Below are 67,211 nucleotides of genomic sequence, written 5' to 3'. Positions count from 1 at the left end.
GGTCCTGACAGAGAAATGGGGTCCTGGAAGAAAGGAAATGGGGTCCTGAGGGTGGAAATGGGGTCCTGAGGGGGAAATGGGGTCCTGGAAGAGAAGAAATGGGGTCCTGAGGGGGAAAATGGGATCCTGAGAGAGAAATGGGGTCCTGACAGAGAAATGGGGTCCTGGAAGAAAGGAAATGGGGTCCTGAGGGTGGAAATGGGGTCCTGAGGGGGGAAATGGGGTCCTGAGGGGGGAAATGGGAGCCTGAGGGGGGAAAATGGGAGCCTGAGAGAGAAATGCGGTCCTGAGGGGGAAATGGGGCCCTGAGGGAGAAATGGGGTCCTGAGGGGGGAAAATGGAGTCCTGAGGGGGGAAAATGGGATCCTGGAAGGGAAATGGGGTCCTGAGGGGGAAATGGGGTCCTGAGGGGGAAAAATGGGATCCTGGAAGGGAAATGGGGTCCTGAGGTAGAAATGGGGTCCTGGAAGAGAGGAAATGGAGTCCTGAGGGACAAATGTGTTCCTAGGGGGGAAATGGGGTCCTGAGGGGGGAAATGGGGCCCTGAGAAGGGAAATGGGGTCCTGAGGAGGGAAATGGGGTCCTGAGGGGAGAAATGCGGTCCTGAAGGAGAAATGGGGTCCTGGAAGAGAGGAAATGCAGTCCTGAGAGGGAAATGGCGTCATGAGGGGGAAATGGGGTCCTGAGGGGGGAAATGCGGTCCTGAGGGGAGAAATGGGGCCCTGAGAAGGGAAACGGGGTCCTGAGGGGAGAAATGGGGTCCTGAAGGAGAAATGGGGTCCTGGAAGAGAGGAAATGGGGTCCTGAAGGGGAAATGGCGTCCTGAGGGGAGAAATGGGGTCCTGAGGGGGGAAATGCGGTCCTGAGGGGGGAAATGGGGTCCTGAGGGGGGAAATGGGGCCCTGAGGGGGGAAATGGGGTCCTGAGGGGGGAAATGGGGCCCTGAGAAGGGAAATGGGGTCCTGAGGAGGGAAATGGGGTCCTGAGGGGAGAAATGCGGTCCTGAAGGAGAAATGGGGTCCTGGAAGAGAGGAAATGGGGTCCTGAAGGGGAAATGGGGTCCTGAGGGGGAAATGGGGTCCTGAGGGGAGAAATGAGGTCCTGAGGGGAGAAATGAGGTCCTAAGGGGAGAAATGGGGTCCTGAGGGGGAAATGGGGTCCTGAGAAGGGAAATGGGGCCCTGAGGAGGGAAATGGGGTCCTGAGGGGAGAAATGGGGTCCTAGAAGAGAGGAAATGGGGTCCTGAAGGGGAAATGGGGTCCTGAGGGGGAAATGGGGTCCTGAGAAGGGAAATGGGGTCCTGAGGGGGAAATGGAGTCCTGAGGGAGAAATGGGGTCCTGAGGGGGGAAATGCGGTCCTGAGGGGGGAAATGGGGTCCTGAGGAGGGAAATGGGGTCCTGAGGGGAGAAATGGGGTCCTGAAGGAGAAATGGGGTCCTGGAAGAGAGGAAATGGGGTCCTGAAGGGGAAATGGTGGCCTGAGGGGGAAATGGGGTCCTGAGGGGAGAAATGAGGTCCTGAGGGGAGAAATGAGGTCCTAAGGGGAGAAATGGGGTCCTGAGGGTGGAAATGCGGTCCTGAGGGGGGAAATGCGATCCTGAGGGGAGAAATGGGGCCCTGAGGAGGGAAATGGGGTCCTGAGGGGAGAAATGGGGTCCTGAGGAGGGAAATGGGGTCCTGAGGGGAGAAATGGGGTCCTGAAGGAGAAATGGGGTCCTGGAAGAGAGGAAATGGAGTCCTGAAGGGGAAATGGCGTCCTGAGGGGAGAAATGGGGTCCTGAGGGGGGAAATGCGGTCCTGAGGGGGGAAATGGGGCCCTGAGAAGGGAAATGGGGTCCTGAGGAGGGAAATGGGGTCCTGAGGGGAGAAATGCGGTCCTGAAGGAGAAATGGGGTCCTGGAAGAGAGGAAATGCGGTCCTGAGGGGGAAATGGCGTCATGAGGGGGAAATGGGGTCCTGAGGGGGGAAATGCGGTCCTGAGGGGAGAAATGGGGCCCTGAGAAGGGAAACGGGGTCCTGAGGAGGGAAATGGGGTCCTGAGGGGAGAAATGGGGTCCTGGAAGGGGGGAAATGGGGTCCTGGAAGGGAAATGGGGTTCTGAGGGGGAAATGGGGTCCTGGAAGGGGAAATGGGGACCTGAAAGTCGCGCTCCCAGTCCATTCCAGTACCTCCTAGTGACTCCCAGTCCCTCCCACACTAATGCCGTTTTCTTTTTTCCGTCCATTTTTTACCTTTTCTCGCTTTTCCCGCCTCAGGACCGGCCGCCCCTGTTACTGTGGCAACCACTGGGTTGCAACGCCGCTCCCGCCCTTTGACGGCACCATTGGCGAGCGCTGATTGGCTGAGAGCGGCAAAGGCGGGAAGAGAGACCGGAGGCGCTTTCACCCGTTGCCGTGGCGACCTGAGCCGCGCGTTGCCATGGTAGCGGAAGTCCCGCCTTCCATGCGCTGCTAATCACGAGAGCGCTGATTGGCTGAGGGCGGAAGGGGCGGGGCTAAAGCCAAAAGTCTCACTTTGGTGTCCCCAAATTCCCACGGGGGTCCCCCAAGTGTCCACAGTGTCCCAAATGTCCCCAGAAGGGTCCTTGGTGTCCTCAGGGGATTCCCCAGTGTCACCAAGGGGTCCCTGATTTCCCCAAATTCCCAAGGGGGGGTCCCCAAAGTGTCCCCAAAAGGGTCCCCAGTGTCCCCAAATCCCCCTGGGGGGTCCCAAAATGTCCCCAAGGGCGTCTCAGTGTCCCCAAATTCCCATGGAGGTTCCCAAGTGTCCGCAAAATGTCCCCAAGTTCCCCAGGGGGATCCCCAAATAAATGTCCCCAACCCCTCTCCCCGCCCAAATCCCGAATTTTTTTTGCACCCCAAATTCCAAAACCCCCAAATCCCCCCAAATTCCGGATTCTTTTTCACCCAAATCCCCCAGATTCCAAAAGCCCCAAATTCACTTTATTGAGGCTCCCCAAAACTGGGGGTGGGGGGGGGAGGAGAACCCCGACGTCGCTTTTGGGGGGGATTTGGGGGGTTTTGGGGTAAATTTGGCGTTTTTTGGGGTTTCCCTGAATTTGGTTTTTTTGGGGGGGGATTTTCGGGGGGTCCCCGGGGACTTCGAGTCCGGAAGGGCTCCTGAACCCCAAAATCGGGGTCGCGATCCTCGGAGTGACCCCGGGGTCGTTTTGGGGCTTTTCGGGGGGGATTTGGGGATTTCTGGGGTAAATTTGAGGTTTTTTGGGGTTTCCCTGAATTTGTGGTTTTTTGGGGGGGTCTCCGCCCGCTCCGGGTTCTGGGGGGGCTCGGGGGGGGGGTGGAGACCCCAGAAACGGGGCCGGGCTGGGGTTGGGTTTTTTGGGGGGGATTTGGGTTTTTTTGGGAAGAATTTTTGGATTTTTTGGAAGAATTTGGGGTTTTTGGGGCGGGATTTGGGGATTTTTGGGGGGTCCTGGAATGTGGTTTTTTTGGGGGGGGATTTTGGGGGGGTCTCCACCAGCTCCGGGTCCGGGGGGGTTCCTGGGGGGGATCCAGGGGGGGATATGGGAGACATCGGGAGACACAGGGCCACCTGTGCGGGGACAGGTGTGCAGTGACACCTGGGGACACCTGTACAGAGAGTGTTACACCTGTGATACACCTGTACAGAGAGCGTTACACCTGGGGGCACCTGTACAGAGAGCGGTACACCTGTGATACACCTGTACAGAGAGCGTTACACCTGGGACACCTGTACAGAGAGTGTTACACCTGTGACACCTGTACAGAGAGCGTTACACCTGTGATACACCTGTACAGAGAGCGGTACACCTGGGGACACCTGTACAGAGAGTGTTACACCTGGGACACCTGTACAGAGAGTGTTACACCTGTGATACACCTGTACAGAGAGTGTTACACCTGGGACACCTGTACAGAGAGTGTTACACCTGTGATACACCTGTACAGAGAGTGTTACACCTGTGATACACCTGTACAGAGAGCGGTACACCTGTGATACACCTGTACAGAGAGTGTTACACCTGTGATACACCTGTACAGAGAGCGGTACACCTGTGATACCTGTACAGAGAGTGTTACACCTGTGATACACCTGTACAGAGAGCGGTACACCTGGGACACCTGTACAGAGAGTGTTACACCTGTGATACACCTGTACAGAGAGCGTTACACCTGGGACACCTGTACAGAGAGTGTTACACCTGTGATACACCTGTACAGAGAGCGTTACACCTGGGGACACCTGTACAGAGAGCGTTACACCTGGGGATACCTGTACAGAGAGCGTTACACCTGTGATACACCTGTACAGAGAGGGTTACACCTGTGATACACCTGTACAGAGAGCGTTACACCTGGGACACCTGTACAGAGAGTGTTACACCTGTGATACACCTGTACAGAGAGCGGTACACCTGGGACACCTGTACAGAGAGTGTTACACCTGTGATACACCTGTACAGAGAGCGGTACACCTGTGATACCTGTACAGAGAGCGTTACACCTGGGGATACCTGTACAGAGAGTGTTACACCTGTGATACACCTGTACAGAGAGTGTTACAGCTGTGATACACCTGTACAGAGAGCGTTACACCTGTGATACACCTGTACAGAGAGCGGTACACCTGGGGGCACCTGTACAGAGAGCGGTACACCTGTGATACACCTGTACAGAGAGCGTTACACCTGGGACACCTGTACAGAGAGTGTTACACCTGTGACACCTGTACAGAGAGCGTTACACCTGTGATACACCTGTACAGAGAGTGTTACACCTGGGACACCTGTACAGAGAGTGTTACACCTGTGATACACCTGTACAGAGAGTGTTACACCTGGGGACACCTGTACAGAGAGTGTTACACCTGTGATACACCTGTACAGAGAGTGTTACACCTGTGATACACCTGTACAGAGAGTGTTACACCTGTGATACACCTGTACAGAGAGCGGTACACCTGTGATACACCTGTACAGAGAGTGTTACACCTGTGATACACCTGTACAGAGAGCGGTACACCTGTGATACCTGTACAGAGAGTGTTACACCTGTGATACACCTGTACAGAGAGCGGTACACCTGGGACACCTGTACAGAGAGTGTTACACCTGTGATACACCTGTACAGAGAGCGTTACACCTGGGACACCTGTACAGAGAGTGTTACACCTGTGATACACCTGTACAGAGAGCGTTACACCTGGGGACACCTGTACAGAGAGCGTTACACCTGGGGATACCTGTACAGAGAGCGTTACACCTGTGATACACCTGTACAGAGAGGGTTACACCTGTGATACACCTGTACAGAGAGCGTTACACCTGGGACACCTGTACAGAGAGTGTTACACCTGTGATACACCTGTACAGAGAGCGGTACACCTGGGACACCTGTACAGAGAGTGTTACACCTGTGATACACCTGTACAGAGAGCGGTACACCTGTGATACCTGTACAGAGAGCGTTACACCTGGGGATACCTGTACAGAGAGTGTTACACCTGTGATACACCTGTACAGAGAGTGTTACAGCTGTGATACACCTGTACAGAGAGCGGTACACCTGGGGGCACCTGTACAGAGAGTGTTACACTTGGGACACCTGTACAGAGAGTGTTACACCTGTGATACACCTGTACAGAGAGTGTTACACCTGTGATACACCTGTACAGAGAGCGTTACACCTGGGACACCTGTACGGTGAGTGTTACACCTGTGATACACCTGTACAGAGAGTGTTACACCTGTGATGCACCTGTACAGAGAGCGGTACACCTGGGACACCCGTACGGAGAGCGTTACATTTGTGATACACCTGTACAGAGAGTGTTACACCTGTGATACACCTGTACAGAGAGTGTTACACCTAGGACACCTGTACAGAGAGTGTTACACCTGTGATACACCTGTACAGAGAGCGTTACACCTGTGATACACCTGTACAGAGAGTGTTACACCTGTGATACACCTGTACAGAGAGCGTTACACCTGTGACACCTGTACAGAGAGCGTTACACCTGGGACACCTGTACAGAGAGTGTTACACCTGTGACACCTGTACAGAGGGTGTTACACCTGCCCGGGCTGCGAACGGCGCTTCACATGCAGGGACAGCTTCGTGCGGCACAGGGCCACCTGTGCGGGGACAGGTGTGCAGTGACACACCTGAGATACACCTGAGATACACCTGTACAGAGAATGTCACACCTGGAATGTCACACTTTGACAGGTGACGTCACACCTGGGCACAGGTGATGTAACACCTGGACATGTGATGTCTCTTCGAGGGCACGGAGCCACCTGTGCAGGGACTCCAGGTGGCGTCACAGGTGTGACATCATCACACCTGGGGAATTAATGATGTTACATTTGGGGTTGGTGACGTCACACCTCGGTGGGATTGGTGACGTCACACCTAGATCCCTCCACACACTGGGAACTGGGATGGACTGGGAATTGGGATGGAAGTGGGAAATGGGATGGATTGGCAACTGGGATGGACTGGGATAAACTGGGAATTGGGAATTGGGATGGACTGGGAGGGACTGTGAGCAGAGACTGAACTGGGAACTGGGATGGAACAGGGATGGACTGGGAACTGGGAATGACCTTGGAGCAGAAACTGAACTGGGAACTGGTATGAACTGGGAACTGGACTGGACTGGACTGGGATTTACTGGGAGCTGGTCTGCACCGGTGTCGCAGTGAGCACAGCCACAGCCAAATGTTCGGATTGGATTTTTATTGACTGGAAAAGGAAGGAGCAGGGAACTGGGATGGACTGGGAACAGGGAACTGGGAGGGACTGGGAATTCGGATGGACTGGGAATTGGGAACTGGGATGAACTGGGATGGTCTGGGAATTGGGAACTGGGAGGGACTGGGATGGGAACTGGGATGAACTGGGAACTGGGATGGACTGCAAATGGGGTGGACAGGGACCAGAGCCTGAACTGGGACCAGAGCCCTGAACTGGGATGAATCTCAAACCAACATTCCCAGCACAGCCACACCACTGGTGATTGTAATTAACATTATTAATTAGTTATTGGTGTTTGTAATTAACATGAATTAGTTCTTGGTGTTTGTAATGAACATTAATTATCGTTAATTACTGTCTGTAATTAACGAGTTAATTGCAGAGCTGTGCACAAACAAACACACCCAGCTTTGGCTGCTCCGGTCCGGGCGTCGCCTCGGCTTGTCCGGGCTTGTGGCCACCAAACCCAGTTCTGGGAACAGGGAGGGACTGGGAGGAATTGGGATGGGAGGGACTGGGGGGGACAGGGATTGGACTGGGATGGACAGGGATTGGACTGGGATAGACTGGGGGGGAACTGGGAGGGACTGGGATGAGATGGACTGGGATTGAACTGGGATTGGACTGGGATGGACTGGGAATGGGGCTCCTCAGGGGGATTTCCCTGTCCCCATAAATTCCCATCAGGATTTGGGGACAATTTTAATCCAAAATTTTACAAAATTTCCTGAATTTGTCTCAAACCCCGCGCGAGGGAGGGGACAAGTGACACCAGCGATGTCCCCTGGTGATATCACCGTCCCCAGTGACGTCACAGCGGTGACATCACTCTCCCCGCAGCAGGCTGGGGATGTCCTCCATGGCTTTTTGGCACCGCTGGGCCACCGCGTGGCCACCGGGGCCACCAGGGCCATTCGGGAGCAGCATGAGGATGTCCCCAAGCGTCCCCCGCAGGTGACGCGTGAACAGCCTGGCGCTGGCCTCCCGCAGCCGCTCGGCCTCGGCCAAGGCGGCCGCGGTGTCCCCGGCGCGGCGGCTCAGCCGCAGGTGCAGGGCGATGGCCTCGGCACACGCGACCACCAGGCCCTGCAGCGGCCCCAGCGCCGCCGCCGCCCGCTCGGCCCTCCTGGCGGCCGCCCTGGCCTTGCTTCTGGCCACCGTGGATTCCTCCACTCTCTTCAGAGCCCCCTTCAGCTCCTTGGTGGCCTCCTCCAGCCTGGTATTGTGCCTCTCCAGTACCGCCTTCTCCTCCTCCTTGTCCGTGACCACCGGCACCCTGCGGGCGGTGGCCACCAGCTCGCGCAGGCTGCTCGCCCACGCCCTCACGATGTCCCCCAGGTCTCCAGCCCGCCCGGAGCTGGTGGCCGCCGCCTCTCTCTCGCTGATGACCGCGGCCCCGCAGGCTTCACCCAGCCGGACGGCCTCGGTGGCCAGTTCTGTCCACCTGTCGGCCACCGCGGCCACCGAGCGGTGCCACTCGCCGGCCGCGCCGGCCACGTCAGCCCGGCTGGGGCCCGGGGTGGCCCCGAAGGCGGCCAGGGTGTCCCAGAGGTGGTCCCTGAAGGCGTCCAGGGCTTTGTGCAGGGACTCTGGGGACACGGCCAGCAGCACGTCCCCCTCCGGCCCGGCCACCGTGGCCACCAGCCGGCCCAGGGCGGCCACCACGGCCACCTGCGACTCCAGCAGGGCCCGGGACAGCTGGGGAGGGGACAGGGGAGGTGGCACTTGTGGCCTCTGTCCCCTCCCTGCACGGCTCTGCTGTCCCCTCTGTCCCCTGTGCCACCCCCCTGTCCCTTCTGCCGCCCTGTGCCACGTCCTTGTCCCCTGTGCCACCCCTCTACCACCCCCTCTGCCACCCTGTGCCACCCCCGTCCCCTCTGTCCCTTTGTCACCTCTCTGTCCTCTCTGCCACCCCGTGCCACCCCCCTGTCCCTTGTGCCGCCCCCTCTCCCCTCTGCTGCCCTGTGCCACACCCCTGTCCCCTCTGTCCCTTTGTCACTCCTGCTGTCACGTCTGCCACTCTTCTGTCACCTCTACTACCCCGTGCCACTCTCTGCCACCCCATTTGTCCCCTCTGTCCCTGCCTGTCCTCCTCTGTCCCCTCTGCCACACCCCCTCTGTTCCCTCTGCCACCCCTCTGTCCCCTGTCCCCCTCCTCTTGTCCCCTCTGTCACCTCCCCCGTTCCCGCCACGCTCTCTTGTCCCCTCTGCCATCTCTGGGTCCCCTCTGTCCTCCCCCCCCCCCGGTCCCCCTGTCCCCTCCCGCCCCCGCGCCGCCGCTGTCGCACCTCTCGCAGCTCCATGGCCATGGCGACACCTCGGGGACACTCTGGGGACACTCGAGGACACGCGATACTCCAGGGGGGGTGACACGCGGGACACTCGGGGGGGACACGCAGGAACGTGGCGGTGCCGGAAGGGGGCGGGGCCATGTGACGTCACCGTCCCGCTCCGCGGAGCCACCGCGGGGTCCCCGAATGTGCCCCCGATGTCCCCAACTGTCCCCCCGACGTCCCCTGAGTGTCCCCACATGGCCTCGATGTCCCTCCGATGTCCTGTTGGGGTCACATGGGGACACTGGGGGGGACACTGGGGTCCTGTTGGGGACACACTGGGGTCACTGGGGACACATTGGGATCCTGCTGGGGACATTTGGGGTCCTGTTGGGGACACACTGGAGTCACTGGGGACACATTGGTGTCTTGCTGGGGACATTTGGGGTCCTGTTGAGGACACACGGGTGTCAGGCGGGTGACACTTGGGGACACCGCGGTGACCCAAAGCGGGACACAGGGCACCTCGGGGTGGCCCCGCTGTCCCCAAGGCGAGGCCACGGCGGTGTCCCCAAGGTGGTGACAGCGCCACCCCCGTGTCCCCTCCCTGTGCCTGTCCCCGCCCCGCCAGCGCCACCTGCAGTGGGGACACTGGGGACACACTGGGGACATTGGGGTCCTGCTGGGGACATTGGAGACACACTGGGGTCCCACTGGGGACAAACTGGGATCATGTTGGGGACACTGGGGACATTGGGATCCTGTTGGGGACATTGGAGACACACTGGGGTCCCACTGGGGACAAACTGGGATCAAGTTGGGGACATTGGGGTCCTGTTGGGGACACACTGGGGTCACGTCACAGCGCCACCCCCGTGTCCCCTCCCTGTCCCTGTCCCTGTCCCCGCGCCCCCAGCGCCCCCAGCGCCCCCTCCAGCCGCCGCGCCAGCTCCTCGTGTCCCTCCTCCCGTGTCCCCAAGGCCACCACGATGTCGCCGAGCGCCCGCCGGGTCTCGCGGAATTCCTGTTGCCACGTCCCCCACGGCGTCACCGCCGTGTCGCGCCGGACGGCGGCCACCAGCGTCCCCAGGTGATGCGTCACCTCCTCCAGCCGCGCCAGGACAGCGGCGCTGGCCGCGCCGGTGGCCGCGGTGGCCCCGCTGCTGGCCCGGGCGGTGGCCGCGCGGCGCGCGCGCTGTCGCAGGCGCTGCGCCGTGGCGCGGTGCTCGCGCGCGGCGGCGCTCAGGTGTCGCCGCGATGTCGCCAGGGCCTGCAGGGCCACCCGGCAGGACACGGCCACCGCGGCCAGCGCCAGCAGCAGGTGACTGTCCTGCGACACGCCCAGCGCGGCGCGCGCCGCGTCCAGCGACACTGCGGGGACACGGGGACAGCCGGGGTGGCACCGGGGGCACGGGGACGGCGACAGCCCAGAGCTCCCAGTGCCGGCCCAGTGTCCCCAGTGCCAGCCCAGTGTCACCACCCCTCTGTCCCCATACCAATGTCACCAGCCCAGTGTCCCCAGTGCCAGCCCAGCGCCACCAGTCCCGTCCCAGTGCCACCAGCCCAGTACTCCCAGTTGTGTCCCAGTGCTCCCAGTCGCGTCCCAGTGTTCCCAGTGCTGTCCCAGTGCCACCAGTTCCCTCCCACTGCCACCACCCCAATGTCCCCACACCAATGTCACCATCTCAATGTCACCAAACCAGTTCCCCCCCAGTGCCACTGCCCCACTGTCCCCATATCTCTGTCACCACCCCAGTGTCCCCAGTTCAATCCCAGCACCACCAGCCCAGCTCCCCATGCCACCAACCCAGTGCCATCAGTTCTGTCCTCAGTGTCACCATCCCCGTGTCCCCCATCCTGTCCCAGTGTCACCAGTTCCCTCCCAGTGCCACCTCCCCATTCTCCCCGTGCCAATGTCACCATCTCAATGTCACAAAACCAGTTCCCTCCTAGTGCCACCGCCCCACTGTCCCCATACCAATGTCACCAGCCCAGTGTCACCAGTTCCCTCCCAGTGTCCCCAGTTCTGTCCCACTGTCACCGTCCCAGTGCCATCAGCACAGTGTCACCAATCCAGCTCCAGCCCAGTGTCCCCTATCCTGTCCCAATTCCATCCCAGTGCTCCCAGTTCCCTCCCAGTGTCCCCCATTCTGTCCCAGTGCCAACAACCCAGTGCTCCCAGTCCCATCCCAGTGCTCCCAGTGCCAGCCCAGTGTTCCCAGTTTCACCCCAGTGCCACTAGTTCCATCCCAGTGTCACCGCCTCATTCTCCCCATACCAATGTCACCATCCCAGTGTCACCAAACCAGTTCCCTCCCAGTGCTCCCAGTGCCAGCCCAGTGTTCCCATCCTGTCCCAGTGTCGCTGTCCAAGTGCTCCCAGTCCCATCCCAGTGCTCCCAGTGCCAGCCCAGTGTCCCAGTCTCAGGGTAGGGGAAGGTCTCTACTGGTCCATACTGGTTTATACTGGTCTGAACTGGTCCATACTGGTCTGTTCAGAGGGATGTCCCTGCTTGTCTGTCGATATTCATACTGGTCTATACTGGTCCAAACTAATCTATACTGGTCTATACTGGTCAGGGCAGGGGGAAGTCTCTACTGGTCTGTAGTGCTTCCCACTGGTCCACACTGCTCTGTACTGGTCTGTACTGGTTATACTGCTTTATACTGGTCTATACAGACCCATACCGGTTATACATTTATACTGGTCCACACTGGTTATACTGGTCTATACTGACCCATACTAGTGTATACTGGTTTATACTGGTTTTTACTCACATATGGCACCATCAACCCCAGTGCCAGCCTGTGCCCAGCCCAGAGCCCAGCTCACGCAAACTGGTGTGTGTTGGTTTATACTGGTCTATAGTGGTTTATACTGGTCTGTACTGGTCCATACCAGTCTATACTTGTCTGTACTGGCTTATACTGGTTATACTGCTTTATACTGGTCTATACAAACCCATACCTGTTATACATTTATACTGGTCTATACTGGTTTATACTGGTCTATATTGGTTTATACTGGTCCATACTGGTCTATACTGGTCGATACAGGTCTATACTTGTCTATACTGTTTTATACTGGTCCATACTGGTCTATACTGGTTTATACTGGTCTATACTGTTTTATACTGGTTATACTGGTCCATATTGGTTATACTGGTCCATTCTGGTCTATACTGGTCTACACTGGTCCATACTGGAGGATACTCACGCACAGCCTCGCACAGCACCATCAGCCCCACCGCCAGCCCGTGCCCGGCCCACAGCCACCTCTGGCCGCGCCGCGCCCGCTCCTCCTCCCGCTGCAGCACCGCCGCCGCCGCCTCGGCCACGGCCGCGACTGTCCGCAGCTCCTCGTCGTCCTCGTCCCCCAGCTCGCCCCGGGCCACCGCCGGCCCCAGCTCGGCTTTGCGGGCCGCCCGCAGCTCCTCCAGCGCCCCCCGGGCCCGGGCCAGCTCCTCCTCGGCCCGGGCCAGCGCGCTGGGGACGCTGCTCGGTGTCCCCAGGGCTTCGGCCAGGGCCCGCAGGGCCTCCAGGGCTCGGTGGCGAGCGGTGCTGGCGTGGGCCAGCTCGGGGCGAGCGGCAGGGGGGCGCGGCTGGGGCAGAGAATGGGGAGTTAGGGGGTGCTGAGGAAATATGGGGGGTCCCGGGTGGGGTTTGAGGGGGTCCCGGGTGAGGTTTGGGGGGTCCCGGGTGAGGTTTGAAGGGTCCCAGGTGAGGTTTGGGGGGTCCCGGGTGAGGTTCGGGGGGTCCCGGGTGGGTTTTGGGGGGTCTCAGATGGGGTTTGAGGGGTCCCAGGTGGGGTTTGAGGGGTCCCAGGTGGGGTTTGAGGGGTCCCGGGTGGGGTCTGGGGGGTTCTGAGATGATTTTTGGGGGATCCCAGGTGGGGTTTTGGGGTTCCTAAGGAGATTTTGGGGGTTCCCAGGTGAGGTTTGGGGGGGTTCTGTGAAGATTTTGGGGGGTCCCAGGTGGAGTTGAGAGGGTTATGAAAAGATTTTGGGGGGTTCTGGGTGGGATTTGGGGGATCCCAGGCAGAGTTTGGGGGGGTTCTGAGGAGATTTTGGGGTGTCCCAGGCAAGATTTGAAGGGTTCTGGGAGGAATTTGGGAGGTCCCAGGTGAGGTTTGGGGTTTCTCAGTTGAGAATTCCCAAAGATTTGGGGTTTCCCAGGTGTCCAAGGGGAGATTTTGGGGGTTCCCAGGCAAAGGTCCAGGGGGGTTTTGGGGTCCCCAGGTGAGATTTTGGTGTTTCCCAATTGAGAATTCCCAAGGATTTGGGGTTTCCCAGGTGCAGGTCCAGGGGGGTTTTGGGGTTCCCGGGTTCCCAGGTGAGATTTTAGGGGATCCCAGGTGAGGTTTTGGGGTTTCCCAAGTGAGAATTCCCAAAGATTTGGGGTTTCCCATTTGGGAATTCCTAAATTCCCAAAGATTTGGGGTTTCCCAGGCAGGTGTCCAGGGGGGTTCTGGGGTTCCCAGTTCCCCAGGTAAGATTTTGGGGTTTCCCAGGTGAGAATTCCCAAGGATTTGGGGCTTCCTGGATGAGAATTCCCAAGGCTTTGGGATTTCATGGATGAGAATTCCCAAAGATTTGGGGTTTCCCAGGTGAAAATTCCCAAAGATTTGGGGTTTACCATTTGGGAATTCCCAAGGATTTGGGATTTCATGGATGAGAATTCCCAAAGATTTGGGGTTTCCCATTTGGGAATTCCCAAGGATTTTGGGTTTCCTGGATGAGAATTCCCAAGGATTTGGGGTTTCCCATTTGGGAATTCCCAAGGATTTGGGGTTTCCCAAATGCCCAAGGTGAGATTTTGGGGTTTCCCAGGCACGTGTCCAGGGGGGTTTGGGGTTCCCCGATCCCCAGCTCAGATTTTGGGGACCCCCCCCGACTCTCCTCAGGAATTTTGGGGGGTCCCTCCCCCCTTTTCCCCCTCCCCTCCCACTCCCAACTCCCCGGAGACTCCGGAACTTTCCACTTCCCTTTTCCCTTCCACACTTCCCCAAAAAATCCCCCAAAAAATCCCAGAAAATCCAAAAATATCCCAAAAAACCCCCCAAAATCCCCCCCAAATCCCCCGACCCCCCGCGGGATTTTGGGGCTCCCACCTGCGGCTCCATCGCGCTCCCGCCCGAGGCTCCGCCCGCAGCTCCGCGGGACGAGGGCGTCGAGGCTCGGGGGAGGGAGGGACCTGCCAGGACCTGGGAGGCGTTTGTGGGGCGGGGTTTGGTCCCTCAGGGCTGTGTTAGCCCTGCCAGGACCTGGGAGGCGTTTGTGGGGCGGGGTTTGGTCCCTCAGGGCTGTGTTAGCCCTGCCAGGACCTGGGAGGCGTTTGTGGGGCGGGGTTTGGTCCCTCAGGGCTGTGTTTGCCCTGCCAGGACCTGGGAGGCGTTTGTGGGGCGGGGTTTGGTCCCTCAGGGCTGTGTTTGCCCTGCCAGGACCTGGGAGGCGTTTGTGGGGTGAGTTTGGTCCCTCAGGGCTGTGTTTGCCCTGCCAGGACCTGGGAGGCGTTTGTGGGGTGAGTTTGGTCCCTCAGGGCTGTGTTTGCCCTGCCAGGACCTGGGAGGCGTTTGTGGGGTGAGTTTGGTCCCTCAGGGCTGTGTTTGCCCTGCCAGGACCTGGGAGGCGTTTGTGGGGCGGGGTTTGGTCCCTCAGGGCTGTGTTAGCCCTGCCAGGACCTGGGAGGCGTTTGTGGGGCGGGGTTTGGTCCCTCAGGGCTGTGTTTGCCCTGCCAGGACCTGGGAGGCGTTTGTGGGGCGGGGTTTGGTCCCTCAGGGCTGTGTTTGCCCTGCCAGGACCTGGGAGGCGTTTGTGGGGCGGGGTTTGGTCCCTCAGGGCTGTGTTTGCCCTGCCAGGACCTGGGAGGCGTTTGTGGGGTGAGTTTGGTCCCTCAGGGCTGTGTTTGCCCTGCCAGGACCTGGATGATCCTTTTGGGGTGGGGTTTAACCCCTCAGGGCCCGGATTGATCCCTCAGGGCTCTCTTAGCCCTGCCAGGACCCTGATTTGGAATCGGTTTTGGGGGATCCATCAGGATTTGGGGTCTGGGATTTCTGGGATCCACGATTTGGGATTTGAGATCATTTGGGATCATTCCCTGGGATCCAGATTTGGGATCATTTGGGATCCAGCACGATTTGGGATCTGGGATCGTTCAGAGTTGGGTTTGGGGATCCAGCGGGATTTGGGGTTTTTGAGAATCCAGGGTTTGGGATTTGGGGCCATTTGGGTTGGATTTGGGGGATCCAGAAGCTTTTGGGATCATTTGGGATCCAGCAGGATTTGGGATCTGGAATTCAGGGTTCCTGGGGATCCAGGATTTGGGATCAAGGCTCCCATTTTAGCCCCATTGTTGGCCCCGCCCCTTTCTGGCCACGCCATGATGTCATCACTGCCATGGTGACATCGCCGCTCCTGTTGTGACGCAGTAACTGTCACGGTGACATCATCAATGTAACCATGACACCATTGCTGTGACGTCATCCCCGTAATTGTTGTCGTTGGCGCTGTTGTGACATCATCTTGTCACCGTGATGTCATCACCACCCCAGTGATACCACTGTTGTCCCTGTGATGTCACTGATGACATCATCACTCCCCGATGACGTGATCCCTTCCTGATGACATCACCGGTCCCTGGTGACATCATGGGTCTCTCAATGAAGCCAACGCACCCTGATGACGTCATCACCATCCCTGATGATGCCACCACTGTCCCCTGGTGGCACCACGGTGTCCCTGATGACGTCACTGCTGGTTCCTCAATGACGTCACCACTGTCCCCCCCAATGACGTCGCTGCTGTTCCCTCCATGATGGCACCACTGTCCCCCAATGACGTCACCGCTCTCCCCTTGATGATGTCACCGCTGTCCCCCCGATGACGTCACCGCTGTCCCCAAGGATGGCGGCACCGAGGGCCTGGAGCTGTGTCAGCAACGGGGCCAGGGACACTGAGGGGACATTGGGGACACTGAGGGGACACTGGGGACACATTGGAGACACACCTGGGGACATTTGGGGACATTGAGAGGACATTTGAGACACTGGGAACACATTTGGGACACTGGGACATTTAGGGACACATTTGGGACACATTTGGGACACAGTACAGGACATTTAGGGACACTTGGGGACATTGGTGACACTCAGTGCCACACCCACCTGTGTCCGTGTGTGTCCAGCTCCCGTCCCCGCCCTGGGTCACCTGGGGGTGACACTGGGGTGACAGCTTGGGGACAGAGCCACCACCCCCGGTGTCACCTGCGTGCCACCCCCGGGGCTGATCCGATGTCACCTGCGATGTCACCACGCTGGGGACAGGGAGGGGACAAAGCCACCGATGTCACCAGTTTCACCCCAGTGTTACCAATGCCACCTTAGTGTCACCCCAGTGTCACTCACCCTCTGTCCCTCGCTGTCACTCGGAGCCGTCCTGATGTCACCAGCACTGGGGACAGAGGGGACATTGGCACAGGCACAGTGGCACTGCCACCACAGCGTGTCCCCAATGACCCCACAGTGTCCCCAGGGTGCCCCTCAGTATCCCCACTGTCCCCTCAGTGTCCCCAGTGTCCCCACTCTCCCCTCAGTGTCCCCACTGTCCTCTCAGTGTCCCCACTGTCCCCTCAGTGTCCCCATTGTCCCCTCAGTGTCCCCAGTGTCCTCTCAGTATCCCCAGTGTCCCCTCAGTGTCCCCACTGTCCCCACTGTCCCCTCAGTGTCCCCACTGTTCCCCCAGTGTCCCCTCAGTGTCCCCACTCTCCCCTCAGTGTCCCCAGTGTCCCCTCTGTCCCCTCAGTGTCCCCACTGTCCCCTCAGTGTCCCCAGTGTCCCCACTGTCCCCCCAGTGTCCCCTCAGTGTCCCCACTGTCCCCTCAGTGTCCCCAGTGTCCCCACTGTCCCCTCAGTGTCCCCTCAGTGTCCCCAGTGTCCCCACTGTCCCCCCAGTGTCCCCAGTGTCCCTCACCCCTCAGCCGGTCCCGGTTCCGTGCCAGGCGCTCGCTCAGCGTCCCCAGAGTCCCGAGAGCCGCAGTGACACCGGCCAGGGACAGGGACAGGGACAGCAGGGACCTGGGACAGCAGGGGACAGTGTCACCAGTGCCACCACAGGGACAGAGACAGCAGGGACCTGGGACAGCAGGGGACAGTGTCACCACAGGGACAGGGACAGGGACAGCAGGGACCTGGGGACAGGGACAGTGCCACCACAGGGACAGGGACAGCAGGGACCTGGGGACAGGGACAGTGTCACCAGTGCCACCACAGGGACAGGGACAGCAGGGACCTGGGACAGCAGGGGACAGTGTCACCAGTGCCACCACAGGGACAGAGACAGGGACAGCAGGGACCTGGGACAGCAGGGGACAGTGTCACCACAGGGACAGAGACAGGGACAGCAGGGACCTGGGACAGCAGGGGACAGTGTCACCACAGGGACAGAGACAGGGACAGCAGGGACCTGGGACAGCAGGGGACAGTGTCACCACAGGGACAGGGACAGGGACAGCAGGGACCTGGGACAGCAGGGGACAGTGCCACCACAGGGACAGGGACAGCAGGGACCTGGGGACAGCAGGGGACAGTGTCACCAGTGCCACCACAGGGACAGCCACAGCAGGGACCTGGGGACAGGGACAGTGTCACCAGTGCCACCACAGGGACAGTGACAGGGACAGCAGGGACCTGGGACAGCAGGGGACAGTGACAGTGCCACCACAGGGACAGGGACAGCAGGGACCTGGGGACAGGGACATCCCAGTCTCTCCCAGTTTCCCCAGTACCTGCTCAGGGTCTCTCCCAGTTTCCCCAGTTGCTCCTCAGCCGCTTCTGCCCGGAGCCGCTGCTGGGACACGGCCTGGAAACAGGAACGGGCACAGGTGTCACCAGGTGTGTCACCAATGTCCCCAGACGGCCACAGGTGTGTCCCTAGTGTTCCCTCACCTGTCCCAGTTGCTTCCCCAATGTCCCCAACGTGTCCCCAAATGTCTCCTCACCTGGCCCAGTTGTACCTCACCTGTCTCATGTGTGTCCCAGGTGTGTATTTACCTGTCCCAGGTGTGTATTTACCTGTCCCAGGTGTATTTACCTGACCCAGATGTCTCTCACCCATCCCAGGTGTGTCCCCTCACTTGTCCCAGGTGTGTTCTCAAATGGCCCCTCACCTGTCCCAGGTGTGTCCCTCACCTGTCTCTCCCCCCTCAGCTCCTCCTCCCCTTGGCGCAGCTGCAGCTCCAACAGCGACACCTGGCGGGACCCGGCAGCGACTGCAGCGTCCAGAGAGCGCACCTGGGACAGGTGAGAGACAGGTGAGACACACCTGGGACAGGTGTGACACCACTGCAGCACCCACGGAGTGCACCTGGGACAGGTGTGACACAGGTGTCCCCATGCAGGATTACCTGCGCTCCCTCAGTATGTGTCCACACCTGTCCCAGGTGTATCTCACCCGTCCCAGTGTCCCCTCACCTGTCCCAGGTGTGTCCCAGGTGTGTTTCACCTGTCCCAGTGCCCCCTCACCTGTCCCAGGGGTGCCCCAGGTGTGCACTCACCTGTCCCTGCAGCCGCAGCTCCTGGCTCCGGTGCAGCCTCACCTGCAGCAGCAGCTGGAAAACCTTCTGTCGCCAGCGGGCCAGCAGCACCTGGGGAGAGACAGGTGAGGGATGAGCTCACCTGGGACAGCACAGGTGGGACTCCAAATACACCTGGAGGACCCCCAGGTGTGTCCCCAATGTCCTCCGGGTTACTGGGAGCACTGGGAGTTAGTGGGAGCCCTCACCTGCTCTGGGCTTGGCTCCGCCCCCTCTTTGCCCAGGCTCCGCCCCCTCAGCGCCTCCAGCTCCATCTCCAGCATTTGGCTCCGCCCCTTTTCTGCCTCCAGCTCCGCCTCCAATCGCTGGCTCCGCCCCCTCAGGGCATTGAGCTCCTTCTCTGCTGATTGGCTCCGCCCCTTTTCCACCTCAAGCTCCACCTTCATTGCTTGGCTCCGCCCCTTTTCTGCCTCCAGCTCTGCTTCCAATCGCTGGCTCCGCCCCTTTTCTGCTTCAAGCTCCGCCCCCAGGGATCTGTATGGAGGAATGGGGATACTGGGAGCACTGGGAGTTACTGGGTTGTTACTGAAAGGTTACTGGGTTGTTACTGGGTGTTACTGGGAGCACTGGGAGGTTACTGGGAGTTCCTGGGTTGTTACTGGGAGTTACTGGGTGTTACTGGGAGTTACTGGGAGCCTCACCTGGAGCGCAGCACAAAGTGGGAGGGGGGGATGAGCCCTTCCATACTGGAATGGCGGAACTGGGAGCACTGGGAATCACTGCCAGGGTCCGGGCGGGGCTCGGCCATCAGCGACCTGTGGGTCTGGGGACAGTTCCCAGTAAGGACCAGTATGGACCAGTGTAGGCTGTCCCCAGTCCCAGTTCATCCCAGTCCCTCCCAGTTCCTTCCAATTCCCCCCACTCCATCCCAGTCTCTCCCAGTCCATCCCAGTCCCTCTCAGCCTCTTCACGACCCCCCAGTCAATCCCAGTTCATCCCATTCTGTCCCAGTACATCCCAGACCCTCCCAGTTCATCCCAGTCGCTCTAAGTCCCCCCAGCTCATCCCCGTCCACCTCAGTCTCTCCCAATTCCCCGGCGCTTTCCCCTCAGCCACTCAGAAGCGGCAACATCCGGTTCCCGCCTTTTCCTCTGACCAATGAGACACCGCGATTGGGAATGGGGGGGCGGCCATGGGGATCGGTCTTGGAAGGGAAATGGGGCCCTGAGGGGGGAAATGGGATCCTGAGGGGGAAATGGGGTCCTGGAAGGGGAAATGGGGTCCTGGAAGGGAAATGGGGTCCTGAGGGGGGAAATGGGGTCCTAGGAAGGAGGGAAATGGGGTCCTGAGGGAGAAATGAGGTCCTGAGGGGGGAAATGGGATCCTGAGGGGGGAAAATGGGATCCTGGAAGGGAAATGGCGTCCTGAGGAAGAAATTAGGTCCTGGAAGGGAAATGGGGTCCTGAGGGTGAAATGGGGTCCTGAGGGGGGAAATGGGGTCCTGGACGGGGGGGAAATGGGGTCCTGAGGGGGGAAATGTGGTCCTGAGGGGGGAAATGGGATCCTGGAAGGGAAATTGGGTCCTGAGGGAGAAATGGGGTCCTGGAGGGGGGGAAATGGGGTCCTGAGGGAGAAATGTGGTTCTGAGGGGGGAAATGGGGTCCTGGAAGGGGGGAAATGGGGTCCTGAGAGAGAAATGGGGTCCTGGAGGGGGGGAAATGGGGTCCTGAGGGAGAAATGTGGTTCTGAGGGGGGAAATGGGGTCCTGGAAGGGGGGAAATGGGGTCCTGAGAGAGAAATGGGGTTCTGGAAAGGAAATGGGGTCCTGAGGGGAGAAATGGGGCCCTGGAAGGGGGGAAATGGGTCCTGGAAGAAAGGAAATGTAGTCCTGACGGGGGAAATGGGGTCCTGAGGGGGGAAAATGGGGTCCCGGAAGGGAAATGGGGTCCTGAGGGTGAAATGGGGTCCTGGAAGGGGAGTAATGGGGTTCTGGAAGGGAAATGAGATCCTGAGGGGGGAAATGGGGTCCTGAGGGAGAAATGGGGTCCTGAGGGGGGAAATGGGGTCCTGGAAGAAAGGAAATGGGGTCCTGGAAGGGAAATGGGGTCCTGAGGGGGGAAATGGGGTCCTGAGGGGGAAATGGGGCCCTGAGGGGGAAATAGGGTCCTGGAAGAAAGGAAATGAGGTCCTGAGGGGGAAAATGGGATCCTGAGAGAGGAAATGGGGTCCTGAGGGGGGAAATGGGGTCCTGAGGGGGGAAATGTGGTCCTGAGGGAGAAATGGGGTCCTGAGGGGGAAATGGGGCCCTGAGGGGAAATGGGGTCCTGGAAGAGAGGAAATGGGGTCCTGAGGGGGAAATGGGGCCCTGAGGGAGAAATGGGGTCCTGGAAGAGAGGAAATGGGGTCCTGAGGGCGAAATGGGGTCCTGGAAGGGAAATGGGGTCATGAGGGGGAAATGGGGACCTGGAAGGGGAAATGAGATCCCGGAAGTCGCGGTCCCAGTCGCTCCCAGTCCATTCCAGTACCTCCTAGTGACTCCCAGTCCCTCCCACACTAATTCCGGTTTCTTTTTTCCGTCCATTTTTTACCTTTTCTCGCTTTTCCCGCCTCAGGACCGGCCGCCCCTGTTACTGTGGCAACCACTGGGTTGCAACGCCGCTCCCGCCCTTTGACGGCACCATTGGCGAGCGCTGATTGGCTGAGAGCGGCAAAGGCGGGAAGAGAGACCGGAGGCGCTTTCACCCGTTGCCGTGGCGACCTGAGCCGCGCGTTGCCATGGTAGCGGAAGTCCCGCCTTCCATGCGCTGCTAATCACGAGAGCGCTGATTGGCTGAGGGCGGAAGGGGCGGGGCTAAAGCCAAAAGTCTCACTTTGGTGTCCCCAAAGTGTCCCCAAATTCCCACGGGGGTTCCCAAGTGTCCCCAAAAAATGTCCCCAACCCCTCTCCCCCGCCAAATCCCGAATTTTTTTTGCACCCCAAATTCCAAAACCCCCAAATCCCCCCAAATTCCGGATTCTTTTTCACCCAAATCCCCCAGATTCCAAAAGCCCCAAATTCACTTTATTGGGGCCCCCCCAGATTTCGGGGGGTCCCGGCGGCTCCGGGTGCGGGGGGGGCTCGGGGGGGGCTCCCCAAAACTGGGGGTGGGGGTGGGAGGAGAACCCCGACGTCGCTTTTGGGGGGGATTTGGGGGGTTTTGGGGTAAATTTGGGGTTTTTTGCGGTTTCCCTGAATTTGTTTTTTTTGGGGGGGGATTTTGGGGGGGTCCCCGGCGGCTCCGGGTCCGGGGGGGCTCCTGAACCCCAAAATCGGGGTCGCGATCCTCGGAGTGACCCCGGGGTCGTTTTGGGGCTTTTCTGGGGGGATTTGGGGATTTCTGGGGTAAATTTGAGGTTTTTTGGGGTTTCCCTGAATTTGTGTTTTTTTGGGGGGGATTTTGGGGGGGTCTCCGCCCGCTCCGGGTTCTGGGGGGACTCGGGGGGGGAGTGGAGCCCCTAAAATCGGGGCCGGGCTGGGGTTGGGTTTTTTGGGGGGGATTTGGGTTTTTTTGGGAAGAATTTTTGGATTTTTTGGAAGAATTTGGGGTTTTTGGGGCGGGATTTGGGGATTTTTGGGGGGTCCTGGAATGTGGTTTTTTTGGGGGGGTTTTTTGGGGGTTTTTTTGGGGGGGTCTCCACCCGCTCCGGGTCCGGGGGAGCTCCTGGGGGGGATGCAGGGGGGGATATGGGACCCCAAAATTGGGGTTTGGGTTTTTTTGGGGGGGATTTGGGGTTTTCTGGGCAGAATTTTGGGATTTTTGGGAAGAATTTGTGGTTTTTTGAGCGGGATTTTTGTGGTTTTGGGAAGAATTTGGGGTTTTCTGGGCGGGATTTTTGGGGTTTTGGGCCAAATTTTGGGACTTTTGGGTGGGATTTGGATTTTTTTGAGTGGGATTTGGGGATTTTTGAGCGGAATTTTTATGATTTTGGGTGGAATTTGAGGTTTTTTGAGCGGAATTTTTTAAATTTTGGGCAGAATTTGGGGTTCTCTGGGCGGGATCTTGGTTTTTTTGTCTGGAATTTCTTGATTTTTGGGAGGAATTTGGGGTTTTTTGGGTGGAATTTGGCGGGTTTTGATGGGAATTTTTTAATTTCGGGGTGGAATTTGAGGGTTTTCCTTCGGAATTTTTCGATTTTTGGGCGGAGTTTGGGGTTTTTTGAGCGGAACTTTTTGATTTTGTGGTGGCATTTGGGGTTTTTTGAGCGGAACTTTTTGAATTTTGGGTGGAATTTGGCGGGTTTTGATGGGGATTTTTTGATTTTGGGGCGGGATTTGGGTTTTTTTGAGCGGGGTTTTTTGCTGTTGGGGTTTTTTGCTCGGGGTTTTTTCGCGTTTGGGTGGGATTGGGTGTTTTTTGGGTGGGACTGGGGGGCTCCAGGGGGGCGAGCAGGAACGGGGCGAGCTCGAGGCGCTGCCGCAGCGCCCCCGAGAGGAGAAACTCGGGCGAGAGCAGCGGGAGCCGCGCGGCCACGAACGGAGCCCAGAGCGGGCGGTCCTGCGGGCAGGAGATCACCAGGACACCGGGCTGGGGGAGAAATGCAGTTAGAAATCCCAAAAATTATAAAAAAAATACAGAAAACCCAAAAAAACCGGTGAAAAAATCCCAAAAAAAACCCAAAAAACCCCATAAAACCCGGTGAGAATCTCCAAAAAATCCCAAAAAACCCAGAGCGGGCGGTCCTGCGGGCAGGAGATCACCAGGACACCGGGCTGGGGGAGACAGGGGGTTAGAAATCCCAAAAATTATAAAAAACCACAAAAACGCCAAAAAACCCGGTGAGAAACAGAAAAAAAAAAAAAAAAAAACAACAAAAAAACCCAAAAACCCCAAAAAAACCCAAAACCCCGAAGACCCCAAAACCTCCAATTACCCCAGAAACCCCCAAAACCCCCAAAAAACCGCAAATGCCCCCAAAAAAACCAAAAACCCCAATAATGCCCAAATGTCCCCAATGTCCCCCCAATGTCCCCTCAGTGTCCCCACTGTCCCCAGTCCCCCAAATGTCCCCCAGTGTCCCCAGTGTCCCCACTGTCCCCAATCCCCCAAATGTCCCCCAGTGTCCCCAGTGTCCCCAATGCCCCCCAATTCCCCCCTGTCCCCGCTGTCCCCTCACCCGGCGCTCCCGCGGTGGCTCTGGCAGGAAGGTGCCACCGCAGCAGGTGACAATGTCCCTCATGTCCTGGGGACACGGCTGCACACTGGGGGTGACATGGACCTGGTACCCCTGGGGACAGAGGGGGACATTGAGGGGACATTGAGGGGACAGAGGGGGACAGAGGGGGACACTGGGGACACTGAGGGAACAGTGGGGACAGAGGGGACAGTGGGGACACTGGGGACATTGGGGACATTGAGGGGACATTGAGGGGACTGAGGGGACAGTGGGGACAGAGGGGGACATTGGGGACACTGAGGGAACAGAGGGGACAGAGGGGACAGTGGGGACACTGGGGGGACACTGGGGACATTGGGGGCAGGGGGGGGATTTGGGACATTTGGGGATTGGTGACATTTGGGGACATTTGAGGACACTGCGGCAGGGCATGGCCCCGTGCCCGGGGTTGGGCTCAGGTGACACTAGGTGACATTAGGGGCAGTGACGTCACTGTCACCTGCGGCAGGGCGTGGCCCCGTGCCCGGGGTTGGGCTCAGGTGACCTAGGTGACATTGGGGCAGTGACGTCACTGTCACCTGCAGCAGGGGCTGGCCCCGTGCCCGGGGATGGGCTCAGGTGACACTAGGTGACATTGGGGGCAGTGACGTCACTGTCACCTGCAGCAGGGGTTGGCCCCGTGCCCGGGGTTGGGCTCAGGTGACACTAGGTGACATTAGGGGCAGTGACGTCACTGTCACCTGCAGCAGGGGCTGGCCCCGTGCCCGGGGTTGGGCTCAGGTGACACTAGGTGACATTGGGGGCAGTGACGTCACTGTCACCTGCAGCAGGGGTTGGCTCCGTGCCCGCGCCAGCGCCGCGCGCAGCCGGAAGCGGAAGTGACGCTCCACGGGCGGGTCCCGCGGCAGGAAGGGATCCGGCGACAGCGGGCGGCCACCGTGGGAACTCTGGGGACAGCGGGGACACCGGGGTCACCCCAGTGCCCCCTCTCCTCCCGTGTCCCCAGGGCCACCCACCCTTGTCATCTAAAGCCACCGTGTCCCCCAGGCCACCCCAGTGTCCCCAAGTCCCCTCTCCGTGTCCCCAAACCCTTCGTTGTCACCAAGTTCCCCTCATCGTCCCCTCAATGTCCCCTCAATGTCACTGACCCCACAGTGTCCCAAATGTCCCTCAATGTCCCCAGTCCCCCAAATGTCCCCAATGTCCCCTCAGTGTCACTGACCCCACAGTGTCCCCAATGTCCCCAATCGCCCATTCCCCCGATTGTCCCCAGTGTCCCCAATGTCCCCAGTGTCCCCAATCCCCCCGACTTGTCCCCAGTGTCCCCAATGTCCCCAGTGTCTCCAATCCCCCGATTGTCCCCAATGTCCCCAGTGTCCCCAATGTCCCCAGTGTCCCCAGTCCCCCGATTGTCCCCAGTGTCCCCAATGTCCCCAGTGTCCCCAATCTCCCCGATTGTCCCCAATCCCCTGACTGTCCCCAATCCCCCCGATTGTCCACAATCCCCTGACTGTCCCCAATCTCCCCGAGTGTCCCCAGTGTCCCCAAGCCCCCCCAAGCCCCCCTCTGTCACCTGCAGCAGCCACTCGGGGGTGACGATGGCCACGCCCCGCCCCAGGGCGCAGAGGAACTTCAGGGTCCTGCGGATCCCGTCTGTCACCAGGTGGCTGCAGTCCCGCACTGAGCTGGCCTCGGTGCCACCCAGCGAGGACAGGGCCACCAGCAGCGCGGGGGAGGCCACCAGGCCAGTGAACAGCACCTGGGGGGACATTGGGGACATCACTGAGTGCCACCAGGCCAGTGAACAGCACCTGGGGGGACATTGGGGACAGCCCTGAGTGCCACCAGGCCAGTGAACAGCACCTGAGGGGACATTGGGGACATCACTGAGTGCCACCAGGCCAGTGAACAGCACCTGGGGGGACATTGGGGACAGCCCTGAGTGCCACCAGGCCAGTGAACAGCACCTGAGGGGACATTGGGGACATTGGGGACATCACTGAGTGCCACCAGGCCAGTGAACAGCCCCTGAGGGGACATTGGGGACATCACTGAGTGCCACCAGGCCAGTGAACAGCACCTGGGGGGACATTGGGGACATTGGGGACAGCTCTGAGTGCCACCAGGCCAGTGAACAGCACCTGAGGGGACACTGGGGACACTGGGGACAGCCCTGAGTGCCACCAGGCCAGTGAACAGCACCTGAGGGGACACTGGGGACATCACTGAGTGCCACCAGGTCAGTGAACAGCACCTGAGGGGACACTGGGGACACTTTGGGGACATCCCCAGGTGCCAGCACTCCAAGGAAGAGCAGCTGGGGACAGAGCGGGGGAGATGGGGGGAACTGCGCCATACTGGTTTATACTGGTCTATACTGGTCTGTACTGCTCTATACCGGTCTATACTGGTCCACACTGATCCATACTGGCTTATACTGCTCTATACTGGTCCATACTGGTCTATACTGGTCCATACTGGTTTATACTGGTCCATACTGGTCTATACTGCTCTATACTGCTCCATACTGGTCCATACTGGTTTATACTGGTCCTTACCCGGATGTGGGCGGGGCCCGTTGCTCTCTGGGGGCGGAGCCGGCTCGTGGCTCCCCCTGCTGGCTCCTCCACTGGTGGGGGCGTGGCTGAGGCCAAGCCCAGCCCATTTCCTTTTATGGGCACGAAGGGCGTGGCCTCTGCAATCCCGGCCCCTGATTGGCTGCGGCTGCTCTGGGGGTGGGGCCTGGAGCTCCCGGCCAATCGCTGACTGCGCCGAACCTGGAGGGGCGGAGCTAAGGTGGGGATCCCAGAATGCAACAGGAACCCCAAAATCTGCTAAATTCATCCCAAAATTCATCTGGGAAACCCCAAAATCCCCCAAATTCCACTTGGGACCCCAAAATCCCCCAAATTCACCCCAAAATCTTCCCTGGGAACCCCCAAAATTCAAATAGAACACCCCAAATTTCACCTGAGACCCCCAAAATTCACCTGGGAACCCCCAAAATCCCCTCAGGACCCCCCAAATTCACCTGCGGGGTGGGCAGAGCCTCCTGGGCGGGGCCGGGGGCACCCCCAACATCTGGATCCGGGGCCACCGCCGCCACATCTGGAATTTCCGGCGGTTTTAGGGGGGGTTTCGGGGACCCAACATCTGGATCGGGGGCCAGGAACAGCTGGGTGGCCACATCTGGGCCTGACTCCTCCTCTTCCTCCTCCACATCTGGAATTTCGGGTGGCTTCGGGGCAATTTTGAGTTGTTTTGGGCTTCCAACATCTGGATTTGGGGGCGGGAACAGCTGGGTGGCCACATCTGGGCCTGACTCATCTTCCTCTTCCACATCTGGAATTTGGGGTGGGCTCTGGGTCATTTTCAGTCGTTTTTGGGTCCCCACATCTGGATTTGGGGGCAGGAACAGCTGGGTGGCCACATCAGGATCCAAGGAGGGCGGCCCCTCCACATCTGGAATTTTGGGGTCTTTGGGGGCCTTTTGGGGGCTCTCAACATCTGGAGACGGCAAGAACAGCTGGGTGGCCACATCTGGATCCGACTCCTCCTCTTCCTCCTCCACATCTGGAATGTGGGGTGGCTTTGGGGTAATTGTGAGTCGTTTTGGAGCTCTAACATCTGGATTAGGGCACAGGAACAGCTGGGTGGCCACATCTGGATCAGATTCCTCTTCCTCCTCAACATCTGGGATTTCCTCCTCCACATCTGGAGTTTTGGGTGGGTTTGGGGCAATTCTGGGTCGTTTTGGGCTCCCCACATCTGGATTTGGGGGCAGGAACAGCTGGGTGGCCACATCTGGATCCAGGGAGGGCGGCCCCTCCACATCTGGAATTCCGGGGTCTTTTTGGGCCAGTCTGGGGCTTTCTGGGCTCCCAACATCTGGAGAGGGCAGGAACAGCTGGGTGGCCACATCTGGGTCTGACTCCTCTTCCTCCTCCACATCTGGAATTTTGGGTGGGCTCTGGGTCACTTTGAGTTCTTTTGGGCTCCCCACATCTGGACTAGGGGGCAGGAAGACCTGGGTGGCCACATCTGGATCCCACCCCTCCTCCACATCTGGAATTCTGGCTGTGCTTTGGAGCCTCCCAACATCTGGTCCCACATCTGGACCTTTCGGGCTTTCGGGCACGTTTTGGGCCGTTTTCTGTCTTTTCGGGGGCTGAACATCTGGATCCGGCTCCTCCTCCTCCACATCTGTGTCGCTCTCCACCACCAGGGCTCCACATCTGGATCCAGGGCTGCCAACATCTGGATTCGGCCCTTTTGGCCTCACATCTGGAGTCTCGGGCGCGTTCGGGGCTGGTTTGGGGGTTTTTGGGGATCCAACATCTGGATCTGGCCCCTCCTCCTCCACATCTGTGTCACTGTCCTCCAGCAGTGCCTGGGACCCGATTTTGGGGCCTGGAACATCTGGATTTGGGGTCTTTGCATCCACATCTGGAGTTTCAGGTGTGTTCTGGGTCATTGTCAGCCGTTTTGGGGGTTCCACATCTGGATCCTCCTCCACATCTGTGTCACTCTCCTCTACCAGGAATGCCTGTGACCCGATTTTGGGATCTGGAACATCTGGATTTTGAGCCTTTGCTTCCACATCTGGAGTATCAGGCATGTTCTGGGTCATTGTCACCAGTTTTGGGGGCTGCACATCTGGATCCTCCTCCACATCTGTGTCACTCTCCTCTACCAGGAATGCCTGTGACCCGATTTTGGGATCTGGAACATCTGGATATGGTGCTCCCAGCCGCACATCTGGAGTCCCGGGCACGTTCTGGGTAATTCTCAGCCTTTTCGGGGGCTGCACATCTGGATCCTCCTCCACATCTGTGTCGCTGTCCACCATCAGCGCCCCGTGCCCGATTTTGGGCCTGTCCACATCTGGATTTTGGGTTTCTGCCACCACATCTGGACTCTCAGACACCCTCCGGGTCGCCCTGAGCCTTTTCCGGGGCTGCACATCTGGATTTGCGTCGTCCTCATCCTCCACATCTGTGTCGCTGCCCAGCAGCAGCAGCTGGGGGTGGAGTTTCGGGCCCACCACATCTGGATTTGGGGCTCTCAGCCCCACATCTGGAGTTTCTGGCACATTTTGGGTCAATTTGAGCTGTTTTTGGGGCTGCACATCTGGATCTTCCTCCTCCTCCACATCTGTGTCACTCTCCACCAGCAGCCCCCAGCCCCTGATTTTGGGCGTTTCCACAGCTGGATTTGGGCTCTCCACATCTGTAATCCCAGCCACGTTTTGGGTGATTTTCAGCTGTTTTTGGGGCTGCACATCTGGATTTTCGCTGTCCTCCTCCACATCTGTGTCACTGTCCAGCAGCTGCGCCCCACGCTGCGTTTTTGGGGCCAAAACATCTGGACCTGGGGTCTTTGAAACCACATCTGGAGTTTCTGGGATGTTTTGGGTCGCTTTCAGCTGGTTTTGGGGCTGCACATCTGGATCCCCCTCCTCCACATCTGTGTCACTGTCCACCAGCTGTGCCCCACACCCGTTTTTAAGCCACGGAACATCTGGATTTGGGGTCCTCAGCCCCACATCTGGAGTTTCGGGCACGTTCTGGGTCAACTTGAGCCGTTTTGGGGGCTCCACATCTGGATCCCCCTCGCCCACGTCTGTGTCGCTGTCGCTTTCGGCCCACGGCACATCTGGATCCGCCACATCTGGCGCCGCTCCGGGCGTTTCGGGGTCCCCAACATCTGGACCCGGGGTCTCCGCCGCCACATCTGGGGAACCCCGGCGGCGGGGCAGGTGTTTTTGGGGGGGTCCAACATCTGGGGGCACAGCTGGATCCTCCAGGGCACTGGAAAAGGATGGGGGGGGGGAGAGTTGGGGAGTTCAGGATCCTCCAAAAACCCCAAAAATCCTCCCAGGAAACCCCACAATGCCCAAGAATTGTCCCAGGAACCCAAAAATGTCCCAGGGACCCCCCAAAACTCCCTGAGCTGCGCCCAAACATCCCAGAATCCCACAAGGATCCCCCAAGAGACCCAAAATTCACCAAATCCTCCTCAGAAACCCCAAATCCCCTCAGAGAACCCAAAACCCACCTCAGGAACCCCAAATTTATTCATGGAACCTCCAAATTTACTTCAAGAACCTCAAATTTCCTCAGAGAACCCCCAAATTCCCTCAAAACCCCCGAATTTCCTCTGGAACCCCAAAGTTCCCTCAGGGAACCCCAAAATTCCCTCAGGGAACCCCAGGTTCCCTCACGGAACCCCCAAATCTACCTCAGGAACCCGAAATCCACCTCAGGAACCCCAAACTCCCCTCACGGAACCGCCAAACTTCCCTCACAAACACCCAGCCTACCTCAGGGACCCCCTAATTTCTCTCCGGAAACCCCAAATTTCTCTCCGGAAACCCCGAGATTCCCAAACCAAGCCCCCGAACTTCCCTCAGAGACCCCAAACTTTCCTCAGGAACCTCCGGCCCCCCTCAGAGACTCTCCTCAATCTCCCTCAGGAATCCCCCAAAACTCCCCACACGAAGCGCCAACCCCCACCAAGAACCCTTCCAACCCTTTCTGTGACCCCTAAATCCCTCCAGGGGATGTCAGAACCCTCCCGGGCCCCAAATCGCCCCAAATTCCCTCGGGTTCCCCCAAAAGCGGCCGCAGCCCCCCGCTCACCCCTCCCGCGCCATCACCGCCGGGCCCCGCTCCGCGCGCTCCCATTGGCCGCTCCCTCCGCGCGCTCACGCCTACTCGCGATTTCTATTAACTGCCGCGCCTGTCAATCATCGCCGAACCATAGAGACGGGGCCGGGCGGTCCTCCGAGCGCGCCAGAGCGCCTGTAGGCGAGGCTTAAATAGGTTTAGACCAATGGGAGAGCAGAAAGCTTGATTGAAAGCGCGACTAACCAATAAAATTGCTCCAAGCGGGCGGTGCCGACCAATGGGAGCCGCGGCTTTGTCCTATATGAGCGCGCGCGGGGCCACAGCTGCCGCCATTTTCATCGCTGCCGCACGCGTGCTGTCGCTCCGCTCTTAAGGGGGCAGCGCCGCATCTTTGCTTTTTCTATCCCCTTTCTCCAAGCGCCTCCGCGCCGTTCGGGTGGGTTCGAGTTCCCCCCGCCAGCCGCCGCCATGAGGGAGATCGTGCACATCCAAGCGGGCCAATGCGGCAACCAGATCGGCGCCAAGGTGAGCGGGCCCCACCTCCATCCCCACCGCGCCGGCGTTGCCCCTTTAAGGACCCCCCTTCCTGCGCGCCAAGACAAAGGCTGACCCAAATCTACGCGATTTTCCCCCAAAATTCACGTTTTGCCGCCAAAAAAGCGGCTCTGAGGGAAAAAGCCGATGCTGAATTTTGTGGGTTCGGGGTTAAAATAAAAAGATTTTGGTGTTAAATACAGAATTTCCGTGGTTCAACGCGCTCCCCCCTCACGCGGCCGCAAAATGGCGGCTGAGGGCGGCGGCTCCGAAACGCGGCGGATTCGCTGCTCAAATGGCTTTTTTTTGGGTGTTCTAAAAAAAAGAAAATTTATTTTTTTTTGTATTTAAAAGGTTACTTTAAAAAATTTGGGTGTAAATCGTGGTTTTTATCCCAGATCGAAGGGGTTTAGCTGAGCATGGGCGGGGAAGGCGCCAAAATGGCGGCGAAGAGCCGCGAAATTCACGGATTTTAACCCAAAATTAACATTTTTGCAATAATTTATTCCTAATTAAACCTAAAAATGGAATTTCTTTTGCTTTTCTAGCAGCTTTTTTTAATCGTGTATTTTCAGGCCTTTAAATTGTCATTTTCATCCCAAAATTCGATATTTTCGCCCCTAAAATTCGCTATTTTTAGGCAAAACCGCTTAATTTTACCTCAAAAATGCGGATTTTTTAAACCAAAATAAAAAATTTTGACCCTGTAACGGGGCGTAACACCCGGAGGAGTCAGACCTGAAAATGAAGTATTTAACCAATAAAAAGTTACTTAAAAAATAATAATTTATAGCATCGAATAAGAGGTGCATGGGCAGTTTTTTGTTCAAAAATCAGATTTTTTTTTTCCACAACGGCATTTTTCAGTCGCAAAACTTAGAATTTGTAGGTTTCTTCGGACCGCTGGATTTTGTGACAAAACGTGTTTGTTTATTAGTCTTCAAATGTGGATTTTAAATTTTTAAATCCCACTATTTATCTGCAAAATTGATGGTTTTCGTCCCTTGCATCGGCATTGTGCCCTAAAATGCCCTTTTTAACCCCTAAAAATGGATCAGTTTATTTCCAAAAAAAGCATTTTAATTCTGAAAATACTAAAATTCCGGGTTTAAGTGATATTATTTAATTTCTGAAGGATTCTTGTTGCGAAAATGCAGCTTTTTACTCTAAAAATCTTTAATTTTCATCCCCAAAATGGAGCTTGGGAGCTGCAGCTCAGCATCTTTCTTTTTCAAAATAACATTTTTTTGTGCAAAATTAAGATCTTTATCCCCAAAACCTGGATTTTTGAGGAGAAAAACGGATGGATTTATTTTATAAAAATAAAATTTTTGCTTACAATTCGTTTTTTTTTTGTATTTCGGAGTTCCCAACCCCAAAATGGAGGTTCCAGCCCCAAAATGGAGGTTCAGAGGAAGAATCGGAGCTTTGTGCTTCTAAATCCGCTTTTTTTTAACCTCAGAATCACCTACTCCAAAGTTCTTATTTTTTATTTAAAATTAATTTTAGCAAAACTGGTGTTTTTTACCCAAAAATGCTTTGTTTCAGACTTCAGAATTTTCAATTTTGCAATCCAAAATGTCATTTTTGCTGCTTCAAAAATGCTTTTTTTCCTCCTAAATTTTCATTTTTCGTCCCATACTGCCCCATTTAACATCATATTTAATTTTAAAAATATCTTAATTTTGTTTTTTGTCCAAAAATCGCCGTTTTCACCCCCAGATCAATTTCTTTGTGTCTCCAGACTGCATTTCCTGCCTCTTAAATCAACATTTACATTTCCTCCCTTGCTTCGAAATCTTTATTCTCTAAACTGCCTCAATTTGCAGTTTTAACCCAAAAATGGGATTTTTTCTTTGAGCTGTAGCACTCAAAATTTGAATTTTTAGGCTCAAAAAGGGTTTTTTATTTCACAAAAAACATTGGTATTTAACAGATCACATTTACTCTGAAAATTTTTTTAGCCCCACACCTGCATTTTTTCACCCAAAATTTGCATTTTTTTATGTTTAAATATTTCTAAGCCAAATAATTGATATTTCTGTCACTAATTTCTCTGTTTCTGCCAAAATTGGACATTTCTTCCTCACAAATAATAAGTTTTAACTCGCTCCAAAGGGTAGATTTTTTTACCCAAAAATTTTGTATAATTTAATTACTTTTAATCTTTCAAACACATTTTATTCCTTACTTGCCCAAAATCTGCGTTTTTAACCCCAAACTGGGTTTTTTGTACCAATTTCTTCCCTACGCTCCCAAAACCGCCCTTTTTTAACCCACTTTTTCCCATTCTCCGAAATCTTTATTTTTAACCCATTTTTGCCCAAAGTTCACAAAAATTTTAACTGATTCCTTTCCTCAAGTCAAAAATTAAAAAAAAAAAAAAAAAAAAAGCACTTTTAACACATTTATTATTTAATTTTTATTTCAAATTGTTGGTTTTAATCTCTTACCTCTAAAATTAATATTTTTAAACACTTTTTTTTCCTCAGGCCCTAAATTTTGTTTTTTTAAATACATTTCTTTCTCAAAATCCTAAACCTTTTTTTTTATCTCAAATCACCATTTTTTGTTTGCTTATTCTAATTAAAAATTCAAAAATTACTCGTTTTTAACCCAAGTTATTTTTTAACTCGATTCCTCCCTCCACAACCCCAAAATTCCAAATTTTTTTGCTGCATTCATTCTTTATTAGCCCCAAAAACTTCTTTTTTCACCTCATTTTCCTCTCCCCCTTCCCTTTCCCCGGGCTCATTTTAACCCCAAAACCCCAAATTGTTACAATTTCACCTCCAAATTTGTAATTTAGGTGATTTTTGGATGTAAAAATCCGGATTTTGGGGTCGAAATAAAGCTGACTTTGGGTGGGAAAAGCCCATTTTTGGGGGGGGTTATTTTAATTTTTATTTTAAGTTTTATTTGAATTTTTGATTTGCCGCCATTTTCTGCCCTTCCCGCCCTTTTCAAAGGGGCGGGGCCGCCCCTCTGACCACGCCCCCCACAAATCCACGCCCCAAATTGTAAAAAATCCTAAAAATCGCTTTTTTTTATCCCAAAAACAATTGTAGAGTCGCTGCAAGTTGTAGTTTTAATTTTTTTTGGACCTGACCACACTTCAAATTTAATTTTAAACTTTATAAAATCCTCATTTTACAACCCTCACTCTGCCACGGCCCCAAATTTATTGAAATCACCCAAGTTTTTTATTTTTACCCCAAAATCGCAGCCTGGGGGAGGTGGGTGGGGCCAGGCTCAAATCCCATTGTTCCTCAAATGTCCCAAAATTTTATTTTTTGTCCTGAAAATGAATCCTGGGCTTAGCAAAGCGGGCGTGGCCTGCCTGGTCTCAGCCTGCCACAAGCTCTGCCCCTTTAACCCAGACCGTGCCCACAATTGCCTTTCAAACACAAATTTTAATCTTTAAAATTCCAATTTTTTTCTTTTAAAATCTTATTTTCTATCTTTTAAAATCCTGGTTTTTTTCCTTTTAAAGTCTTATTTCTTCTCAAATCCCACTTTTTTCCTTTTAAAATGCCACCTTTTTTATTTAAGATTTGCTTTTTTATCTCAAAATCCCAATTATTTTTTTCAAAATCCTGGGTTTTTTTATTTTTAGGTCCTCGATTTTTCTCTTTAAAGAAGTTTTTTAGTTTTTAATTTCTTTTTAGTTCTTTAGTTTTCTAATTTTTTAAAGATTGTAACTGAAGTTTTCTACTCTAAAATTTAAATTTTTTTTTTGCCCCAGATCTTCTTTTTTTCTCAGAATTAGTGTTTTAGGTGAAACAAAGGGGGTGTGGCCCCACCCCTTTGACCTTTGCCCACGTCCCCAGCCCCCATTTCCCACCCTAAAATCACAATTTTTTCCCCCAGAATTCCAATTTTTTGCCCAAAATGTGGTCTGGGATGGGCATGGCCCTGTTGACCCCACCCCTTTTAACCCCAGACCCTGCCCCCAAACCCCCATTCCCCACCCCAAAATCCATTTTTCTTTAAAACCCCATTTTTTCTCTTCTAAAATCCCAAATTTTTCCCCAAAATGGGGTCTGGGATGGGTGTGGCCATCCTGGCCCTGCCTCTTTAACCCCAGATCAGGCCTCCAGCCCCATTTCCCACTCCAAATTCCTGACTTTCCCTCCTAATATCATAAATTTTTTCCCAAAAATCCAATTTTTCCCCCCAGAATGGGGTATGGGATGGGTGTGGCCCTGCTGACCCCACCCCTTTAACCCCAGACCCCCCAAATCCCCATTTCCCACCCCAAAATCCTCATTTTTTCCTCCTAAAATCTCCATTTTTCCTGCTACAACCGCGGGGTTTTTCCCCCAAATCCCCGTTTTTCGCCCCGAGGCCGCTCCGGGGCTGTCCCCAGGCTGTCCCCGGGGTGTCCCCGAGCTGTCCCCGAGCTGTCCCCGAGCTGTCCCTGCTGTCCCCACAGTTCTGGGAGGTGATCAGCGACGAGCACGGCATCGACCCCACGGGCACCTACCACGGGGACAGCGACCTGCAGCTGGACCGCATCAGCGTCTACTACAACGAGGCCACAGGTGGGGACACCTGGGGACGGCTGGGGACACCTGGGGACAGCAGGGGACACCTGGGGAAAGCTGGGACACCTGGGGACACCTGGGGACACCTGGGACACCTGGGGACGGCTGCCACCCCTTCCCTGGTTCCTCTGCTCTTCTCCCTTTTCATTGTGGCACTTGGTGGCTTTTGTCACCTGCCCGATGTCACTGCCTGGTTTGTTACTTGTCCATTCTCACCTGTCCAGTGTCACCTGTTTATTGTCACAGTGTCACTTGTCCGTTGTCACCTCCCAGTGTCACCCCCAGTGTCATTCTGTCCTCATCCCAAGTGTCACTTGTTCATTATCACTCCAGTGTCACCTGTCCAGTGTCACCTGTCCAGTTTCACATGTCCATTGTCACATCCAGTGTCACTTGTGCATTGTCACCTCCCAGTGACATCCTCAGTGTCATTCTGTCGTCACCCCAAGTGTCACTTGTTCATTATCACTTCAGTGTCACCTGTCCATTGTCACCACCTGTCCATTGTCACCTGTGCCATTGTCACCTCCCAGTGTCATTCTGTCCTCACCAGTGTTACCTGTCCAGTGTCACTTGTCCATTATCGCTTCAGTGTCACCTGTCCGTTGTCACCTGTCCATTGTCACACCCAGTGTCACCTGTCCAGTTTCACATGTCCATTGTCACACCCAGTGTCACTTGTGCATTGTCACCTCCCAGTGACATCCTCAGTGTCATTCTGTCCTCACTGCAGTGTCACCAGTCCAGTGTCACTTGTGTCACTTCAGTGTCACCTGTAATTTTGTCAGGGGTAATTTTGGGGTTTTTGGGTTGATTTAAAATTTGGGGTGTTTGAGGTGATTTGGGATAAATTTGGGTGAATTTAGGATGAATTTGGGGGTGATTTTGACTCTTTTTGGGTTGATCTTTGGTGCTGTTTGGGGTGGTTTGGGACATCCTGGGATAATTTTGGTTTTCTGGGAGATTTTTGATATTTCTGGGATAATTCTGATTGGTTTAGGGACAATTCTGGGATGAATTTTGGATATTTTTGGTGTATTTTTTGGGTGTTTTTAGGATAGTTTTGGGTGGTTTTGGGGTGACTTTTCACATTTTTGGGTAACTTTTCCCATTTCTGGTGAATTTTAGGAGGTAAATCCATGCCCAGGATCTCCTGATGATTTTGGGATGAATTCTGGGGAAAACTTTGGGATTTTTGGGGTGACTTTTCCTGGGTTTTAGGTGGCTCTAAATGGTTTTGGGGTGAATTCTCCAAATTTTGGGGGAAATTTTCCATCTTTGGGATGATCTTTTTATATTTAGAGTGATTTTTCCTATTTTTGGGGTAAATTTTCCCATTTTTAGTGAATTTCAGGACGTAAACCCATACCCAGAATTCCCTGGTGGTTTTAGGGTGATATTTGGGTTAAATTTTGCCATTTTTGGTGAATTTCAGGAAGTATATCCATGCCCAGGTGATTTTTGGGGTAACCCTAGCTGATTTTTGGGGTAAATTTTCCCATTTTTGGCTCGTTCCAGGAGGTAAATACGTGCCCAGGGCCATCCTGGTGGATTTGGGGTAACTGTGGATGGTTTTTGGGTTAAATTTTCCCATTTTTGGTTTTTTTCAGGAGGTAAATCCGTGCCCAGGGCTATCCTGGTGATTTTGGGATGATTTTTGGGTTAAATTTTCCCATTTTTGGTTTTTTTCAGGAGGTAAATACGTGCCCAGGGCCATCCTGGTGGACCTGGAGCCCGGCACCATGGACTCGGTGCGCTCCGGACCCTTCGGGCAAATCTTCCGACCCGACAACTTCGTGTTCGGTGAGGGGACACCTGGGGACACCTGGGACTCAAATGAGGATGTTTGGGACACACCTGGGGACATTTGGGGATCCTTGGAGGCATTTGGTGATAACTGGGACACACCTGGGGACATCAGGGACACCTGGGGACACTTGGGACACACTTGGGGCCACCTGGAAACAGTTTGGACACACCTGGGGGACATCTGAGACCCACCTGGGGGCTCGTGGGACACAGCTGGGGACATCTGGGACTCAAATGAGAATGTTTGGGACACACGTGGGGACATTTGGGACACTGGGACACACCTGGGGACATTTGGGACACACCTGGGGATTCCTGGGACTCAACTGAGGACGTTTGGGACACATGTGGGGACATCTGGGATACCTGGGACAAAACTGGGGACATTTGGGGATACCTGGGACACCCCTGGAACAGCTGGGTCCTACCTGGGGACCTTGGGGCCTCCTGAGAGACACACCTGGTGACACCTGGGACACACTTGGGGGCACCTGGAAACAGTTTGGACCCACCTGGGGGCTCGTGGGACACACCTGGGGGACATTTAGGGACACCTGGGGGCATCTGAGACACACCTGGGGACATCTGGAGATAATTGGGGGGCACCTGGGATATTTGGGGACACACCTGGGGGCTTCTGGGGACACCTGGAGACATCTGGGACACACCTGGGGATGACTGGAACACTTCTGGGGACATTTAGGGACACCTGGGACACACCTGAGGGCTTTGGTTACACCTGGGACACACCTGAGAAGTGGTTTGAAGGCCCCCAAAAGCAGTTTAAAGGTCACCAAAGGTGGTTTGAAGCTCCCCAAACCCCATTTCAACATCCTCCAACCCTTTTCTTTTCCCCTGCAGGCCAAAGCGGCGCCGGGAACAACTGGGCCAAGGGTCACTACACGGAGGGCGCCGAGCTGGTGGACTCGGTGCTGGACGTGGTGCGGAAGGAGGCCGAGAGCTGCGACTGCTTGCAGGGCTTCCAGCTGACCCACTCGCTGGGCGGCGGCACCGGCTCGGGCATGGGCACGCTGCTCATCTCCAAGATCCGCGAGGAGTACCCCGACCGCATCATGAACACCTTCAGCGTGGTGCCGTCGCCCAAGGTGTCGGACACGGTGGTGGAGCCCTACAACGCCACGCTGTCGGTGCACCAGCTGGTGGAGAACACGGACGAGACGTACTGCATCGACAACGAGGCGCTCTACGACATCTGCTTCCGCACCCTCAAGCTGACCACGCCCACCTACGGCGACCTCAACCACCTGGTGTCGGCCACCATGAGCGGCGTCACCACGTGCCTGCGCTTCCCCGGGCAGCTCAACGCCGACCTGAGGAAACTGGCCGTCAACATGGTGCCCTTCCCGCGGCTGCACTTCTTCATGCCCGGCTTCGCGCCGCTGACGTCGCGGGGCAGCCAGCAGTACCGCGCCCTCACCGTGCCCGAGCTCACCCAGCAGGTTTTCGACGCCAAGAACATGATGGCCGCCTGCGACCCGCGGCACGGGCGCTACCTCACCGTGGCCGCCGTCTTCCGGGGCCGCATGTCCATGAAGGAGGTGGACGAGCAGATGCTGAACGTGCAGAACAAGAACAGCTCCTACTTCGTGGAGTGGATCCCCAACAACGTGAAGACGGCCGTGTGCGACATCCCGCCGCGCGGCCTCAAGATGGCCGTCACCTTCATCGGCAACTCCACCGCCATCCAGGAGCTGTTCAAGCGCATCTCGGAGCAGTTCACCGCCATGTTCCGGCGCAAGGCCTTCCTGCACTGGTACACGGGCGAGGGCATGGACGAGATGGAGTTCACCGAGGCCGAGAGCAACATGAACGACCTGGTGTCCGAGTACCAGCAGTACCAGGACGCCACGGCCGAGGAGGAGGAGGATTTCGGCGAGGAGGCCGAAGAGGAGGCCTGAGGGTCGTTGGGTTTACCCTCCCCCCTTCCCGTTCCCGGTGTGCTGTCCCAGGGCGGCGCCTTCAGCGTCGTCTGTCCTTCGTCATCGTCAGCGGCGGCGGCAGCAGAGCCTCCACACAGCCTTCACCATCATCATCGTCCTGGAAGAGCCCCCAGCCTTCACCATCATCATCATCGTCCTGGAAGAGCCCCCAGCCTTCAGCATCATCATCATCGTCCTGGAAGAGTCCCCAGCCTTCAGCATCATCATCATCGTCCTGGAAGAGTCCCCAGCCTTCATCATCATCATCCTGGAAGAGTCCCCAGCCTTCAGCATTGACCTCACATTCCCCAACCTTAATCTTCATCATCGTCATCGTGGAAGAGTTTGCAGTATTCATCCTTGTAGAGTCTCCAGTCTTCATCACTGAAGAGTCTCCAATCTTCATCATCATGAAGAGTCCCCAGCCATCATCATCACCATCAAGTTCCTGGTTTTCAATATTCAGGATTTCCAACCTTGGTCGCCTTCATCCGTGAAGAGTCTCCAGCCTTCATCATCATCATCATCCTTGAAGAGTCTCCAGTCTTCAGCATCATTGAAGAGTTTCCAGTCTTCTTTCACAGATCTCCCCAGGGTTCATCATCATCATCATCATCCTCCACACCTTTGAATTTGGCTTTGACCATCATCATCCTCATCATGGAAGAGCCTCCACGAGCTCCTGACCTTCGGCCTCATCATGGAAGAATCGTTGACCTTCATCAAGTTTGGGCAGTTGACCTTGGCCTTCATCATCACCATGGAAGAGTTCTTGACCTTCATCATCCTCCTCATCACCTTGGAAGATCCCTTGACCTTCATCATCGTCACCCCCGCCCCTCCCCTGCTGCCACCGCCCCTCGCCCCCCCCTCCGCTCCATTGCCGCCATTTTGGGTCGTTTTTCCCTTTTTTTTTCTCCAGTTTTTGTTCGTTTCTGTCCGTTTTCCCTTTTTTGTGTTGTTGTTTCTTTTCCAGTTTTTTTTGTCATTTCGTCCATTTTTGGTCATTTTCCCTATTTTTGGTTCATTTTCCTCCATTTTGATCTCTCGTTTTTCTGCCATTTTCACACATTTTTCCTCATTTTTGGTCAGTTTTTCCTCTTTTTTGGTATTTTTTTCCCATTTTTCCAATTTCTGCTCTTTTTACCCATTTTTGCTGGTCTCAGCCCAATTTCATTCCGTTTTCTCAACTTTTGATTCCTTTTTTTTCTCCTCAATTTTTGCTCAGCCATTTTTAACCCATTTTGGGTTTGGATTCCTCAATTTCCATTCATTTTTTTCCCCAATTTTTATTCATTTTTTTCCCAATTTCTGTCCATTTTTGGTTTATTTTTTTCCAAATTTCCATTTTTTTCCCCCCAGTTTTCATCCGTTTTTACCTATTTTTAGTTCTTTTCCCAATTTTTGTCAATTTTTTTCCCAATTTTCATTCATTTTTCCACATTTTTGGTTCATTTTTTCCCTATTTTTTGTCCATCTTTGCCCAGTTTTTTGTCCATTTTTACCCATTTTTGGTTAGTTTTTTTCCCAATTTTCATCAGGTTTTTTTCCTAATTTTTTGTCCATTTTCCCCTCATTTTTTCCTCCATTTTTTCTCATTTTTCCCAATTTCCCTCCGTTTCTCCCCAAATTCCGTCGCCGTTCCCGGTCACTCGCTCCTGTTTTTGGATCGTTTTTGGGTTTTTTTTGTTGTTTATTTTTCTTTTTTTTTTTTTTTTAGTTTTTGTTTTTTCCCGTTTCTTTCGTTTTTCATATTGAAAAGTCGCCCCCGGGTCCGGAATAAACTCGGGATGGAAAAGCCACAAAGAGTCACCTTGGGATCACCTGGGGTCACCTTGGGGTCACCTGGGTGTCATTTTGGGGTCACCAGAGAGGTTCCAGTGTCCCCTGGGCAGATTTTGGGGTCACCTGAGGGTCCCCAATGTCACCTGATGGAGTTTTGGGGTCACCTGTGTCACCTCTGGGGTCACTTTGGGGTCACCTGGGGAGATTTTGGGGTCACCTGGAGGGTCCCCAGTGTCACCTGGGGGGGATTGGGGTCACCTGAGGGTCCCTGTGTCCCCTCCTGGAGGGTCCTCAGTGTCACCTGGGAGTCACTTTGGGGTCAGCCATGTCCCCAGGGTGTCCCTGTGTCCCTCTGGGGCCTGGGTGGCATTCAGTGGTGGCACCTTGGGGACACTTTGGGGACACTTTATTGACACGGTGACACTGCAGGGGTGGCACTTGGGGACACACAGGGCATGGTGACATTCAGGGACATTTCAGGGACATGGTGGCACCTTGGGGACACTTTGGGGACAAAGTGATGCCAGCACTAGTGGCACTTTTGGGACACTGCAGGGGTTGGTGACACTTTGAGGACACTTTGGGGACAGCAGGGTGGTGGCACTTAGAGGACACTTTATTGACACTGCAGGGGTGGCACCTTGGGGACACGTTGGGGACACGACATTTGGGAATGGCTCATGGGGGACAGGGTGACACTGGGGGTGGTGGCACCTTGGGGACACTTTGAGGACAAGGTGGCACTTTGGGGACATGCCAGGGTGGTGGCACTTAAAGGACACAGGGACACATTTTGAGGACGGTGACATTCAGGGACATTTCAGGGACATGGTGGCATTTGGGGGTGGCACCTTGGGGACAATTTTGGGAGACTTTGGTGGCACTTTGGGGACAAAGGGACATGGGGGCTGGTGGCACTTGGTGGCACTTTGGGTTCACAGCGCGGTCCCGGTGGCTCTGGGGGGTTGGTGGCACTTTGGGGACATATGGGGACACTTTGGTGTCACTGGGGGGCGGCGCTCAGGGACGGTTTGGGGACATTTTGGGGACGTTTGGGGACGTCCCGGTGGCCTCGGGCTCCGTCGGCGTCACCTGAGGGGACAAAGGGGGGACAGGGGGTGGCACGAGCGCCCCAAAATCCCAAAATTCACCCCAAAATTCACCTGGGACCCCCAAAATCTGCCAAATCTCCCCAGATTCCCCCCTGGGACCCCCCAAATCCCCCCAGGAACCCCAAATTCCCCCCAGAGCTCACCTGAGCGATCTCAAAATCCCGAAATCCCCCCTGAATTCTCCCCAAATCCCCCCTGGGACCCCCAAAATTCCCCATAGGACCCCCCAGTTCTCCCCCAGCCTGACCTGGGACCCCCCAAAATCTCCCAAATGCCCCCCAGACCTCATCTGGGACCCCAAATTTCCCCAGATCCCCCCCAAACCTCATCTGGGACCCCCAAATCCCCCCAGGACCCCTCCAAAATCCTCCCAAACTTCCCCTGGGACCCCCCAAAACCCCTCAAATCCCCCCAGGAGCCCCCCAAATCCCCCAAATCTCACCTGGGATCCCTCAAAATCCCCCAAATCCCTCCCAGGACCCCCCAAAATTCCCCCCAAATCCTCACTGGGACCCCCAAAATCCCCCAGATTCCACCCAGATCTCACCTGGGATCCCTCAAAATCCCCCCAGGACCCCCCAAACTCCCCCAATCTCACCTGGGACCCCTTGGCCAGGGCCCCCACGGCCCCCGGAAGCTTCGTCACCAAATCCAGAATTTCCGAGGGAATTTTGGCAACGCCGACGTCACCGGCGCCGCCGACGAGCGTCACCCGGCGAGTGCCCAGGAGGGGCTGGGCCACGGCCTCGGCCACCTGGGAACCAAAAAATAACAAAAATCCCAAAATCAGACCCAAAACTGGCCCCAGGAGGGGCTGGGCCACGGCCTCGGCCACCTGGGAACCAAAACATCCCAAAAATCCCAAAATCAGACCCAAAACTGGTCCCAGGAGGGGCTGGGCCACGGCCTCGGCCACCTGGGAACCAAAAAATAACAAAAATCCCAAAATCAGACCCAAAACTGGTCCCAGGAGGGGCTGGGCCACGGCCTCGGCCACCTGGGAACCAAAACATCCCAAAAATCCAAAATCAGACCCAAAACTGGCCCCAGGAGGGGCTGGGCCACGGCCTCGGCCACCTGGGAACCGAAACATCCCAAAAAATCCAAAATCAGACCCAAAACTGGCCCCAGGAGGGGCTGGGCCACGGCCTCGGCCACCTGGGAACCAAAACATCCCAAAAATCCCAAAATCAGACCCAAAACTGGTCCCAGGAGGGGCTGGGCCACAGCCTCGGCCACCTGGGAACCAAAAAATAACAAAAATCCCAAAATCAGACCCAAAACTGGCCCTAAAATCGCAAAATCAGCCCCAAAATCAGTCCCTGAGTGTTCTCAATCCCCCAATGTCCCCAGACATTCCTGGTTGTCTGAAATGTCCCCAAGTGTCCCCAGTGTCCCAAATCCCTTTTTCCCCATTTTCCCCATTTTTTGTCAATATGTCCCCAGTGTCCCCAAATGTCCCAAATCCTCCCAATATCCCCAATGTCCCTGAGTGTCCTCAATGTCCCCAGATGTCCCCAATGTCCCTGAGTGTCCTCAATCCCCAAATGTCCCAAATCCTCCCAATATCCCTGAGTGTCCTCAATCCCCCACTGTCCCCAATGTCCCCAAACATTCCTGGCTGTCTCAAATGTCCCCAATTCCCCCAAACGTCCCCCCAGTGTCCCCAATCCCCCAAAAGTTCCGAATGTCCCCAACATTCCCAATGTCCCCAAATGTCCCTGAATGTCCCCAGTGTCCCCAAATGTCCCTGAACGTCCCCAGTGTCCCCACCTGGGGCAGCCTCTGCAGCACCAGATCCACCACGGCCGCGTCCTGGAACTGCCCGAACGCCTCGGCCTTGGCGGCGACCGCGGCGGCTTCGGCGCGAGCCCGCGAGGCCACGGCGGCGGCACGGGCGGCTCCGGTCACCTGGGACCCAAAAACGGGATTGGGGACCCCAAAAATGACATCAGGGACCCCAAAAATGGGATTGGGGACATCAGAAAAGGGACTGGGGATATCAGAAATGGGACCAGGGACACCAAACAGGGTGCGAGGCCACGGCGGCGGCACGGGCGGCTCCGGTCACCTGGGACCCAAAAATGACACTGGAGACCCCAAAATGGGAGTAGGGACCCCCAAACCCCACCTGGGACCCCCCAAAATCCGCTCAGTACCACCCAAATTCCACCTGGGACCCCCCAAACTCCACCCAGGACCCCCCAGAATCCACCTGGGACCCCCCAAAATTGTCTCAGGATCCCCCAAAATCCACCTGGGACCCCCAAAATCCACCTGGGACCCCTGGACTCACCTTGAGGGTCTCGGCCTCGGCCTCAGCCTGCAGCAGCACCTGCGTCCTGTAGGGGGCGCCACGACACGGCTCTTAAAGGGGCAATGCCTCCTTAAAGGGGCAATGCTGCTCTTAAAGGGGCCACGGCCCTACTTGGGTAGACCTCACCCAAACTACACCAGAGCTGACTAGGGGAGGGCGTGGCCCCTTCTTAAAAAACTTTTAAGCACCAGGAGTTTGACTCACTGTAAAACACAGGGCTTCTCTTAAAGGGGCAATGGCTCCATTTAAACTGGTGGGACCACCAAGGTAGGGGTGTGGCTTACTCTTAAAGGGACAACACTTCTGTTAAAGGGGCAATGGTTTCACTCTGAAGGGTGACACCCACCAGAGCTTTTCCTTAAAGGGTTAACACCTTTCTTAAAAGGGCAACGGCCCTACCAAAATGGTGGGTCCCCTTTAAAAGGGCAACACTTCTTTTAAAAGGGCAACGGGTTGGACCTCCCAAACCCCACCAGACCGAGCCAGAGGAGGGCGTGGCCTCCCTTAAAGGGGCCGCGCCTGACCTGTGCGCCTCGGCCAGCCGCTCCAGGCGGTAGCGCTCGGCCTCGGCCGGTTTGCGCACGGTGGCCTCGAGCTCCTGGCGGCGCCGCCCGACCTCCTGCTCCTGCAGCTGCGCCCGCTGCGCCCGCTCCACCAGCGCCACCTCCCCGCGCTGCGCCGCGATGGCCTGCTGCGAGCGGGCCGCCTGCGGGGACAGGGGACACGGGGACATTGGGGACATGGGGACATGGGGGACACGGGAACAGCCAGAGCCACCTCTCTGTGCTGCGCCGCGATGGCCTGCTGCGAGCGGGCCGCCTGCGGGGACAGGGGACACGGGGACATGGGGACATTGGGGACATGGGGGACACTGGGGACACGGGAACAGCCAGCGCCACCTCCCCGCGCTGCGCCGCGATGGCCTGCTGCGAGCGGGCCGCCTGCGAGGACAGGGGACATGGGGACACTGGGGACATGGGGGACATCAGGGACACTGGGGACACGGGGGACACGGGAACAGCCAGAGCCACCTCCCTGTGCTGCGCCGCGATGGCCTGCTGCGAGCGGGCCGCCTGCGGGGACGGGGGACATGGGAACACTGGGGACATTGGGGACATCAGGGACACTGGGGACATTGGGGACACAGGAACAGCCAGAGCCACCTCCCCGCGCTGCGCCGCGATGGCCTGCTGCGAGCGGGCCGCCTGCGGGGACAGGGGACACGGGGACATTGGGGACATGGGGACATGGGGGACACGGGAACAGCCAGAGCCACCTCTCTGTGCTGCGCCGCGATGGCCTGCTGCGAGCGGGCCGCCTGCGGGGACGGGGGACATTGGGGGACATGGGGACATCGGGGACATCAGGGACACTGGGGACACTGGGGACATCAGGGACACTGGGGACATCGGGGACATCAGGGACACTGGGGACACGGGAACAGCCAGAGCCACCTCCCCGTGCTGCGCCGCGATGGCCTGCTGCGAGCGGGCCGCCTGCGGGGACAGGGGACACGGGGACATTGGGGACATTGGGGACATGGGGACATTGGGGACATGGGGACATGGGGACATCAGGGACACTGGGGACATGGGGACAGGTGACAGAGCCATCAGGGGAAGGACATAGGACAGGTGACAAATCCATTGAGGACAGGTGACAAATCCATTGAGGACAGGGGACAAATCCATTAGAGGACACAGGACAGGTGACAAAAAAAAAAAAAAGCATCAGGGGACATGGGACAGGTGACAAATTCATTGCGGGACATGGGCAGGTGACAGTGGTGACACAGGACAGGTGACACTGGGGACACGGGACAGGTGACAAAAACATCAGAGGACACTGGACAGGTGACACAGGTGACAAATCCATCGGGAGAGGGTTCCAGGTGTCCTGGGGGTGTCTCAGGTGAGACAGGTGAGTTCCCAGCCCCCATTCCAGCCCCCCCAACTGTGTTACCTGTCCAGGTGTGTTATGTTACCTATGTTGCCTGTCCAGGTGTGTTATGTTACCTGTGTTACCTGTCCAGGTGTGTATTTACCGTGTTACCTGTCCAGGTGTGTTATGTTACCTGTGTTACCTGTCCAGGTGTGTATTTCCCTGTCCCAGGTGTGCATTTACCGTGTTACCTGTCCAGGTGTGTTATGTTACCTGTGTTACCTGTCCCAGGTGTGTTATGTTACCTGTGTTACCTGCCCAGGTGTGTATTTCCCTGTCCCAAGTGTGCATTTACCGTGTTACCTGTCCAGATGTGTTATGTTACCTGTGTTACCTGCCCAGTGTGTATTTCCCTGTCCCAGGTGTGTTATGTTACCTGTGTTACCTGCCCAGGTGTGTTATGTTACCTGTGTTACCTGCCCAGGTGTGTCTCACCTGTAGCTGGAAGGCCAGCTCGGCCGTGGCCCTGCGCGCGCTCACGGCCCCGTCGCACTCGGCCTGGGCCACCTGGAAGTCGCGCTGGGCTCGCGCCGTGGCCACCTCGGAGAGCAGCTGGGCCGAGACCTGCTCCTGGCGGGCACGGGCCTCCTGCGGGGTTAAACTGGTTATACTGGTTATACTGGGGTGAACTGGGAACAGGCCGAGACCTGCTCCTGGCGGGCACGGGCCTCCTGCGGGGTTAAACTGGTTATACTGGGGTGAACTGGGAACAGGCCGAGACCTGCTCCTGGCGGGCACGGGCCTCCTGCGGGGTTAAACTGGGATGAACTGGTCCGCATTGGGTTATACTGGTCCATACTAGACTACACTGGTCCATACTGGGTTATACTGGTTTATACTGGGACTCACCTTGATGCCAGCGTCCCGCTTGGCCTCGGCCTCCCCGACGCGGGCGTCGCGCTGCACCTGCGCCGTGCGGCCCTTCCCGAGGGAGCGCAGGTAATCCTGGGGAGCAGGCCGGGTCACGCCGGCTCACCTGGCCCAGGTGTGTCCCCGTCCCCCCAGCTGTGCCCAGGTGTGCCCAGGTGCACCCAGGTGTGTCCCTATCCCCCCCAGGTGTGTCCCCGTCCCCCCAGCTGTGCCCAGGTGCCTCCAGGTGCCCCTAGGTGTGTCCCTATCCCCCCCAGGTGTGTCCCTGTCACCCCAGCTGTGCTCAGGTATCCCCAGGTGTGCCCAGGTGCACCCAGGTGTGTCCCTATCCCCCCCAGGTGTGTCCCTGTCACCCCAGCTGTGCTCAGGTATCCCCAGGTGTGACCAGGTGTGTCCCAGTCCCCCCCAGGTGTGTTCCCAGGTGTCCCCAGGTGTGCTCAGGTATCCCCAGGTGTGTCCCTATCCCCCCCAGGTGTGTCCCATCCCCCCCAGGTGTGTTCCCAGGTGTGCCCAGGTGTCCTTAGGTGTCCCCAGATGTCTCCAGGTGTGTCCCAGGTGTCCCCCCAGCTGTGCCCAGGTGTCCCAGGTGGTCCCAGCTGTGTTGCCAGGTGTGCCCACCTGTTCATCATGCACGTCCTTCAGGGTGTAGCTCACCACCGAGATCCCCATGTTCACCAGGTCGGACGAGGCCACGCGGAAAACCTGATCCGAGAACTTCTGCCGGTCCTTGTAGATCTCCTGGGCGGGGCAGGCGGCGCTTAGCTGGGCGGGGCTTAGGGGGTGGGGCCTGACTGAGCAGGGCTCAAAGGGGCGGGGCTTAGAGGAGTCAGGCTCAAACAGGGCAGGGCTTAATTGGGCAGGGCCCAAGGGGTGAGGCTGAAACTGGGCAGGGCTTAGTGGGGTGTGGCTCAGGTAGGTCAGGCTCAAGTAGAGCAGTGCTTGGTGGGCCAGGCATGACAGGTGAGGTGTGAATTGGGCGGGGCTTAGGGGCAGAGCTCAACTAGGACAGAGTTTAGCTGGGCCTGACCCAAGGGGTGGTGTTCAAATTGGGCAGGACTTAGTGAGGTGAGGCTCAAAGGGGCGTGGCCAAAAGAAGCCAGGCCTAGCAAAGGAAGGACACAGTGCGGGTGGGCGTGGCTTCTAAGTAGACCTGGGATTTCTTAAAGGAGCCACGTCCCATTGCAACTCAGAGGGATTGGTCGGATCCAGAGTGGGTGTGGCTGGCCCGGGAGGGGCGTGGCTCCCCCCCAGCCCCACCTCCACGGTCATGTGAGCCATGATGGCGCGCTGGTGGCCCTCCAGCGTCTCCAGGGCGATCTGGCCGATCTCGCTCTCCGACTTGCCCAGGAACATCTGGCAGGCGGCCGCCAGCATCTCCTTGTTCTGCCCCTGGATCTTCACCTGGGCAGGGGAGGGGCTGCCATCACCTGGGCACCCCCACAGCCGCCCAAAAATGGGCGTGGCCCCTTTAAGGGGGTAACTGTGGCGTTGCCCTTTTAAGAGATTAGTCGCTTCCTTAGGTGGGGACCACCAGGGCAGTGCCCTTTTAAGGCATCTTGAGGAGAAAATGCGTTTTTGGGGTTTCAGAAGGATATTTTAGGGGAATTTCTGGGTGATTTTGTGTGATTTTGGAGTGATTTTGGAAAGGATTTTGGGGTGATTTTGGGGAGGATTTCTGGGTGATTTTGGAGGTTTCAGGAAGGGATTTTGGGGTGATTTGGGGTGATTTGGGAAAGGATTTTGGGGTGATTTGGGGTGATTTTGGAAAGGATTTTGGGGTGATTTTGGAGGGTTCAGGAAGGGATTTTGGGGAGAATTTTTGGGTGATTTTGGGGAGGATTTCTGGGTGATTTTGAAGAGGATTCTGGGGAGGATTTTGGTGGGATTTCTGGGTGATTCTGGGGAGGATTTTTGGATGATTTTGGGGAGGATATTTGGGTGTTTTGGAGAGGATTTTGGGGAGGATTTTGGGGGATTTCTGGGTGATTTTTGTGGAGGATTTTGGGGGGATTTCTGGGTGATTTTGGGGGGATTTCTGGCTGATTCTGGGGAGGATTTTGGGGGGATTTCTGGCTGATTCTGGGGAGGATTTTTGGGGGGTTTCTGGGTGATTTTGGGGGGATTTCTGGGTGATTTTGTGGAGGATTTTGGGGGGATTTCTGGGTGATTTGAGGTGATTTTTGCGGTGATTTTGGGGAGGATTTTGGGGGGATTTCTGGCTGATTCTGGGGAGGATTTTTGGGGGATTTCTGGTTGATTTTGGGGGGATTTCAGGGTGATTTCGGGGTGATTTTGGATGGTTCTGGGGTACCTGTGCAATGCCAGTGACCGAGATGGGCACCCCGTGCCGAGTGTAAACCTTCTCACTGCGCACCGGCAGCGTCAGCGTGTTCAGGGAGATCCTGGGGGCACCCGGGGGGTCACCCCAAACCTGGGGGGACCCCTCAGAACCCCAAAAATGCCCCCCCAGACCCCTCCTCACCGCTGGATCTGCTGCAAACACGGGATCACCAGCACTCGGCCCCCGGCCACCATCACCGGGGGGCTGCGGCAGAAACCTGGGGGAAAGAGAGAATGGGGGGACCCCAAAATCTCCTCCTGAGCACCCAAAAAACACCCCTAAAATCCCTTCCTGAACCCCCAAAAATCACGCCCAAAATCCCCTTCTGAACACCCAAAAATCACCCCAAAATCCCCTTCTGAGCACCCAAAAAACACCCCCAAAATTCCTTCATGAACAACCAAAAATCCACCTCAAAAATCACCCCAAGGTCACCTTCTAAACCCCCAAAAATCACCCCAAAACTCCCTTCTTAAACCCCCAAAAATCACCCCTAAAATTCCTTCATGAACAACCAAAAATCCACCCCAAAATCGGCCCAAAATCCCCTTCTGAACACTCAAAACTCCCCCCCAAAATCCCTTCCTGAAACCCCAAAAATCCTGCCAATAATCGCCCCCTGAACCACCAAAAATCACCCCAAAATCCCCTCCTGAACATCGAAAAATCACCCCCCAAATCCCCTCCTGAAAACCCCAAAATCCACCAAAAAATCCCCTCCTGAACCCCCAAAAAATCCCCCCAAAATCCGTTCCTGAACACCCAAAATCCACCCAAAATCTCCTCCTGAACCCCACAAAAATCCCCCCCTAAAACTGCCCGTGAAACCTCCAAAAATCCCCCCAAAATTTCCCATCAGAATCCCCCCAAAATTCCCTCCTGAACCCCCTAAAAATTCTCCAAAAATCCCCCCAAAATCCCTTCCTTAACCCAACCCCCCCCCACCCCCAAAATCCCCTCCTGAACATCCTCCCAAAATCTCTCCCAAAATTCCCTCCTGAACTCCCAAAAATCCACCGCAAAACCCCGGGGGGGAACATGGGGACACCCCCAGGAGTTCCCGGGAGTTTTTGGGGGATTTTGGGGTTCCCAGGAGTTTTCTGGGGGGTCCCCAGGAGCCCCCGAGCCCCCTGAACTCACCTGACACCACCATGGCCTCGTTGGGGCCGCAGGTGAAGAACATGGCGGGGGGATGGATCGGGATCGATCGGGATCAATCGGAGCCGATCGGGATCTATCGGAGCCGATCGGGATCAATCGGCAGCCGCGACCGCCGCCCCGATCCCGGCAGCCTATGCGCTCGCCACATCCGCGTTGGAGCTGTGACGTCTCCGAGAACGCCTTCCCATTGGTTGCTGCTGCTGCAGCGGGCGGGAAGGAGAGCTCTAGTCTGCCTAGTAACCCGTGACGTCACTGATACCCAGGCGTTCTATTGGCTGTGCTCAAATTTCCGTATTCTAGATGGGAAATGAACGATTTCAGCGACGGATGAAACGGGAGGTGAGGGGAGTGACGGGGTCTGGGGAGATCCAGACGATAGCCGGGGTAGGGTTAGGGTTAGGGGTTAGGGTCAGGGTTAAAAAAAACCCTGTACCTGTTCCATCCTCAGACTGAAGCAGTAGCTTCTAATGCACCAGGAACAGCAGCAGTGAAAGGAAATATTTGGGTAATCCTGTCTTCATTTAAAGATTTCTTCATGAAAGCCATCACTGCCCTCAATCGGGACATCCACCACACCCAGGGCATCTGAAAAATGAAGAAAAAAAATCTAAGCAGAGGATCCAGACTAGCAGGAAAAACAGCAGAGGTAGAATGCAACACTCCAAGAATACAAGGCATCTTTTTAATTAAAAAAAAAAAAAAAAAAAAAAAAAAAAAAAAAGAAAAGAAAAGAAAGCCGCCTTTGTCACACAATAGAACGTTAAGTGCAACACAAACATCCCGGCTGAACCTTCACTCTGCCTTTCAATGCTGCTGTCCGGCACAGAGAAGCTGCGGCTGCTGCTGGATCCCTGCAAGTGTCCAAATCCAGGCGGGACACCGGGGCTCGGAGCACCCGGGGCTGCTGAAAGGTGTCCCTGTTCATGGCAGGAGGGGAACTGGGCGAGCTTTAAGGAGCCTTCCCACCCAAACCATTCTGGGATTCCGTGATTCTGTGAGCAGACCCAGGCAGAAGGGCTAAATTTCCATTTTAGTGCAAAAATGCCGCTGCAAGGGCACGAAGAGGGATTTCAACTACTGTCAAAGCGGCACGGCCACATCAGAAATTACTTACAGGTGTAAAGAATTCTCTGCCTACGCTGGAAAAGAATTCCCTGTCAGCGCCGGAGCGGCGGGTTCGGGAGGCGCCGGGGCCGGTTCCCCTCAGCGCGGGGAAATCCCCGCACCGCCCTCCCGCGCACGGCCGGCGGCACGGGAGCCCCGGCAGCAGCCCGGAGCAGCAGCGGCAGCGCCGCGCGGCCCCAGCGCCCGCCCCGATGCCGCCGGGTGCCCGAGCCCCACACTCCGCCCGCCGAGGGAGCGGCGGCACCGCCGGCACCCGAACCGGAAGCGCTGTCACGTTAGCGCCCGCACGTCAGCGGCCCGGGCTCCGCCCACGGCCCCGCACGTCATCGGGTCGGCCCCCCCCGCATCACAGCCGCGGGCCCGCCCCCCGCGTCACAGTGACGGCCACGCCCCCGCGTCACAGTGACGGCCACGCCCCCCGCGTCACAGTGACGGCCACGCCCCCGAGTCACAGTGACGGCCACGCCCCCCGCGTCACTGCCGCGGCCCCGACCCTCCCGTCACAGCCACGGCCCCGCCCCCCTTGTCACAGTGACGGCCACGCCCCCGGAGTCCCAGCCGCGGATCCGCCCCTCGCATCACAGTCAAGGCCCCGCCCATCGCGGCACAGCGCTGGCCATGTTAATGCCTGCCGATCGACTGCTCGGCGATCGACTCGTGATGCCTGCCGAGCGATTGCTCGGCGATCGACTAGCGAGGCCTGCCGATCGACTGCTCGGCGATCGACTAATGATGCCTTCCGATCGACTGCTCGGCGATCGACTCGTGATGCCTGCCGATCGACTGCTCGGCGATCGACTCGTGATGCCTGCCGATCGATCGCTCGGCGATCGACTCGTGATGCCTGCCGATCGACTGCTCGGCGATCGACTAGCGCTGCCTGCCGATCGATCGCTCGGCGATCGACTCGTGATGCCTGCCGATCGACTGCTCGGCGATCGACTAGCGATGCCTGCCGATCGACTGCTCGGCGATCGACTAGTGATGCCTGCCGATCGATCGCTCGGCGATCGATTCGTGATGCCTGCCGATCGATTGCTCGGCGATCGACTCGTGATGCCTGCCGATCGATCTCTCTCGGCTCGATTGCTCAGGCCCAGAGCAATGCACCCTAAACCGAACCCCGCCCCTTGGGCTTTGTAACTGCCTGGGGTGTCACGTGGCCCCGTCCCCCGTTTTTAAAGGGGTTTTGGGGTGTTTTGGGGGGTTTTAAGGTTGCTTTAGGGTATTTTGATGGGATTTTTTAAAGTTTTTATTGGATTTTTAATTTTTTTTTTAATTTTGGGGTTTTTTTTAGGGGGTTCTGGGGGTTTAGCCCAGCGCTGACCCTGTCCCTCTTCGTTCCATCCCCTGGGACGCTCCCCCAGCCCCGCCCCTGCCCCGCCCCAGCCCTGGCTGCGCACCCGCCGCTAACGCCGCCTTGTGGGCACAGCGCGGTACTGCAGCCGCTGCCGAGCAGCTCCCCTCTCCCCTCCTCACCCGATTGCCGCTGCCAAAAGCCAGCCTGAGGATCAGCTCCCTATCCCCTCAATCTCTGCAAGGAATCGGATTTCTCAATCCGGCAGGGCAGCAATGCTGTTCTCCTCGCCGGAGATCCGGATTGCAGCGGCGTCCCCGCCGGCGCTGCCCGGATGGAGCGGGGAGCGGGGGGTGTGTGTGAATAGAGGGGAGGGTGACGCCGAGTTCGGGCTGCGAGAGCGGCCGCGGCTGCGAGCGTGGGAAGGGCGGCAGTGCTGCCGCCTTGTGGGCACAGCGCGGTACTGCAGCCGCCGCCGCTCCGGCGCCCTGGCAGCGCTGCCGTCCTGTGGGCACAGCGCGGTGCTGCGCGCGTGCCCTTCCGATGACGGGACGCTGCCCTGTAGGACTGCCGCCACGCTGCGGATGCCGCTTGCGGCAGGAGCCCGGCCGAGGCAAGCATCCCCGCCCGTGCCTGCCGCCGCTCGAGCGTCGGCCGGAGCTCTTTTCGGCGTCGTTGCCGGATTCAGGCAGGCGACTTAGAAATTGAGATGGTGAGGGGCGTTACGGGTACCACAACAAAGATGGCAGCCGGGCCGGAAGTGGCCTCTGCCAGTACTAAAGATGGAAGCAGAGAAGGGCGGAAGTGACGTCTTGCCACTCTCAAGATGGCGGCTCGGCCGGTACTCGCCTGACCTTCTATATATGGCGGCAGAAAGGGCGGGAAAACAAGGACCCCAGTGTGATTTGGGGGCTGCCTGCGCGCGACGCCGACAGCGATCGCCGCGGCGCGATTTTCTGCGGCGTTTCCGAGAGTGCGGACACGGGCTGTGGGCTCAGCGGCGCCGCGGGCGCGCGGGAGTAGGGCAGGCGCCGACAGGCGGCTGCGGGCACACGCCTTTCTCTGCTTCGGGGTCCTGTCCTGCCGGGGGCGGTACCGAAGGCGGTACCGGGGGCGGTACCAAGGGCGGAACCAGGGGCGGTACCAAGGGCGGCACCGACGGCGGTACCGGGCGGGGATCCAGGTGCGGGGCCGTGAGGTGATCCAGGGGCGGGGCCGGGCCCGGCACAGGTGCGCGGGGTCTCGGTGCGGCTGCGCGGGGCGTGGCCGAGGTGATTGAACTCCAGGTAATTGGCTCGGCCGCCATTTGCCCGGGCTGAGCTCGCTGCGGACAGTGGCTGCGTTGGAGCTCCGCGCACAGGGACTGGTTGGATTTCTGCTTTCCCTCCTCTCAAACCCTCTACCCCTCCTTCCTCCTCCTCGTGTTCCCCTTCTTTTTCTCCCTTTCTTGCCTTTCTCTCTCCTCCTCAAACCGATTCTTTCCCTCCCCTTTCGGCCTCTCCTCCTCTTTCTCTCTCTACCTTTCCTCCCTCCTCCCCGTGTTCCTTTTCTTTTCTTTCTCCCCCCCAACCTGTGCCCCCCATTCTCCCTCTCCTGTCCCTACCCCGCTCCCCTCTCCTGTTCCCCTCATGGGTCCCCCGTCCCTCTCCGCCCCCGGCCTTTCCCTCCCCATCCCGCTTCCCTCCGCAGCCCGAGCCCTCCCTGCTCCTCTCATCCCTGTGTCCCTCCTCTCTGTCCCTTCTCCCCTGGCTGTTTCCCGCTGTTCCTTCCCATCCGCCCCCCTTACCTATACACACCCTACCCTACCCTGTTCTATTCCTTTCTTCTCCTGCTCCTGCTTCTACCCTTCCTTCCCCCCAACCCTGGGCCCCCCCCCATTCCCTCTCCCTGCTCCCATTCCCCTCATTCAATCCTCCCCTCCTTCCTCCACCCTCCCATTCCCTTCCCACCACACTTGTCCCTGTTCCCTCTCCCTGCTCCCGTTCCCCCCCCCCCCCCACAATTCCGCCTCCCCTCCTTCCTCCACTCTCCCATTCCCCCCCCCCAGCGCCCCTTCCCCTGTCCCCGCTGCCCCGCACACCCCGGCGCCCCCCGCCCTCGGTCCTTGGTCACCCACCCCGACCGCCCCGTCTGCCCCCCATTCCCATCCTCCGTGCCCGCTTTTCCTCTTTCCCCCGCCCCGCGGGCTTCGGGGCGCCGCATAATAAAGGCCGGAGAGCCGGAGCGGCTGGACCCGGCCGGGCGCGGGGGCCGTCGTGCCAGCCCTGGAGCCCCAAATCCCGGCGCTCCCGGTGCCCCCGTCCCGCGGAGGCCCCGCAGCCCTGAGCGCGGAGCAGCGCCCGGCTCCCCGTTCCCGTGCGCGCACAGCCCCGGGGCTGCTGCCCGCGCACCCCTGCGGAACGAGCGGGGCTGGGGCGCGGGAGGAGCCGCTCGGCGGGGCCGGGCACGGTTCCGCTCGGGCTGTTTCTCATTCACCTGCCAGATGGGATGCTCCCCCTCTCCCTTGCTTTGCAACTCCAAAAAGCTCTGCAATGGCAAAACCTCTTTTATTAAAACTCGGTTGCGGCTTTTCCCCTTTGCTTCCAGGTCACAGGATATACTGGGATTGAGAGGGTTCCTGAAATCCGACTCTCGAGGACACGGCCCGTGGGAGAATTGAACTCACAACCTTGGCACTACCTGGACTGTGCTCCGACTGACTGAGCCCTCTGCATCCCAGGTATGAAACTCCCAAGGATGGGAAGGAATCATTGGCTCCAGCAAGGAAACTGCAGCTCGTTCTATTCTGCTAAAGCAGCTTTACACACCAGCCCCTGCCACGGCTGTAGGGTAGAACTGGCTGGCAGCTGGCATGACAGCACCGCATCTTCCCATCCCCTGATTTTCCTGCCCTTTCCAGGATTTACCCAGCAGCTGTACATTTGCTCTTGCCATGTCTCTTTGTAGGGAGAAGTGAGCAAGACAGGTTCTGAGGCTTCCCTTGCTGCATGGCCTGAGTTCTTCTGGAGAGTGGCAGGTGGCATTTCCTGCAGGTGAGTGTTGCCCAAATGAAGCAGCTGCTGAAACTGGGGTTGGTTTTGTGGCCCAGAGCTGCACAGAGGCCTCAGTGCCTCCCTCTCAGTGCCAGCAATGCTCCTTGATGTTTCTGTGTGTCCCAGCTGCGAGGGGCAGGAGGAGGCCAGGAGTCCCCGAAAGGCATCCAGCACCTCTTGTCCTTGGGCCCTCGGGGCAGGGGCTGTGCCTGCAGCGTCCTGCCCGTGCCGAGCACACGGCCCGGGATGGGCGCTGGGTGCCCGGCCGGCGCTGGCACGGACACGGCTCAAGGGCTGCCCATGGCTCCCGGGCCAGGGGCTGCTCTGAGCAGGCTCCTGGAGATGCTTCAGCCTGGATACAGGCCACTGACAGCCCAAAAGCAGCCCAGGGAGCAGCTGGCGTGTCCTGGTGATGGCGGCACGGGCTGCGTGCAGAGGGGCTCAGACAGCAATTCCTGGTTCCAGCCTCCCAGAGCTCCCAGGCAGCTGCCAGGTATGTCCTGTCCACCCCAATTGCCTTCCCTTCCCTTCCCTTCCCTTCCCTTCCCTTCCCTTCCCTTCCCTTCCCTTCCCTTCCCTTCCCTTCCCTTCCCTTCCCTTCCCTTCCCTTCCCTTCCCTTCCCTTCCCTTCCCTTCCCGCCTGAGGCCTCGTTCAGCAGCAGCAGCACTAAAGCCAAGGCAGTCTTCCCTCACAGCTATTAAATGCCAACTGACAGCCTGCAGAGATGCCTTCAAATCAAAGGTTCAGGTGGGATGAAGTTTTGTTTGGACGAGGTGGGAGTTTCCAGGGAGCCAGCTGGAAGTGCAGAAGGGATGGAAAGCTTTCCCAGGTGGGTCCCACTGGAGGTGTGCTGAAGGCAGGGATGTGCACCCTTTGCTGAGGGAAAAGAACTTGCAGAGGCTCTGAAAGGAGCTGAGCTGCTGCAGGGAGAGATGTCCTCCCGTGGGCACGGGGAGCTGCCTTGGCACGGGGCGGGAGCGCCCCCGGCCCTGCCTTCTCCTGCTTGAAAATATCACCTGGAGCCCCGGCTCAGGGGGGCTAAATCAGCTGGACTCCAGGCAGCTCTGTCAGCTGCCCCCAGGGACATGGGTGGGGCTGGGGGATGAGGGCTTTAGATAGCCAATTCTTTGGAACAGATGCCTGTCCCTGTCCCGATGCTGCTGAGCTTCCTTGGACGCTCTGCCCGTTCCTGGCACAGCTGGCGTTCAAGGGGCAGCTCTGCACGGGAATATCCACCCTCCGTGAGGCACTGTGAGGTTATGGCAGCAGGAACTGAGCAGATAATTGGGGGCCGTGGGATAATTCACGGGAACTAGCAAAGCTGAGAGGGAGCCCCGAGTCTGGGCGCTGCACAGAGAACAATCTTTGTGCTGCCCTGTCAGCTCAACCCCCGGGCTGGGAAGTTTTGGGAGTCAAATGTATGGAATTGTACAAATCACAGAAACTGGGCTGTGATCACCCAGAGGGACAATCCAAGTCCCAGATGATTCCTCCACAATCCAATCTCGGGATTTTAAAGCCCTCATGGTGGCCCTGTGCCTGCCAGGAGCTCTGACTGTGCTTTTCCTTTCCTACCAGCTCCTGAGCAGTGTCAGGGCCACCATGAGGGCTTTGAAATCCAGGCAGACCCCAAATCCCACACAGTGACTAATACGAATGAAGAACTGCACTGTTCTCATCAGAAGCTCAAAACTCTTGTTTATGAATTTTATGACAGCAATGTAATGGAATCCCACGAGCCTCATTAATGCTTTTGGTTTCATTCTTATGTATTTTTAATCCCTCATTTGGCAGCTGGTAAAACTTATCCTGGAATTCAGAAGCAGGGCTGGCTCTGACCTTCACCTCTGGTCCCACTTTGTGCAAGCACCACTTGTGCCAGGGTGAACAGATGGCGTGGCCTGTTCCCACTGCCTGGGATTCACCCAACCAAAACCAAGAGCAAATGCTGGTAGGGCTTTAAGAACTGGAAATAACTTGGAAACAAAATAATTCACCTTTTTCTTCTCGTTCTTTTTTTTTTTTTTTTTTTTATTTCAGGTACTGGACTTGCCTCTGTGGATGTGCACTGAGCTCTCACTGCAGGGGACTGTCAGTTCTGACTGGCTGTGAGTTTGTGTTCTTCTCACTGGGAATCAGAAATGATCATTAATTAGACCACCAAAATCTTTTCTGAAACCTTTCCCCTTTCCTGCCCTTTGCTGATAAGTCTTCTCTTTCTGCCTTTAACTCTACAGCTGTTCCCTGACGTGATTTCCCCTGCCTCACTTCTGTGCAGCTCCTAGCTGGGGAAAACTGGGATAACTTAGAGAGGACAGAGGTGAAACTTTTAGCTGGATTTTTCTAAAATTTTCTAATGATACTGAAATTATTTCCAATTGCCCCAGTGAGAAGAACACCAACTTGCAGGCATCAAAAGCTCCAAACTCGTTTAATTGAGGCAGGTCCAAGGAAAAACCCAGCCATGCCAGGCTGAGGCTGGAGCCTGCTCATAATTCATTGTTGGTGTCTGCTGCAGTCTAGGAATAGCTGTCTCATTTGTCACTTGCTTGATCTGCTTTTATATCCCTGATTCAAATGGAGTTAGGCAAACTTCATGTTTGCTATTAGGCTATGAAGAAGCCTATTGTAACCAGCATATGCTTTTCTTAGATGGAAATGTGCATGCAAAATACAAAGAGCTTTGATACTGAGATTTTTTTTTTCCCTCCTGAGGTTCAAGTATTTTATCATTTTAATAGCATTTCATTTTCCTGTTGCACTCATTTTTAGAGTGCATCTTTTGTATTAGCTCTGAGTACCATAATTCCTTCCAAATTCCTGTGGCACTATTACCATAACTACACAATTAGCTACAGCTGGATGTAGCAGAGGTGAACACTAAATAATTTTGTTGGCAGGAGGCTCAGTGTCTTTTAACCCAGACACCTTCTTTACTGACGCCTGGTTTGTTACTCTGCTTTAGGGAGTATGGGGAACTTCAGATACAAAGAAGAGAATTTAAAAGTTATAATTGTACAAGTTTGTTATGCAAAAAGGTGCTGAAGGTGCTGCGGATTTGTTCTGGATTGTTATTTGTGGGTTTTTTGTTTGTTTGTTTTCTTTGGGGATTTTTTAGTTGTTGTTTTTGGTGTAGTTTTTTTTGTTTGTTTGTTTGTTTTCCTTCCCCTAGCTTAAAGAAACTTGAAGAAGGAATTTGGATGCTGAGAAGAGCATCAGTGTGTTCACTGGCAGCACGGGCTGGGATGAGGGCTGAGCAGGACCCAAGCTGCAGCACTTCAACCATTCAGCTTTCACCTCCTGTTTTATCACGGCCTTTATGAGACAGATGTGAATCGATGAGTCCCAGGCCGAGCCGTGCCCGTGCCCTGTTCTGTCGGAGCTGGTGCTTTCCTGACAGGTTCAGCAGCCACACTCTGTAATAAATACTCCTGGGTCTGCTGCTGTTCCTCTTCCAGCTTTATATTCAATTTTCCACCCCTTCTCTCCTCTCTGTCCGCTGTGTCTTTTGTGTTCCTTTCTTGGCCTGTGTGCTCCCCATCCCATTCCCTTTCACTGCTTCACTCTCTCTTGTTCTTCTTTTTCTTATTTGAAATGAATACTCAATATTTATGTAATATCTCTTACTCAATCCCTCTCCCTGTTCTGTCCTACTTTTTGCCTCTCTCTCTGTCTCACTTGCTGCCTGCATCTTTATTTCTCCTTTCTTCCTCTCCTTGTCCCTCAGTCCTGCACCGTGACTGTGTTTCTTTGTCCCTGTCACTGTCCCTTTGCCTGTACCTGTGTGCACCTGCTGCCCAGTGCTCCTCCCTGACCGTCCCCTCTCTTGGTGAGCCTCTGTCCTGCTGGCCGTGCCTCTCTGTCTCCGTCCCTGTGCTGCTCCTTGGCCGCGTTTGCCCGCCCCGGCACGTGCCGCGGTCGATTCCTCTGCGGGTTCTTGTTTCCCTCTTTGTATCCCTCAGTCCTTGCTGCGTGTTTGGCACCGTGTTTCGTTCTGCGTCCTTCTCCGTGCCTCGCTCGTGTTCCTGTTTTATTCTGTGTGGCTCTGTGGAGCTCCCCGTGCCGGTGGTTCCCACGGGTGTGTCCCATTTGCTGTCCCTGTTCTTTTTTAATCCCTCTCTGTGTGCGGCCCATTCACCATCCCAGGTGTTTTTGGATTTTTTTGTTTTTTTTCCATTTCATCCTGCGCCTTGATCTTAGTTTTCTTGCTGTGTCCTCTCTGCTGGTGCTTCCTCTTCTGCCCCTTGTTGCCTGTGTCTGCGGGGCTGAGAAGGAACTTCAGCCCTTCTGGGGGCTGTCCCCCACTTCCTTGCGTGAGCAGAGTCCCTTTTTGGGGGGATGGACCGTGGGAAGGGCTCGAATAAAGTGCCGTGCTCCTGCCCGAGGCAGTTGTAGTTGTTGTGTGCCTTCTTTGGGGGTGAGGAAAAAAGGCTGAGGGGGACAGGGGGTGGAGACTCGGGGGCTCCCGTGTCCTTTGGGGCACCCCAAGGTCCCGAGGAGAGGGAGCCACGCTGCGGTGAAGGAGCAGGTGAGTGGGGAGTGGGGGGGGGGGTGCCGGGTGCCGTCCCCCAGAGGGACCCAAGAGTGCCAGAACATTCACAGGGAGGGCTGGGTGGAGAAGGCAGGAAAATATAAATATAAAAAATACCTAACTACAGCTTAAATAAATGTTTTATTGGTTTTATTTGGTTAGAGGTAGGATCTTTAATAAATAACATAAATATAATTAATATAAGCAAATATAAATATACAAATGTACAATGTATACAAACATAAAACTAAAAATATATCCAAAACTAAAACTAAAAATACCTATAAATGTATGTACGTGTAAATATATATATAAATATAGAATATAAACAAACAGAAGTATATATGTAGGATATAATATAAATAGTATCATATATGTTATGGTGTACCATATACATAATATATAAATTACAGATCTAAATATGAGATACATATATTTTAAAATATATATTTATATATATTATATAAATAATTATTAAATATATAAATCTATTTTTATATATTCTTTATATATTTAAATTACATATATATATTTATTTTAAAAATTTTCAAATATATTTAAAAATAAAGGGTTTTTTGGTTTCTATTTGGTTAGTGGCTCAGCTTTTTTAATAAATAATATTAAAAAATATAAAAATACAAATGTATGTAAGGATATACATAAACTAGAAATTAATTTTTGTAATATGTGCATAATTATGTGCATAATAAATTATAAAAGTGTAGTATATATGGTATAATGTAAATTGCATTGTAAATTTATTGACCAATATATGTAACATATATAATATCAAATATGAATAGGAGTAGAAATTAAATATTAAAAATAGGTGTAAGTTTTCTGTATTTAAAGGGGTTTTTTTTTGTTTTTATTTAGTCAGGGGTAGGGAGTTTTTTAGTTGTGGTCAGGCTTTTTTTGGGGCATTTTGTAGGATTGGGACTCTCCTTTTTGCCCCGGGAGCTTTGGGATGGCGCCAGCCTGTGGCCTCTCCCACAGGTGAGTGTGACACGGTAGAGAAGGGAGCCAGGCAGTGCTCTGGGACTTTGAATCTACCCAATTGTTTTCCAAGTGTATTTGCAGAGATTCAGCTGTGGGGAAGCTGCAGACAAGGCTGCCTGGCACAGCCCCCCAGAATGGGCCTCCTCCGACTGGGCTCCCGCAGAGGATGGGGCAGTTGCAGCCCCCTGTCATTCCTGTGAGATTTGGTAAGTCTGGGGAGGGGTTTCCTGACTGTCCCTGTCTCCAAGCGAGCCGTGCCTCGTTGTCCAGAAGCCCACAGGGGTCGGCTGCAGTCCTTAAGGGCAGTGCCTGCTTTCACCACTGCCTTTTGCTGCCTGCAGAGATCTGTGCTGAGGGTTGGCAGCTCCTGCTGGGGCAAGAGCTGCATCTTCCAAGAGGCAAAGCTGCAGCATCTTCCTCCCCAGGGACTGTCTCCATGCAGGAAGCAGCACAGGGGACTGGCCGAGGGGCTCGGGCTGGGACACGGCCCCAACAGGAGCAGCCCTGGGACACTGACACGGGAGGATGAGCCCAGGTGAGGAGCACGGGCCCAGCGTGGCACCAAGACAGGCATCTCCTGTGGGTTATGTGGGGCTGTGCTGTGCACCCTGGGGGTGCTGACTGACCCCCTTTGTGCCGAGACAGAGGAGATGCTGCTGCACCACGTCCCCAGGAGAGCCCCTGCCTCCTTCTGCTCTCAGGGATGGGACTGGGAGACGCCTCCACGCCGAGAGTGGCACTTGGCATGGCTTCAGTCCCCAGTGGAAGAGGCTGGGCTCCCCGCTGCCCAGAGCTCCTGGGTAGGGACACCCACCCCTGCGCCTGGCTCAGAGTCCAGGGTGCACTCAGTCCGGATCCAGCCTCGAGATGTTCCTGCTGCAGCTGCAGGTGAGCTCAGCTCTCCCTCAGGGACACCTGTGCCTGTAACAGCTCCAGCCCGTGGAGCCCCTGCACGAGAGCTGTTCCTGGTTCTCACAGCTCCTGCTCCTGCACCCCTTGCTCACTTACTGCTCAGGATATCCGAGGGCCCAGGTGATTTCTGTTCCTTCTGCTTGTTTCACTTGCAGGTGTTTCCCAGTCCAGCTCGCTGAGCCTCCGGCTCTGACATTGGCACGTTCTTCCTTCCAGCTCTGGCTCTGAGATGCTGCACTTGATGGCTGCTCCAGTTCCTTCCAGCTCTGGGTAAATAACTGGTGTCTCTTGTGTAATCTGTGTCCGTGTTCTGTCCTTTGTGTCCATCTGTGTTACCTGTGTCACATCTCCGTGCTTTATCAGCATCCTTCCGAGCCGTGGTAGCCGGGCTCTACTCGCCACAGGTTTGCGCTGCTGCTCGCTGAGTTTGGGGAAATTTGGGGGTTTTGGGTTGTTTAGCGGGGTTTTGAAATAATTTTTAAAGGCTTTGTTTAGAATTTACTGGGGGAATTTTGGGGGTGGGGAGGGGTCAGTGTTTTTTAAAAGCATTTTTGTAGGGACTTTGGGATTTTTTTTTTTTTGATTTTAAAAGGTTTCTGTAGGGAATTTTAAAGTGTTTTGGGGGATTTTTAGGGGTTTTTTAGGGGATTTAAAAGAGGTTTTTTGGGGATATTGGGGCATTTTGAAAGAGTTTTATTGGGTTTTATTGGGGGAATTTTGGGGGCGGGGGGTTTAGGAGTTTTTAAAATGATTTTTGAAGGAATGTTGGGATTTTTTTTTAGATTTTAAAAGGTTTTTTTAGGGAATTTTAAAGGGTTTTGGGGATTCTTGGTTTTTCTATAGGGGATTTTAAAGAGGATTTTGGGGGGGTTTAAAATAATTTTTAAAGGGTTTTTTTGGGTTTTAGTGGGGGAATTTTGGTGGTATTTTGGGGGAGGTGGGGGTTTTAAAAGGTTTTTGGAGGGATTTTGTTTTTCTTTTTGGAATTTTAAAGTGGTTTTTTAGGGAATTTTAAAGGGTTTTTGGGTATTTTTTAGGGTTTTTTAAGGGATTTTAAAGAGGTATTTTTGAAGGTTTTTTTTTAGAGGATTTTAAAGAGTTGTTTTGGGTTTTTAGAGGAGTTTCGACGGGTCTTAAAGGGGAGTTTTAGGGCTTTTTTGTGATTTTTTTTTTAGGTTTTTTAGGTTTTTTGGGGGCTTTGAAGGTTTTTTAAGGTATTTCTAAGGGGTTTTTTAAAAGTTTTTTAGGGATTTTTTGGGGATTTTGAGGTTTTTTTGGGGGATTGGGGGAGATTTGTGGGGATTTTTAGGGGTTTGTGATTTTTTGGGGTAATTTCTGTGTAGTTTGGGATTTTTGTAAGGGGAAATTTGAAAGTTTTTTGGGTGGGTTTGTGTGGTTTCTTTTTTCCCTTGTTTTTGGCCTTTTTTGTTTGTTTGTTTTGAGGGTTTTTTGGTTGGGTTTTTTTTTCATTTTTTTCAGGGTTTTAAAGGTTGTTTTTAATGGATTTTTATTTTTTTTTAACTATATTTTCAATTTTCCCCCCCCAGCCCCCCGAATTTCCCTCCCCAGGTTGGTTTTTTTAAGCACCACTACAAGGAGATGCACCAAGACCCCCAGGGAGCCCCAGGACTGAGCGGGAGGAGCCCAGAAATTTTGGGCACCCCACCCCCTGAAATCATTAAATCCACATGGAAGCTTCCCCTGTGTTTGTGTGGAGTTTTTGGGAATTATTTTGGAAGTTTGGGGCTGGGGGGGGGTGGGTTTTGGGAATTTGGGGAGGAAGAAATGCTAGAAAATAAAAAAATAAAAAAGGATTTGGGGAAAAAAATTGTCAGCAGTTTCTGGGAACTGTTTAGCACGGCCGCTCCTTGGCTCCGCCTTTTTAGAGCGTGCCTGTTTTTGGCTTGTGGTTTTATCCTTCTCCTTCTCCCTTTTATTTTGGGTGGTGGTCCAGCCGGTGAGTGTTGATAATTGTCAGCTGCAGGGGTCCCCATCACGGGCTGTTGTCTTTGAGTAAGCGGGGAGTTTAAGCATACTATCACTAAAAAAAACACCCCAAAAATATCTCCCAAAAACCCCCCAAAAATCCACCCCCCCAAAAAAAAAAAAAAACAAAAAAAACCCCAAAAAAAACCCCAAAAAAAACCACCTCAAAAAACCCTCAAAAAACGCCCAAAAAAAATCCCAAAAAATATCTCCCAAAACCCCCCCAAAAATCCCCCCAAAAAACCCCTAGAAACACCCCCAAAAAATCCCCCAAAATCACTCTAACCTGGCGGCCAAAAATTAGAAAAAAAACCAAAAAACACCCCAAAAATGTCCCAAATAACTACCAGAAACTCAAAAAAAAATTCCCCCCCACAAAAATCCCCAAAAAATCCCCCAAAATTCCAAATAATTTCCCCACAACCCCCCAAAAATCCCCCAAAAATTACCATCCCAACCAAATAAATTCCCAGAAAAACCCCCTAGAAACACAAAAAATCACCAATACCTGGCAGCCAAAGCTGAAAAAAAACCCCCAAAACTAACCGAAAAACACCCCCCAAAAAACCCCAAAAATGACCAAAAATATCCCCGAAATCACCTTGACCTGGCGGCCAAACGTGAGAAAAAAACCCAAAAAACTCTCCAAAAAACTAGCCAAAAATATCCCCAAAAATATCCCCAAAATTTTACAGAACCCCCCAAAAATTGCCAAAAAAAAAAATAAAATCCCCAAAATAGCTCCAAAAATTCCAAAAGAATCCTCAAAAATTCCGAATAAATTCCCCAAACACCCCTTGAAAATGTCCCCCAAAAAAACGCCAAAAATTACCAAAAGCCCACCCAAAAAATGCAGTCAAAGGAAAGAAAAAACCCCAAAAAATACCCAAATACCCCCAAAAACAACATCTGAAAACAAAATGAAGAAATTGACCAAATATCAAAGGCTTAAAACTAGAAAATTAATAGTTTAGAATCAGTATAAAGGCTCTGAAATATTTCATGGACATCCTTAAACAAAGGAAATAATTAACATTGAAAGAAAAGAGAATCCCAGTCTATGTAGTTATGAATAAGAATTGTAGCAAACAGAAGTGGATAATCCTTAGTTTCTCAAGATGAAAATGAAATTCCAGTGAGCTTAGGGAAAAGCCAGACACACAGGAAGCATGTATAGATGGAAACTGTAAAAGTAAGAAAAGAAATAATTACCATAGCATATAACAAAGGAATTTCATAATGTCAAGTGTAGAGGGTGTTTTACGGTGTTTCTGAGGCTGGGTGCACAACTCAAGGTCACAATGTGGACCAAAGTGGATCGATTCGGTGGATTCTGATTCTGCCATTTCTGCAGCCTAAACTGCACCTAAGCAGAATTAGGCCAATCCTCTGGGTTTTGCTGCTCATTCCGTGCTCCAGAGCCACGCTCCCTTTGCACCCTTCAGTGCCATCCCTAAGGCCTGATGATTTGTGCTTTGCTTCCTATGATGCTGGTTCATTTGTATGGAGAAGGTACCAGGCATGAGAGTCTTATTTTGAATCTATGCTGACACATGGAATCAGTGTGGGAGTCGTTAGGCAGCTTCTTACTCTTGCTCTGCTATTTCAGGCTATTCGAGCTATTAATGGTGGTGACCATGAGACTAGTGCAGAAGAGTTCACCAACCGAGTCTTCGACAGGATCGATGTGAGCGGCGACGCTAAGATTCCTGCCTTTGCCACCCAGCTCAGTCTCTTTTCTTCAGAGTAACACCCACTTTTTCCTTTCTTGGCTGAACTTTAGGCCTCTTCACTTCATATTTTCTTTCTTTTTGCATTCTCAGCTAGTAATGTGTTCTCCATGGACCAAAAAGGATTTTTCTCCAGGCATTATACATTATCAGTGTGACAGGATTTGTTCCCTCTACTGAGCCTCAGCTTTGTTCTGTCCACGTGACTTTGGTAGTGGGGTTTTGGAGTGGTGTTTTATTTTTCTTTTTGTATGTTGCTATATAGCTCATGCCAATTAGAAGTGGGAAATACTAACAAATGGCCCCAGCTGCTCCCATGTACTTCAGCATGGAAAGGAGGAAATGGAATTTAAAGTTTAAATTCAGAGTTTCTTCACTGGGTCTACTGCAGGCAGTACAGCAAGAACATGAAGTGCCCAGTGTCACTATGGTCCCTGTATGTCCCCAAGAGGAATCTCTCTCCTTGCTACATCAGGTGTTCATTATTTTCTGACAGGCTCATTTGATATTCCAGAATGACTCTGCTGAGCTGCTTCCCTGCACAAGGGCTTTTTGGCCGTAGGACAGAAAAATTTGTTTCTGCCTGTCATGGTGGTAAGGACAGCAGTGCTCACCTAACTTTGCATCTGAGGTCAGTTTCAGGATCTTGTCATACTGTGGGGAGCAGAGCGTCATGGTAAACACCAGCTAACACACTGACTACCAGTGTTAACACCAACAATTCTTACCTAAATATTAATACCAATAACACTTACTATGCATATTATTTCTACTAGTAGAGGTCAGTAGCGTTCCTAACACTGAGGCTTGCATGCAGAACACGAGATTAATTGAAGTTGTTGATTATGCCATTGTAGTGTTGAAACACTACACGTCCACTGCAATAGCCCCACATTTGCCTCGACGGCCTCCCAC

The 67,211-nt window shown here is 55.0% G+C and overlaps 6 protein-coding genes and 2 long non-coding RNA genes across 15 annotated transcripts in view; 4 read left to right on the top strand and 4 right to left on the bottom strand.

Annotated features, from left to right (window-relative positions):
* The window catches only part of LOC130262812 (uncharacterized), a 10,075-nt gene extending 5,833 nt beyond the window's left edge, over positions 1-4,242 (top strand). For 3 of the 5 annotated variants that reach the window (XM_056510295.1, XM_056510293.1, XM_056510294.1), the window contains exon 5: positions 2,256-2,827. The gene's annotated coding sequence lies outside the window, so the exon portion shown is untranslated. Of the gene's footprint in view, positions 1-2,255; positions 2,828-3,629; positions 3,709-4,202 lie in introns of those variants that run through there. The other 2 variants (XM_056510296.1, XM_056510297.1) reach the window with 2 other exon arrangements.
* Positions 4,243-7,568: 3,326 nt separating this feature from the next.
* On the bottom strand, positions 7,569-10,419 carry LOC130263303 (uncharacterized). Its single transcript, XM_056510809.1, has 3 exons — positions 9,394-10,419; positions 9,032-9,363; positions 7,569-8,441 (listed from the first exon to the last, which is right to left on the bottom strand). Exons 2-3 carry the CDS (start codon positions 9,173-9,175, stop codon positions 7,569-7,571), a joined length of 1,017 nt encoding a protein of 338 aa, XP_056366784.1. The 5' UTR covers positions 9,176-9,363; positions 9,394-10,419.
* A 4,923-nt stretch (positions 10,420-15,342) lies between these two features.
* Positions 15,343-21,453, bottom strand: CCHCR1 (coiled-coil alpha-helical rod protein 1). Of its 3 annotated transcripts, none has more exons than XM_056510273.1 (10): positions 21,132-21,453; positions 19,245-19,366; positions 18,792-19,077; positions 18,565-18,654; positions 18,200-18,301; positions 17,797-17,870; positions 16,983-17,086; positions 16,418-16,463; positions 16,178-16,326; positions 15,344-15,966 (listed from the first exon to the last, which is right to left on the bottom strand). In XM_056510273.1, the coding sequence occupies exons 2-10, from the start codon at positions 19,349-19,351 to the stop codon at positions 15,854-15,856; spliced, it is 1,071 nt and encodes a 356-aa protein (XP_056366248.1). In that variant the 5' UTR covers positions 19,352-19,366; positions 21,132-21,453; the 3' UTR covers positions 15,344-15,853. The 3 variants fall into 3 exon arrangements, with proteins under 3 accessions (XP_056366251.1, XP_056366248.1, XP_056366249.1); XM_056510274.1 differs by lacking the exon at positions 21,132-21,453 and adding an exon at positions 19,619-19,679; XM_056510276.1 differs by lacking the exon at positions 16,178-16,326 and having other exon boundaries at positions 15,343-15,966.
* Positions 20,986-30,388, bottom strand: MDC1 (mediator of DNA damage checkpoint 1). The gene is made up of 10 exons (XM_056510808.1): positions 30,339-30,388; positions 26,729-29,507; positions 26,256-26,474; positions 25,271-25,456; positions 24,519-24,644; positions 23,698-23,808; positions 23,207-23,293; positions 22,949-23,078; positions 21,175-21,347; positions 20,986-21,006 (listed from the first exon to the last, which is right to left on the bottom strand). Exons 1-10 carry the CDS (start codon positions 30,350-30,352, stop codon positions 20,986-20,988), a joined length of 3,846 nt encoding a protein of 1,281 aa, XP_056366783.1. The 5' UTR covers positions 30,353-30,388.
* Positions 30,389-30,636: 248 nt separating this feature from the next.
* On the top strand, positions 30,637-40,962 carry TUBB (tubulin beta class I). Its single transcript, XM_056510234.1, has 4 exons — positions 30,637-30,851; positions 35,296-35,404; positions 37,100-37,210; positions 38,078-40,962. Exons 1-4 carry the CDS (start codon positions 30,795-30,797, stop codon positions 39,133-39,135), a joined length of 1,335 nt encoding a protein of 444 aa, XP_056366209.1. The 5' UTR covers positions 30,637-30,794; the 3' UTR covers positions 39,136-40,962.
* A 577-nt stretch (positions 40,963-41,539) lies between these two features.
* Positions 41,540-52,100, bottom strand: FLOT1 (flotillin 1). 2 transcript variants are annotated; one of them, XM_056510235.1, is made up of 14 exons: positions 51,798-52,100; positions 51,117-51,268; positions 50,663-50,979; positions 49,664-49,739; positions 49,493-49,583; positions 48,439-48,582; positions 47,800-47,919; positions 47,161-47,256; positions 46,747-46,899; positions 44,895-45,076; positions 44,350-44,395; positions 43,827-43,964; positions 42,652-42,807; positions 41,540-42,033 (listed from the first exon to the last, which is right to left on the bottom strand). In XM_056510235.1, exons 3-14 carry the CDS (start codon positions 50,703-50,705, stop codon positions 41,962-41,964), a joined length of 1,317 nt encoding a protein of 438 aa, XP_056366210.1. In that variant the 5' UTR covers positions 50,706-50,979; positions 51,117-51,268; positions 51,798-52,100; the 3' UTR covers positions 41,540-41,961. The 2 variants fall into 2 exon arrangements, with proteins under 2 accessions (XP_056366210.1, XP_056366211.1); XM_056510236.1 differs by having other exon boundaries at positions 50,663-50,883; positions 51,798-52,099.
* LOC130262984 (uncharacterized) lies at positions 50,985-58,225 on the top strand. Its single transcript, XR_008842234.1, has 5 exons — positions 50,985-51,022; positions 55,692-55,824; positions 56,264-56,630; positions 56,833-56,967; positions 58,179-58,225. It is a non-coding gene; the product is annotated as an uncharacterized LOC130262984 (long non-coding RNA).
* A 3,214-nt stretch (positions 58,226-61,439) lies between these two features.
* On the top strand, positions 61,440-64,278 carry LOC130262977 (uncharacterized). The gene is made up of 3 exons (XR_008842227.1): positions 61,440-62,556; positions 62,736-62,850; positions 64,150-64,278. It is a non-coding gene; the product is annotated as an uncharacterized LOC130262977 (long non-coding RNA).
* Positions 64,279-67,211: the final 2,933 nt, after the last annotated feature.

This window comes from Oenanthe melanoleuca, chromosome 25, assembly GCF_029582105.1.
Source record: "Oenanthe melanoleuca isolate GR-GAL-2019-014 chromosome 25, OMel1.0, whole genome shotgun sequence".
Classification (NCBI taxonomy): Eukaryota; Metazoa; Chordata; class Aves; order Passeriformes; family Muscicapidae; genus Oenanthe; species Oenanthe melanoleuca.
Note: the sequence above shows the minus strand (reverse complement) of the source record. Positions and strands in the feature narration are given on the sequence as shown.

Coding starts and splice junctions, on each gene's coding strand:
- CCHCR1 (XM_056510273.1), bottom strand. CDS start 19,351: ATGGCCGAGCCCCGCCCGGACCCTGGCAGTGATTCCCAGTGCTCCCAG. Junction 19,078..19,244: donor CACTTTGTGCTGCGCTCCAG/GTGAGGCTCCCA, acceptor TCCTCCATACAG/ATCCCTGGGGGCGGAGCTTG. Junction 16,464..16,982: donor GAACCGGGACCGGCTGAGGG/GTGAGGGACACT, acceptor CTCTGTCCCCAG/TGCTGGTGACATCAGGACGG.
- FLOT1 (XM_056510235.1), bottom strand. CDS start 50,705: ATGTTCTTCACCTGCGGCCCCAACGAGGCCATGGTGGTGTCAG. Junction 49,584..49,663: donor TGTTTGCAGCAGATCCAGCG/GTGAGGAGGGGT, acceptor GGGTGCCCCCAG/GATCTCCCTGAACACGCTGA. Junction 43,965..44,349: donor CCGAGGCCGAGACCCTCAAG/GTGAGTCCAGGG, acceptor TTTGGGTCCCAG/GTGACCGGAGCCGCCCGTGC.
- TUBB (XM_056510234.1), top strand. CDS start 30,795: ATGAGGGAGATCGTGCACATCCAAGCGGGCCAATGCGGCAACCAGATC. Junction 35,405..37,099: donor CTACTACAACGAGGCCACAG/GTGGGGACACCT, acceptor GGTTTTTTTCAG/GAGGTAAATACGTGCCCAGG. Junction 37,211..38,077: donor ACCCGACAACTTCGTGTTCG/GTGAGGGGACAC, acceptor TTTCCCCTGCAG/GCCAAAGCGGCGCCGGGAAC.
- LOC130263303 (XM_056510809.1), bottom strand. CDS start 9,175: ATGGCCCCGCCCCCTTCCGGCACCGCCACGTTCCTGCGTGTCCCCCCC. Junction 8,442..9,031: donor TGGCCATGGAGCTGCGAGAG/GTGCGACAGCGG, acceptor TCCCCTCCCCAG/CTGTCCCGGGCCCTGCTGGA.
- MDC1 (XM_056510808.1), bottom strand. Junction 25,457..26,255: donor CGGGCCCCGCCCACATCCGG/GTAAGGACCAGT, acceptor ATGTCCCCCCAG/GTGCTGTTCACTGGCCTGGT. Junction 23,809..24,518: donor GGAGCCAACCCCTGCTGCAG/GTGACAGTGACG, acceptor CTCTGTCCCCAG/GGGTACCAGGTCCATGTCAC.